The 72,089-nt window shown below is 31.5% G+C and overlaps 7 protein-coding genes and 3 pseudogenes across 9 annotated transcripts; 3 read left to right on the top strand and 7 right to left on the bottom strand.

The window, feature by feature from the left end:
* Positions 1-7,324: 7,324 nt before the first annotated feature.
* LOC146919785 (transcription factor HEC1-like) lies at positions 7,325-8,592 on the bottom strand. Its single transcript, XM_085713188.1, has one exon. The coding sequence runs from the start codon at positions 8,334-8,336 to the stop codon at positions 7,581-7,583; it is 756 nt and encodes a 251-aa protein (XP_085569314.1). The 5' UTR covers positions 8,337-8,592; the 3' UTR covers positions 7,325-7,580.
* An 18,397-nt stretch (positions 8,593-26,989) lies between these two features.
* LOC146919784 (amino acid permease 3 pseudogene) lies at positions 26,990-28,109 on the bottom strand (annotated as a pseudogene). Its single transcript, XR_015010689.1, has 2 exons — positions 27,970-28,109; positions 26,990-27,725 (listed from the first exon to the last, which is right to left on the bottom strand). The product of XR_015010689.1 is annotated as an amino acid permease 3 pseudogene (transcript).
* Positions 27,958-33,025, bottom strand: LOC146919783 (amino acid permease 4-like). Its single transcript, XM_085711069.1, has 6 exons — positions 32,966-33,025; positions 32,348-32,480; positions 29,047-29,133; positions 28,899-28,997; positions 28,202-28,297; positions 27,958-28,109 (listed from the first exon to the last, which is right to left on the bottom strand). The coding sequence occupies exons 1-6, from the start codon at positions 33,023-33,025 to the stop codon at positions 27,958-27,960; spliced, it is 627 nt and encodes a 208-aa protein (XP_085567195.1).
* Positions 32,778-33,985, bottom strand: LOC146919782 (uncharacterized). The gene has a single exon (XM_085710621.1). The coding sequence runs from the start codon at positions 33,824-33,826 to the stop codon at positions 33,038-33,040; it is 789 nt and encodes a 262-aa protein (XP_085566747.1). The 5' UTR covers positions 33,827-33,985; the 3' UTR covers positions 32,778-33,037.
* Positions 33,986-43,258: 9,273 nt separating this feature from the next.
* Positions 43,259-44,455, bottom strand: LOC146919781 (uncharacterized). Its single transcript, XM_085710620.1, has one exon. It carries the CDS (start codon positions 44,046-44,048, stop codon positions 43,398-43,400), a length of 651 nt encoding a protein of 216 aa, XP_085566746.1. The 5' UTR covers positions 44,049-44,455; the 3' UTR covers positions 43,259-43,397.
* A 5,687-nt stretch (positions 44,456-50,142) lies between these two features.
* Positions 50,143-50,807, top strand: RALFL34 (ralf-like 34). The gene has a single exon (XM_085713187.1). The coding sequence runs from the start codon at positions 50,168-50,170 to the stop codon at positions 50,552-50,554; it is 387 nt and encodes a 128-aa protein (XP_085569313.1). The 5' UTR covers positions 50,143-50,167; the 3' UTR covers positions 50,555-50,807.
* Positions 50,808-53,096: 2,289 nt separating this feature from the next.
* Positions 53,097-55,625, top strand: LOC146919779 (mitogen-activated protein kinase kinase kinase 20 pseudogene; annotated as a pseudogene). Its single transcript, XR_015010688.1, has one exon. The product of XR_015010688.1 is annotated as a mitogen-activated protein kinase kinase kinase 20 pseudogene (transcript).
* A 4,866-nt stretch (positions 55,626-60,491) lies between these two features.
* On the top strand, positions 60,492-64,787 carry LOC146919778 (mitogen-activated protein kinase kinase kinase 20 pseudogene; annotated as a pseudogene).
* Positions 64,788-66,174: 1,387 nt separating this feature from the next.
* On the bottom strand, positions 66,175-69,278 carry LOC146919777 (uncharacterized). Its single transcript, XM_085713186.1, has 5 exons — positions 69,140-69,278; positions 67,593-69,029; positions 67,459-67,505; positions 66,487-67,372; positions 66,175-66,404 (listed from the first exon to the last, which is right to left on the bottom strand). The coding sequence occupies exons 2-5, from the start codon at positions 69,015-69,017 to the stop codon at positions 66,306-66,308; spliced, it is 2,457 nt and encodes an 818-aa protein (XP_085569312.1). The 5' UTR covers positions 69,018-69,029; positions 69,140-69,278; the 3' UTR covers positions 66,175-66,305.
* A 1,185-nt stretch (positions 69,279-70,463) lies between these two features.
* LOC146919776 (uncharacterized) lies at positions 70,464-71,636 on the bottom strand. The gene is made up of 2 exons (XM_085710618.1): positions 71,442-71,636; positions 70,464-71,337 (listed from the first exon to the last, which is right to left on the bottom strand). The coding sequence occupies exons 1-2, from the start codon at positions 71,551-71,553 to the stop codon at positions 70,754-70,756; spliced, it is 696 nt and encodes a 231-aa protein (XP_085566744.1). The 5' UTR covers positions 71,554-71,636; the 3' UTR covers positions 70,464-70,753.
* Positions 71,637-72,089: the final 453 nt, after the last annotated feature.

Raw genomic sequence — 72,089 nt, 5'->3', positions numbered from 1 at the left:
TTGTGGTGATGTGCTGCAATGTTGCAATGGTGAATAGTTTGGAGGCTTTGTGAAAAGTCTTGGGTCGTGCAGTGCCTACATTATGTGAGAAGTTATGGGTTCCAAGCGGGTGGAGGTGAATGTTGACTATCTTGTTGTTTCAAATACCATTTGCAAAAGAAAGGGAAGCCCGGTTGGTCTGTCTTTGGTTTGTAAGATCAACAACCTTATTTCATAAGATTGAGAGGTGATGGTGAAACACTCGTATCAGGAAGCTAACCGGTGTGCATATGCATTGGTTAATTTCGATTGCTTGTTGGTTGGAGACCTTATTTATTTTAGTTACTGTCCTTCTTTTGTTAGTCACTTAGTGACAATATGATCTCCGTGTAATTTCTCCCACTAGACTTCGGCCCTCCTTAATACTCCCTCCGGTCCTTTTTACAAGAAACAAATAGGTCAACAAAAGTTGATGTATTTGGTCTATATTATGAACTAAATACGTCAACTTTAGTTGACCAATTTGTCTCTTGTAAAAAGGACCGGAGGGAGTATAAGAAATAAATAAGAAAGAGTCCATCTGACCCATGGTTTTAGTCAACCACCAATTGCTATTTTTCTCAATTGATCTGAAATGCAAACATGTATGTGTTCACAATGATATTCACGAATCCATTCGTAGCTACATATAACACATCTAATATATAATTTTTTAATCTCTTTTTCTAAGTTTAAGCTTTTGATTCCAACAAAATGATTTATACTTCTATTTCATTGCACATTCCATTAATAAAAAATTAAATTCCAACACAAGAGTTGAGTTTTTATATTTATACTAAGTCTGATTTAAGCATCACAGTTGATATGTCGAAATTACAATAATCCACGGTAATTTTGTTAAAAGTGACAATTTGTAATTTCTATAAATTTACGGTATATAAATATATTTCTAACATACTCGTTGTGATATCAAACTTCCAACTGACTTCAAAGAGATCAACCTTGCCCAATATAAATGCCAATGAAGTGGAAAAATAAGAATATGATATAGGAGGATCAATGTGTCAGAGAGGAGGACACAATGCAATGTACCCAATATAGAAAGAGGGTTGCAAAGTGAAGAGAGAGCGTATTAACGCATATGCAAAGTGCAGAGTCCTCTTGGTTGTTTACTTTTTTTTTTTTTTCTCTCCCAAAAATATAATAATTAAAAATCTAATCTCATTGGATATATTGGGACCCTTTTTCACATGGGCTAAATTCGCTAGAACCCTTTCCCTCCATATTCATCTCACCTTGCCTTTTCTTTTGATATACTAGATTTTGTTTTGAAGCAAATAATATATACTAGCATTAAAGTATGAAAAAAATAGTCTTAGATAATATTTGATCACATAGTGTAAGAAAAAAATGGAACATTTCTAAGGTATGATCCTTGAGACATGAACAACAAAATTATTCGACCTTGCCACGGGAGGCAACCTACTTCTTCTATCCTCAGCCACCGACGTCTTTATTTTATTTCAAAAGACCAGCTAGAAAAGTATGGGAGTGTGTGACGGCAAGATAGACGTGAACCATTAATAGTTATAGCATATAGTTTTTTATGAGCTAAATTTTTATAAAAATTTAGTATTTAAAGTCTTTAAAAGTGTTCATATATATCATTCGTTAGCATTTTCTAAAATATAGTATGTTTTTTATTTTGACAATCAACACTAATATCTAAACTTCACACAATGGGTAGAAATATAGGCTTAAATATGGTATTGGTCCCTGCAAAATAAGCCAGTTTTGGTTTTAGTCCCTGCAAATTTTTTTTATAGTTTTTGGTCCCTGCAAAAATAGGTCAGTTTTGGTTTTAGTCCCTGCAAAATTTTTTTATAGTTTTTGATCCCTGCAAAAATAGATCAGTTTTGGTTTTAGTCCCTGCAAATTTTTTTTTTATAGTTTTTGGTCCCTGCAAAAATTCTGGAAAAATGAAAAATTAATAAAAAAACTAAAAATTTTTTAAAAAATTCTGGAAAAATGAAAAATTAATAAAAAAATATTAAAAAATTCTAGAAAATTGAAAAATTAATAAAAAAATTAAAAAATATTAAAAAATTCTGGAAAAATGAAAAATTAATAAAAAATTAAAAAATTCTGGAAAAATAAAAAATTAATAAAAAAATGATAAAAAATTCTGGAAAATTGAAAAATTAATAAAAATGGAAAAAAATTTAAAAAGTACGGAAAAAAATTAAAAATTCTGGAAAAATTAATAAAAATAAAAAATGATTAAAAAAATAAAATAATCTAATAAAATCAAAAATAATGCTAAATTCTGAAAAAATAAAAAGATTAAAAAATTCTGAAAAAATAAAATTTTGAAATTTTCTAAAAAAAATTAAAATTCTGGAAAAATTAAATTTTCGAAATTTTAATAAAAATTCTGGAAAAATTCTAAATAAAATTTTAATGAAAAATAAAAATTCTGGAAAATATCTAAAAAATTTCGAAATTTTCGAAAAAAATTAAAAAGATTAATCATTTTTAAAAAAAATGAAATTTTGAAATTTTCATTAGTATTTTTCGAAATTTTGATTAGTATATATTCGAAGTTTCCCTTATTCTCGATTTATAAATACACAAAAGTTCCCGGTTTATAAATACACAAAAATTCCTGGAAAAAAATACTAATGAAAATTTCGAAATTTCGAAAAATACACAAAAAACCTAAGCTCGGTTTATAAATACACATATTTTTTCCCTTATTCTCGGTTTATAAATACACAAAATTCCCGGAAATTTTTTTGGAAATAAATACACTGAAAAAACTTAAGCTCGACATATATACTAATTAAATTTTCCAAAATTTTTATTAAAATTTCGAAAATTTCATTTTTCCAGAATTTTAATTTTTTCCAAAAAATTTCGAATTTTTTTTTCAGAATTTTATAATCTTTTTTATTTTTTTCAGAATTTATCATTATTTTTCATTTTATTAGATTATTTTATTTTTTTAATCATTTTTTATTTTTATTAATTTTTCCAGAATTTTTAAATTTTTTCTTATTTTTTTTCATTTTTATTAATTTTTCAATTTTCCAGAATTTTTTAATATTTTTTTTCAATTTTTTATTAATTTTTCATTTTTCCAGAATTTTTATATTTTTTATTAATTTTTCAATTTTCCAGAATTTTTTAATATTTTTTTCAATTTTTTTATTAATTTTTCATTTTTCCAGAATTTTTTAATTTTTTTATTAATTTTTCATTTTTCCAGAATTTTTTAATATTTTTTTATTACATAACTGGGGTTAGGGACTATTTCCAAAAACAAAAATTTTGCAGGGACTAAAACCAAAACTGACCTATTTTTGCAGGGACCAAAAACTATAAATTTTTTTTGCAGGGACTAAAACCAAAACTAGCCTATTTTGCAGGGACCAATACCATATTTAAGCCATTAATAGTTATAGCATATAGTTTTTTATGAGCTAAATTTTTATAAAAATTTAGTATTTAAAGTCTTTAAAAGTGTTCATATATATCATTCGTTAGCATTTTCTAAAATATAGTATGTTTTTTATTTTGACAATCAACACTAATATCTAAACTTCACACAATGGGTAGAAATATATGATACAAACTTAAACTTTGCAAGAATTAAGTCTGGTTTAATTAAAAAAATAAATAAATTTGAGATCAAATCTAACCTGGTATACGTTCTAGATTTAGGTTCCGTTTGACCCGACTTATTTTAGGTGTAGAAGTAGCTTTAAAAGTAAACAAAGTATTTGGAATTTGGAACAGAAAAAACAAGATTTGCCAAACATCTTTACCTTTATATCTAAAGTTCTTAATTTTACATTTAAGTTTAAAGCTACTTCTGCACCTAAAATAAGTCGGGCCAAACGGAACTTTACACAAGAAAAATAATCAATTATTTTTTATCAAGAGCTTCTTAAAAAATATGTTTGGCTGAACTTCTCCTTTTATAGAGTAAAAAAGTCTAAAATAAGTCGGGTCAAACACTACCTTATTATTAGTTATGCATTTATCATTTTCAAAAGTTTGATATGATCAATCACATACTTAGAATTTTATTCCATACTAAAGTTTTTAAATAAGTAATCAAATATATCCTTAAAGACTAAGTGTGTGTTTGGTTCTGCGGTAGCTAGAATTGAGTTTGGTTGAATTGATTTTGAGAGAATTGATTTTGATTAAAAGTGAGTTGAATGTAAATTGATTTATGTTTGGATACACTTCTGTAAAATTGATTCTTATCAAATTATGTTGTTTGGATAATTTGAATCAAAATTGCTTTTGAATGTGTAATTACCAAAAAGGGTTTTGATTGTATTTAAAACTAGGTGCAGATTTTTTAAAGGAATTCAATTGTGTACAAATTATTATTTAATTTTTGAAGAACTACTATAACATTTAGATATTACACTTTATTTTTGACGGAAACAATTCATATTATACTCCATTAAGAAAATCCATATTATACCAGTACTTATTTTTTGTCAAATTATATAATAAACTTAAAATTCAATATAATAACATAATAGAAAATATTTATTTTTTTGGTTGGAATATAACAGAAAATAATTGAAAGTTAATAGTAAGTATGGATTGTGCGTAAAAAAAATAGAAGCATGGTTCCGTGTAAGAAGAAATAGTTGGCCATAATAACATAAAAATAAATAATGTTATAGTTCCATAAGCAAAATAACAATAAGCATGCTTTGCGTAAATTACATATAAATAAGGGCAATATAGAGAAATAAAGACATAATATAAAATATTTGTCCAAAAAAGCAGTAGAATTGATTCTACTGATCGCAGAAGCTAAGAATACAAGCTTCTTGCTAACTCAATTCTAGGCTTCAAAATCAATTATCTTTTGTCGAAGCCAAACATAAATATTATGGGAAAATCACGTTTCTATTTCATAGACGTACGTTTTGGAGGTTGCAACGTGCAACCAAACAGGTACTAATGCTTATTGGTGCGAATAACATACCAACGAATTTTGACGAATGACTACCATCCCATGTATTCCACCAAAAAATGTGATAGTATGTTTCTATTAAGATTAATGCAAATGACGTGTCTGCCTTACAATTTCGTTGAATTTCGCACATTCTATTGAGAGGAAAGTGATGCATCATAATTACAATTACCAGTTGCGGTTACTTCCAATTGGTATGACTTGCACTATTATACCTCAATCTTCCGTCTAAATTTGTTCCTCACACTGCACTATTGGCAGCAACATGACCAATTCAAATTTGATATTTGCATGTTGCCAATCAACACGACCATATGAAAAGCTCTCTCCAAGATTTGTCCACTCATTTCCGTAACCTCATGCCAAATGCTCAAATTTTTGTATTTCGCAATACTCCATAAAATAGATGCAAAACGTGCAGCTTGGTCCTTAATTATTTAGCATTTGTAACAAAATAAAAATAGCACCTTCCACATTATAATTTTGTTCAGCATAATTTCGACTTCATGCCATAGAGCACTTGCTTGCCAAACTTGAATGGACAACAGACATTCAAATAAAATAGGAATTCCTCAAAATTGTTATTGCACACAACACAGCATAATTATAAATGTGCACTGTATTTTGCTATAGCAATTACGTATAAAATGCATATGATCACTCATCTTAATTTTCTCTGGTAAACTCACTTTAAAATCACAATTTTCTAGTCCAATATGACTTATCCTCAATTCACTATGCGTTAAAAGATATAGACAACATTCGCTGCTATATATGGTCATCTTACTTTGTGGCACAAAATTCTTATGATTAAAAGGGGATGTATTCAAAGTGTGACCAGTTCAGTACTACCACTCGTGTAAATGCAATGTTTTTTGTTTTGGTTACATAAATGCAATGTTTTATATATACGCGATTCATTTTAAATATTTGTTTTTAAGATGCATTAAATGAATAAAAATATTTACGTATTAAAATTTACATATTTTTGCACTGTATTGTCTTTTATAGAGATAATGAAAAGTAGATAACAAAATAAACAGAAATGTGTTTGCCTTTACCATAATAAATTCAAAATTGTGTGTGTGTGTGTTTTTTTTTAAATCGCCAAAATGGAATATATTACTACCATACACATTATACCCGACACAAGGTGTATAAGGGTACAATTCAAAATTGTGTTATGAATGTAAGTTTTCAACATATCAATATCATTACATAGAGTAAATCACAATACAAAAATCATAAATTTGTTGATGAGATTCTCTCGAGAGAATTTCACCGCGATATTCCAATGAAAATCCTCGCCATTCAATGCAAGTTTTCCACATATAAATGTAATTACATAGTGTAAATCACAATACAAAAATCATAAATTTAGGGATGAGATTCTCTCGAGAGAATTTCACCTAGACATTCTAATGGAAATCCTCACCATTCAATTATTGTTCAATGATATTTTTGATTCAAAAGAGCCTAAAAACAAAACTCATACACTAAGAACTGAAATATGAAATGTAACAAGTTCAAATCCGTAACATATTAAATATCCATTCATCAACCAACTAAAATCTGAATTGTCCAAATTTACTTAATTTACATAACAATTCTTTTTAAATGATTGTGACCGCATAAGATATAAACTAATGAGTGGATGAGATTTTACTTCAAAAAACTTCCATTTGGAAGGATATCCGTTTCCTAAATTTGGACAAAGATTGACTTGTCTTTTTTTTGGTTGCATTGAGGGCAGAGAGGTTTTGGTATTTTTTAGAATTAGTGATCCCTTGGTCTGTCTTCTAGTTATACTATAATATAATTTGACACATATGCATAAACGATCTTGAGTATCATCCTTTATATACTATTTTAATTTAAGTTAACTTATAAAAAAATCACGATGCAAGTGCGAATTAACATATATTTGCATGCATATATATGCACAAGTCGATCAAAATACATATGGTTATTTATGTAATTAGCCTTCAAATTTATAAAACATGGAAATTAAGGTCCAATGCTTAAAAATAATTAATGAAGAAAATCTACTCAAAATAATACTATTGACTTTTCTTTTGGGTGCACATGTTGACCAAAGATTGATGGACATTTAGGAGACAAAAAACAACATACGTACTACAAGTCTACTAGATCGGTCAAAGTTTTATATATCATTGAACCTGTACTAGTTTATACTATCATTCAAAAGATTTTCTTGCTATTACTTATTCAAACACTTTTTTTTTTTTTTTGAAAGATACTTATTCAAACACTTATATGATATTCTTTCTGATTAGATATAAGTCATAAGGTAAAAAAAAAAGTATATAGCTAGAAAAATTGGAGAACAATAACACAAATTCATCCATTAGCTTATTCCATTAATCTTTTGGAAATGGAAAAAATCTAAACAATGACAATATATAACACTTGGTTACAATATTCAAAGTTTAACCATAAAAAACCATATCCATCATTGATGCATACATTTTCAATATGTAATATATTTGGATATGGAATCAAATTCATTGATGTTAATAATTCAAAATATCAATTGGCAACAAATTTAAATTTCTCTCAGTATCTTTGTGAAGTGTCAACTAAGCATTTGTTTGGAAGTGGGACCCACCATTTGGCAAGGTGATGAACAACCTCTAAGCAAAGAAGAATAATTAAAATTAGCATTAGAAACCACTCCTTGAAACCCAACAACATTCAAAGGTCTATTTGCCCCAACTTGTTCCAACGTTTGAACTTGTTTCTTCAAAAACTTCACATAATGTATAGCTTCATCTAACATAGAAGCAGTGTCCATTTTTGTTCCACCAGGTACTAATCTTTGTAATATCCTTATTCTTTCACTAATTCTTTCTCTTCTATGTCTTGCTGCTACACTTTGTGGATCCTTTGAAATCTTCACATTCTTTCTCTTTGGTGGTTTAATGGTTTCTGGGTCTATGTTAATCGGTTGCATAACCGCCATTCGAAATATCATCTCTCTCATTGCTGCCATTGAATTCTTCTTCTCGGGATAGGAGAATGAAGAATTGTTGGTTCTTCCTGATGGGATTTGAACTCTGTTGGGTTGAAGCGACGGCGGTGGTGTCATTGGTTGTTGAAGAGGATAAGACAATAATGGTGGATTGATCAATGAAGGTGTGAGTGATGAAGTTACATTTGAGTTTCCATAAGGGAAATCATTGTTTGTGAGATTGAGATTGAGAGTGTTGTTATTGGTGTTGCTATAAAAAGGTTCATATGAATCAGGGAACTTTTCCATTTGCATCATCATTGTCATCATGTCCATGTTGCTTTCAACATTTCCCAAAGTTTTCAGTATGTCTTCATCCATGAATGTTCTGAGAGAGAAGACAAGGAGGAATGGAAGGAAGAAAGAAAGTGCAGAAAAATAGAGGCTGCAGGAGTAATGGGGAGGATGAGTAAAAGTGAAAGTGGCAGAGTATGGGAAGAGGTGGGAGGTGTGAAAGTAGAATTTGCAGTAGAGAGATGAAGGGGAAGAATAGTATAAAATAGTGTAGAAGTATTGCAGAGTGCAGAAAGTACTTCAGGTTTATATTATCTCTGTAATGTACCAACAACTACTGCACCAATTCTAGCAGGGTAATGGAAGCCCTTTTTATAGCAACTTTGGAGTGATTCACCTGATCAATTATTTGGTGTATTCACTTTTACTTGAATGTACTGTGAACAATATTGACTTGAAAGTTGAAAGTGATACACACATTGTTAATTAAAGGGCTCAACCAAAAGAAAATAATGTCTCTCCGTCTAATTTTTTTTTTTGTCATATTAGGCCATTTAACACAAACTAAGAATTTTTTTTTTTGAAAGAAAACATAAACTAAGAAGTACCAAATTATCTTTATTAACTATTAGTAGCTTCAAAAGTCTCAAACAAGTCCTATTGTAGATAGCATAGTTGGTAATTGCTTCCTTGAACTCATCTTTGGTACCAAATCTGGCTCCTAACACCCACTTAAAATTAGTCATCTTTTTAGGTATGGCAAATGGTGGATAATGCTCTTTGTTGGTATCATCTGAATCATCACCATCATCCTCTAAAATGACTTGTTTGAAACAATTCAAAAACTAAAAGGACTTGTTTGGGACTTTTGAAACTTAAAGAACTTGTTTGGGACTTTTGAAACTTAAAGGATCACTTTGGGAAAAACGAAAAACTTAAAGGACCTTTAGATGCATTTGACCTAATATTAATAATATGTAGAGTGAAAAATAATAGCTTGAGATTGATGCACATGATATTAATAGATGATATATTTAGAAAAAAATAATTAATGTTACAATGAAAATTGAAAAATAACAATTGTTTTGGGACATTTTTTTTTGGTTGCAAATATGATAATTCTAATGGGAAAATGGGAGCATCACAATGAAAATCGAAAGTGACACTCGTTTTAGAACATTTTTTTATGTAGAACAAATAGAGTATATGATTCATGAATGATCGATGAATAGCTAGTATGCCATTGTTTGGTCATCAAGAGAGTCTGACGGAGCATCACATAGGTCTAAGAGCAATCATATGTATAAAGAGAATTTAAAATTACATCTTCACCAAAAACCTTTAGAAATTAGGCACACGAGTCATCTAAATTATATGCTGATCAACATTCACTTTTTTTTTTTTATCAAATGTGAGACTTTTAACTTACACTTGTCTCAAAATATATTGCAGCTCAAATGTGACTCTATCCATTCATTTGGGTATATTTCCCCTCAAACATAAGTTTTTTTGTCCACATGCAATTACATTGTTGTTAACACTCATCACATCAACTAGACGCCATACATTATCAATTAGATTTTCGACATTTAGTAAGCATACTATGATACCACTATTAGATCATTTGGTGGTGTGTGTTGTGTGTGTGGAGATGATCATCAAAGAGAAATCGGACATATTCACCAAAAATATTAGGACATTTATGTATATGGATGATCTCACTTATATAATATTGTTATACATTCTTATTTTTATAACTCATACTTGCCACCAATATTGTTTCATATATATGTCTCTTTTTTTTTTTGAAAGATATATGTCTCTTTTTAAGTATCAGTAGTCCTGAATTTGAATTTAACTATAAAAAAAAATACATAAATGTTACAACTCTAATGGAAGAGATTTGTTATTTATGTGGTGCTAACTTACTTAAGGAATGAGTCTTTACAATTGTAAAGTGTAACCATTGTGTACAAAATAATTTTTTTGAAGGACACTTTGTACAAAATCTCTATTATATATATTTTCCTTGAAAAATTGTAAAAGTACACGTGGCACTCTAAATTGTTAATCATCATTAATGCTCTAATTAATGCTCTAATACACCTAAAACTTCAAATTTCAACTTGATGTTCCATTTGAAATTCAAATTTCAAGGCTTAGTGAAATAGGTAATGACAATCTGACCATTAAAAAAATTAATTTCATTTAAATTGTTTTAAGGTATGACTTTGATATTATTTTTGTAATTTTGAATAGAAATAATAATAATAATAATAATAATAATAATAATAATAATAATAATAATAATAATAATAATAATAATAATAATAATAATAATGATGATGATGATGATGATGATGATGATGATTTATCGTTATAACATTATTTAGATATCAAGTGTCTATATGCACAAAAATTATTGAATTTGTTTTAATGTATAAAACTTATAAAAAAAATATGAATCCTTACATTTTTTTAAAAATTACTTTCTTATATTTTTTTTTGTAATTTTAAAAAAAAACCCAAAATAGAGAATAAAAAAATAGTTTGCTTTAGAAGTTTATTAAAAAGGATGATGAACAATATCAATATAAATGCTTGATGGAATTAGCACAAAGAGAGGTTACAAAATTAAAAGAAAAAGATTTCTAATGATTTCGTTATAAATACTCCTTTTTGAATGTGCTTGGTATCAAACAAAAATACTAAAATACCCTTGCAAAATTGTCTATATAAATGATATTCGAAAGACCATTGCAAATTACATTGCTTCTTCCATGTATTCTCTTTTTCTTATTAGTTTCTTTGCTTCTTTTTTTTTTGTCAATCGTTGGTTGCTAATTTTTTTTTGTGTGAATGAGAAATATTTTGTTTGGCAAACAATATTTGATTGTTTATGCAATTTATTTATTTTTGAAAAAATATGATCTTTAGTAATAATCGTTATTATAGTAGTTTCCGTATTGTTGTGTTTTTTTGTGTCTTAATGATTATAACTATTTTTCTAACTATTGTGTTTTATTTATTTTTTTGAGAAAATCCATGTCACTGTTAGAGAACTCTCATGGTATGATAAGATACAGAGTTAGGATGAGAAGATTAACAACACTTTAATGGAAGATTATACATTTGTATTTTAGTTGTCATCTATTTTCATATTCAACCAATTCATTTTTTTGAAGGATCCAATTCATTTGTTTGCTTTACATATTGTAGTTTGTAGCTATATTTTGTTTTTTTGAATATGTGTTAGATACACTTTGTTTTTTCATATCATGTTAGAGAAACGAGTGTCATCTTTATAAACATCAAAACTCTTTTGTACATAATGTTTTGTATTATTATTTATTATTTAACCAATTCAATATATTTGTTTATTTTAAAAAATGCTTACCTTAAAATAAATATTTACCTTATAAACTTCTGTGGTCAATTTAGTTTATTTGTTTATTTGATTTCAATATTGTTTTATCATATTTCCTCAAAAAAAAATATTGTTTTATCATATTACTCGAATTATTATTTTACAAATTGAATGATGATATTGTTTAAAAGAGGAACTTATATAATTACAAAACAATTTGAAAAATATATATTATCTAAATTTTATTATATTTTTACACAAAAAAAAAAAACTTATGTATATTGCCTTTTTTTGGTCACTTATGTGTTTTTGATTGAATTTAACACTTTTATATTGATTTATATTTAGAAATATCATAATAAAAAATCATTAATGTATTTGTTCAAAATAAAATCTGTAATCAATGTTTGTAAACATAAGGTCATAAGTTTCTCATTTATTTTTTTTTTAAGGAAGTTTCTCATTTATTTATTAATAAGTTTTTAATTTTTTTTTTGTTCAAATATGTTTTTAAATTTATTTATTAATATGTTTGTAAACATAAGGTCATAAGCTACCTTTTCATAATTTCACATTTATTTTTTAATATGTTTTTTTTAATTTAATGAAACTAAATATGCAAAAGTACATGTGTATTGTTTCTCCCTAATTAACTGCTTACGTAATTTTTTTTTATTCACAAATTAATATGACCATTAATACGCACATTAAACACAAATGGTATTCTTTTTATCTTTTTTTTATCCCCTATTCTTTTTATCTTTAGCAAAACATATTCTTCATCACACATTCAAATTTGTCAATGAGATTATATATTTTAAATATCCATCAATTCTTAATCTTTATGTTGCATAAAAAAGACAATCTTAACATTTATGAAATATTATACACTTTTTCTACTCAAAACTGAATCAAATTGTTCAGCGCAAATTATTAATGCGCTAATTAAAACATGAATCATAAGCATTCAAAATTAAAACCAATTCAGAACGTGTATCAAAATTATTCAAAATGCACGTATACGGACCTAATCATTAAGGGGAAAATTAAGGTAATTTCTTTTTCATCAATCCAAAAAAATCAAAATTACTAAGTTAAATAATCTCTGAGCCATGAAAGTTGACTCAATTAGTAAGTAATTGACTCATCCAGATGGTTGAAAATTACTTTTGTAAGCGTTCTAGGAATCCAATTCACTTATATTTATTTCCAAAAAAAAAAAAATTGATGTTAAATTTGTAAATTCATACGGTATAAACATAACTTTTTTTTGTATGATTTTCTCTGTAAAAAAGACAACAGTATAATGTTTGCTTATATTTTTCCCTAATAAATACATTTGCTTATTGTGCCAAAACAAAATACAATTACTTATAGATCGTGACATTTTTTTACTATAGGTAAATGTGTAGGTTCCAAAATTTTATACAATTTACTCATTTTTTAATGGTTACCCGTCTATAATCATCCTTACAGTTTTCAAAATTTTATACAATTTATTTGTGATTGACTCATTTCCAATTATAAAAAATGTATACCTGTTATTCAAGGTTATTTGGATGGGATGGTAAGAGATTTTCTTAAGCTTCATCAAAAATCATATGTTCAAATATAGTCTAAAATATACAACAATGTTAAATCTCCTAAGAGAAACCTTTCCCATTCATTGTGGTCTTACTCGACTCCATTTACGCTTAAAGGATACACGGTAAAAAACAAATAGTCAATACTTGCTTGATTAATTTCCATGAATAGTAGTTACTATAAACATTGTTGTATGTTTGGAACATTAAAAAGTTGTCATCCAACAATAGTGCCTACCAGTTGGGTGTATTTTAGTAACTTTACATTTTTCAAGTATTTTTTTTTTTGTAAGCCGGGAGAAAGGACAAATATCAAGAGGAAACAACGGCATCTCAACTAGGTTCGCATCCCGTATCCTATGCCGCCAAACTCAAAAGAATTATTAAAAAAGGGGAAAATATATACACAAGAGGGGGACTAAGCCAAAAACCTCAGAAGCTGAAAATAAAAGAGAATGAAAAATAAAAGGGCAACAATTTCTGTTAAACTTTTAGCACGAGTCTCTGGAATTGTAAAAAGTCAACATCACCAGCAACATGGCTTTGATTTTCATCAAATCCACCAAAATCATCAATAAACATTCGGAACCTGTTCGACACCGCGAAAATCAAAGATTCCGCAATAATAATTAACAATGGTTTATGAGACGGAAAACAACTCTTGTGTCCGAGTTGCCAATACCTTAAGCACTCCAATATAGGACAATCATTGGACACTTGGAGATGAAGCACCCCTTGAGCGGGTTCTATACGGCGGTTCCCCAAGTACATGTTGTTGTCTCAATTTCTGTTTTTGCTTCTTAAACAAAACCAGTGTGAATAGATATATTTAAGTTTACATATATAATATATTTAAAACAATTTTATAGTTTGAGAAAATTAGTCCTAAAAATTCCTAACTCAAATAATAAAAATGTCAAAATTGTTTCATCGGATGTTATGATTAATATTCGATCTCGGACTCTTTCATGGTGTACACAATTTTTCAGGGGAGTGAACACATTTTACAAAGAAGATCCACAATAGAAATCCCATTTTATGTACCTAAGTGGATCTTAAATGTATACGCCGTCTATTTTATAATATACATCTAACTTACAAGAGTTTCAAAGTACACGTTGCACATAATCTTGCTTTCTATCATTAGTTGCTTTCAATTGTTTTTTTCTAATTGCTACCATTTGTTCATGTCTCTATTGCTTTAGTGGTCTATTTCTTTTTTGGTAATGATATCTTTGGTACTAATATTTTATAGAAGTTGTCGAAGTCAATGCAATTTTTTTTAATGTCTTCCCTTGAAAAATTTATAGTCTCCATGTTTTGTACGTATTGAATGCAAATAAAAACGTCTGACAATAATTTTGTATTGATTTTGGGTACCTATTTTGTATTCAAATTTATAGTCATGTCTTCACTATATATACTCACGTTACTCGAATTATTTCTGTACTCTTTCTTTACTTAGTCTCTCTTCACACACATCCAACGAATTTTTATTTTTACTTTACAATTTTTTTATAGGTACAAAACATGGAGTACACTTATAAAAACCATTTTTATATTCATGACATATGCAAAATTAAATAAAATATGCAAAATTATTTTTCTTACACATTATTAAGTATATTTTTTTAATCTTGGAAAATGTTTTGATAACTTTTCTTATTCTCTTAGTGTTGAATCATTCACCACACGATAGATTCAGCCACTTATCAGCGTTCACTCTGCAACTAATTCAACCACATATTAGCTTCTTATGTTTGTTTTGATTCATGTTGTGCTTGATTCTTAAGCCCGTGTGTGTGTGTGCCTCTTATTTTTTCGTTCAACTTTTTGTGTGTATTGAATCAATTTATTTTGGTTTTTCCCCTATGTTCAATTGTTTCATAAGAAGAATGACCACAAACGATTGATACGAGTAATGATGAAATTAACACTGTTTTTCAACTATACAAGCAATATTTGAATGCCTATCATATTTCTCTATACATCGTTTTTTATTACAAAATTCATGTAAATTTATTATTCATTTCATCAATAAATTCTTTTAAGGTTATTCTACTATCTTTTGATAATATACATATCCATGTAGAAGGCTCTTAGACCATCCACAATGGTGGGTGCTTCACCTATTTAGCACCACATTAAATAGGCACCCTCATTGTGGAGTATAACATATGGGTGCTTAATTTCAAAAAAAAAAAAAACATATGGGTGCTTATGGAGGAGGGTGGTTATGGAAGCACCCTCTCTCTCTTCATTTTTCATGGGGTTCCATTTAATAAATCTTAGTAAAATGAATAAATTTTGTTAAAAATGTAATAATATAGAGTTATTTGTAAGGGCCTATTTATTAATTCCTTTTGAGGTGCTAGGTTGGAGAAAATTGGTGCTTATTAATTATTACCGTAAAATTGGTGATATGGACATAGGGGACCCACTTAAGCACCCAATGTTGGGTGCTCTGTTGTGGATGGTCTTACATTCACAAATATGGAATGAATTTCGATTAGAAATTTCTACCTCTGGTCTGGGTTAAAGGATATGAATAAATATTTGTTTTTCCTAGCATTTGTTCTTCTACTTCTTTTACTTCCTTTTTTTTTCAAAGCATTATAATGTATCATTGATGAAAAAGTTTTTGGATGGTCACAAGGATTTAGACACTTCGTTTGGTCGCACACAAACAATGCTTATGATATAATCATTTAAAAACTAATGATTCTTTAATTATTATTTTTCTATTATTTTTGTTCTTTTTATGTATGTGATATCAAATGAAGTGTCTAATTCTTTATGTTCACACAATAATTCTCTCATAGATGTCATTAAAAAGCATTAACATGTATTCAAGTCAAAATTCAAAAAAAAAAAATCATATTTACTTTCTATACCTTTTTTTCTTTCTAAAATATATTTTGTTGTCATATTTACCTTTTTTTATGTTGATTTGTTCTTTCTTTTATATAAAAAAAAAAAAGAGATTCATTCTTCTACCAAAAAATAAAAGAGATTCATTCTCATATGTTTTTATCTCTTCCGATTATTCTTCGTTATCTATACCTTTTTTTTACACAAACAATTTAAATAAAGTTCACACCTTATGAGAAGGACAATATTACTAAGTGTTCATGTTTTCTTGAACAATTGTTCTCTTTTACATGTTAAGGAGCAACATATATTTTTAATAGGAAATGACACTTTCAACCAACTGTTTTGTTCTTCATTATAGGATTGGTTGAATTTTTTTCTCAGTTCACTATTAACTTCCATGTGTATGATGATTTTGAGATATTTTATTTTTAATTTGTTTAATAGTGTATATTTTTAGTTTAAATTAGTAGCTTAATGGATTTGGTTTTGAATCCACCTTTTTTTTGGGATTTCCTTTTTATTCGGAGTAAGTTGGTCTAAAAGAAGCTGTATTTATCGGATAATGTTAAGTTGTGTGTCAATTTTATAATCCTATATGATAATCCCTTCATGTATATTTGACTTCTTCTAGATTCTTTTTCACAAATAAAAGGTCTTTTGAAATTAGGAATTCGCCTCAAAAGACAACAAATAAGATGTTGATTTCAGGAACGAGTGAGCGATGATCAACAAAAAGTTATAAATGTGGAAAATTATCAAGTTACAGCAAAATTTTACTTTTGCAAAAATTTGCATCAACAAATTAATCAATCTATATAATTTGTTTTTTCTTTTTCGTTGGTAATTTTTTTTAACATATCTTTCTTAGTGTGAGACTATCTACGTTTGTGATTTGGTGACATAGTCAAATAAGGTCAAGCGGAGGCCTAATATGGTAAAAAAAAATGTGGGTTAATGATGGTTTGATAGAGGTAGGTTTATGTTCCTATCCTTCATGAAAAGAGGAAAAGGAAGTATCAAAAATAGAATGAGTTACCGGTAATTTTGTAAGTTAGTTGAAGGAGTTGGAAATTTATGATTAATTATTTTATTAAAAAATAGACTTAATTAAAAAATGCCACGTTATTTTAAAAGAGAAATGCTTCTTAGTACGGAACGAAAAGCTAAGGGAAGAAAATGCATTACGTGGCAGCCAATTTTTTACCCCCATACTGCCTTTATTCCATCCAATACAGAATTATAATTTTCCCAGCGTGAAACACCTATGAGTTTCGTCTTTTTTTGTATGCAAAGCTCCGTACTATATAGCATAACTGATTTTAAAAATGTCTAATTAGCATGTACTTTATCAATTCAGCATAACATATCTACATTTTTTCATTGACCCCACCAAAGATCAAAAGTGAAGATATTTAAAACATGGAGGTTGGATAAAAAAATTGCATGAAAGCGAACGACATCCAAAAACTTATATTTAATATATTTTTTTTAGCAAATGTCATCCATATATTAAGTAAATGGATCACCACACTTAAATAATAGAAACCCCACAAGTGAAATTAACATCATATGTTCACCCAAAACATTAAGACATTAAGTGTATTGGAAATCTCACTTATATGTTGCACAATTTCTACTACTGCATCAAATTCAAATGTAGATGTTTAACTCACACATGACACATTATCATCTTTATCTTAATTGTGTGACTCTTTGTGTCTGTGATCAGATGAGATAGTCAAATAAGATCAAACAAACAACATGATAAAAATTATGGGTTGGTGGGTTTCATCATATAGGGATATTTTTGTTCCATTTGTTCTTGCAAAGAGAGAAAATAAATTAAAAAAAGAAAGAAAATGAAAAAGTAATTTGAACATGATATCAATGATAAGGGAAGAATTAAAGGGGTGTGTATTTTACCTATGATAGCATATGGAATAATGAGTTTCTGTTAATTTTATGAATTTGTTGAAGGATCATTGGAGATTATTGGGTAATTATGTTACCAAAATATCATACTCATTTAGAAAATGCTAGATCAATTTAAAATGTCTAATAAATATGTATTTTTTAAGGATAATAATCATATATTTTGTCAACTTAGCAAAACACATATATATTTTTTCATTGTCTGATCCTACCAAAGATCAACGGTAAAAGAATTCAAAATAATAGAAGTTGAATTAAAATGAATGATATCCAAAAACTAAAATTTAAGATAGAAAATTAAACTAATGATACCTAAAATCTAACCATATAAATCATCATAATATTGAGATTTATGTGGGAGCGTACATTGAATTGCATCATCATATTCGGTTAAGAGTAACCACATAAGTGAGATAGCCATTACATCATTATTCACAGTCTTAAAACATTAGGTATATGGATCATCTCATTTTCAAAGTCTTAAAAGATATATGGGTCATCTTACTTATATATTGCGCAACATCTAATCTTGCATCCAATTTAAAATTTTAACTCGACACATTAACATCTCACTGCTAAGTGTTGAACTCTCCGTGTGTGTGGTCCACCACCAAAAACCACTCCTGCTCCCCCACAATGTTGAACTCGGATATGATACAACTGTTGGGCCTTCTTGAGGAGTCAACACTGTTGTGGATCGACACGTTAAAGAAAGAGAAAACACACAAGTGAGAATATATGATGCACCGTCTTATCCAAAATTTTAAGGCTTAGGTATGAGTTTTTTTTCGCTTGATTTTGGTTCGACTTCCACTCTTTTATCCATTGTTGAGCTTTAGGTGGCACTAGATAAATCACAATATTCTCTACCTTGAGTATGGCAAAATTCTAGCCCGTGCTTGGCACGGGTCCACATACTAGTATATGTAATATATGAAAATGTAAAAATATCTATACAATGAAGTATAATTACGATGGAGATGTGTTTTTATTATTATCAGCATTTGGAGACCGCCCATGATGTGTGGGGTTATTCCTAATAGCAAGGGTTTCTTGTGAAACCGTTGATTAGCAAGGTCAAAGGTGAAAGCATTTAAGATCAACGGTTGAGAATGAGAAGGGACCACATGATCAGATAGAGGTAAGGATTTGGATTGTAAAGTTGAATGCTGGTGCATGAACCGAATGCATGTTTTATGCGATCTATCTATCAATCCTTTTTACTCAAACTTTGTTTGCTTTTTGCCATGAATGTTTTTCATTTTTTGCCATGAATGTTATTTTACCACTTTATTATAAGATGATAATGAATAATAAAGACATATGTAGTTAGGTCCACAGTCACATGACAGTTGTCAGAAGGTGACTGGCGGATAAATTCATTGCAAACTATTGCTTATTTCCGTCACCGGCGAAAGGTGCAGCACAGGCAGGTATGAATAGAGATAAGAGTGTCCATTGTCAAGTGGTCCCAAATTTATGTATAATAGTCCAAAATGAGCGGGTGATTTTTAACAGGGAAGTTTCTACGTGAATAAGATTAGATCCTATTCCTATCGTATCACTACATTTGGAACACATTTCGAGGTGGATTGGAAACTATTCTCTCCCAAATGATTGTTTGATATGAGGAACTAGTCTTCTACGGTTACAAGACCATTTGTACGGTGTTCAAAAACATATATACTGATAAGTGCCAGGAAGTAGTAAAATACATAGTATATTTGAGGCACAATTGTTACTTGTTTTGCAAGTTATCTAAGGAAAAGTAAAGAAAATACGAATAATTATCCTATTATGCTTTTTATACCTAACTCTATCCATTTGTGCAGGAATTGAAAAGCAAGACACTAAGCAAGAAAGAAAAACAAGGAAAATGTGCAAAGATCAACTCGCCATGGCGAACTAGTGGCGAGTCCAGGGCGAGCTGAGGCAGAGAGCACAAGAGCAACTCGCCCCCAATGCGCAATGGCGAGTTGAAGGCGAGAAATCTTGCCATGGCCAGTGAAAGGCGAGTAGATGGCGAGCTGGAACAGAGAGCAAGGACCAGATTTTGCCATGGCGAAGAAAAATCTCGCGAGGCGAGTTAAGGTGGCCTAATCCTCTCAGAGCTGACGTGGCAGAAACCCACTGGGGAAGAAAGCTCAACTTGCCATGGCTAGCATATCTCGCGAGACGAGTTTATCAGAACAGGCAGATGTATAAAAGCCTTTTCCTTCATTTCAAACACTATCTTATCACATTTTTAGAGAGAGAATAGGGTGAAAAACATTGTTCTTCATAGGGCAAGAGTGATTGAGTGTGGATTCATCAAGATTCTTTTAGAAATCAAGTTCTTAGCATGTATCTTCATCTTGTATTCCACTTTTGTACTGTTATCATGACAATGATCAACTAAATCTCCATAGTTGGGATTAGAGGTACTTGATCAAGCTTGGAATGTAATCTTTTGATCTTTTAATATATGATTATAGCAATTTACATGATATTAAGTTTATTCTTGCATTTCATTCTTATGTTTGATTTAATTGTTATTGAGAAATACTTTTGAATCTAAGTTTAGAATATTCATCTATCAAAACAATGATTTTAGACATAGGATTGATGTTTTGATAATCACACAAAGTATCAGAACTTAAAGCTTTCAGATCGTTTAATAGATTGAGAAATCGTCGATTAAACGATACGATCGATCTCACAATCTCATTTAGACATGAATGATGTTGTTGAGTGATACGTGATAATATCGGTAAAAAGCTAGAATCCGTATATGTGATCATTAGGTTATATTCGACGTTTGATTAACTAACTCTAATCCCAATGCTTTTACGCCTTATTACTCTCCGTTTTTATCTTTGCAATTTAGTTCTAGTAGTTTTAAACAAACAACCAATTAAACTCTAACTTAAAATGACAATCGATGTTGAACGGTTTATGATATCGCACTAGTCCCTGAGGAGACGATATAAAATAATTACTTTTGATTGATAGAAAAATACCACATCATATACTTAGCTTTGAACTATATTCAACTACTGCATTCGTCTTTGAACATTAATCTAATGAGAGCTTAAACAATTCGTCGATAGATAGAGTATTTACATCTTTAGCATTGTTCATGTTAAATTTGTCTAACACATTTTTAATATAACTTTGTTAAATGAAACATTTGTCTGCAACTCTTATCTCTTATAAGTGTCCATCCCAAAAAACTCCTTACACCTAAGTTATTCTTGTCAAACTCTTTTTTCTACACAATCTGTAGTTCATATACATAATACATCTTGAAATGATTAGCGGCAATCAACATATCACCGACACACATTAACCAGAAAAAACAACAACGTCATTACAACTTCTAGCTTAAGCACAATAGTCATTCTCCCATTTGTTGTATCCAATACAAAACTAGATGAACCATATTGTTTGTTTGGATAATCCGTCTTCAATTATCCGATCTTTTTGCAACTAAAGCATTTTGTTGTTTTTCTGTTCTTGGATTTAGAACACTTCTTTTTATAATTTGTTTTATCTTTGTTTCTTCCATGATCTTGACCTTTTTCTACATACAAAAAATTTCTTTGAGATCGTTAATCAACATTAAGGTCTCATTTGACAATGAGAAATAAGTGTTGCAGTAATAGAATTCATGATGATACTAACTTTCCGTATGTAATAGTGGTCACCAATATGATTTTGGATAGAGATGTGGTGTATTAGTCATTAATATGATGTTACTTCCGGTTCTTCTACTAACTTTCGATCATCAATGATTTTTAAACAAATGTATATAAAATTATACATATGAATGATAATTAACCATTTAGTTTAATTTTAAAATTTTTATTAATTGCTTAAAGTATTGTTTATTTACCAAAAATCTTAAATTATATTTTAAGATAATATTAAATTGGTTCATGCTCTCCAAAAATAAAGAAATTGGTTCATTAAAAAAGTTAAGACATTTCTTAAGATAATTTCATCGAATGCACCAAGATTGTGTTTAGATGGGCAATTGAATTTGAAAATGTCTCGGAATTTAAAATTCTAGACAATTCAAATACTTCAACTTAATTTTTTCATTTTAAATCGTGGTTTTAAGAAGACAAAATTTCAATCGCTTTCTAAGAAGACAAAATGTCTCGGAATTTCAATCGTGTTTAAAAACACAAAAATCCATTCCTATATTTTGTTTTTATTTTATTTTATAACATTTAAATGTTTTGAGATCAAATTATATTAAATATATAAAGAAAAATAATTTAAATTGAGAATTTTAAAAATTTAGGTAAAAATTGAAATTTAAAATAATGGAAAGACCAATTTCAAAAATAGGGCCCAAATAGAAGTCTTATGAAAATTTATAGTGACTATTATGCAAAAATTGAAAAAAAATAGAAACCAATTGCAAAATTTGAAAAATAAATAAAGAATAATTTGTAAATCATAAAATATATAGAAATCAATTTGCATATTTTAAAAGGATTATAAGAACTTTTAAGAAAAAGGATTATAATAAGAACTCTTTTAAAAAAAGGATTATAACAACTACTTGATATTCATATTGTATATGGTAAGATTTTTTTTTAAAAAAATCTTAATATTTCTGTGATACTTAAAATTCTTTAAATTTATCTTCCAAAAAATAAAATTTACATGGTCTTTTTATTTACCTTCTAACAATTTTTTTGGTTCAGATAACATAGTGGCTAGAAATAATTTATCTTTTTAAGATAAATAGGTGGGGTTTCGAGGATTTAAACTATAATCTACGTGTATTATACATAAACATTCACCCTCTAACATTACATAATCTCAAAAATTTATCTCAATACATTTGCATAGAATAGCATCTTAACTGGGAGTGGACCATGCACTGACTTGAGCAATGATATGTTGGCTGTATCTTTTCCAAATTGCTGAGTAAATTCAAGTTTACCTTTTTTTTTCTTTCTTCTTTCCTTCCAGCTTCCATGAATTTGTCAACTTAATAAATTCTTTATTGGAAATATTGACTTCTGAACATTAAACATAACATGTCGGTAATATATAGTCAATGATAAACCATGTAATACGTACACCCCAACGATTGTCCATATACAATCTGACTCTTTTATTACTGAACAGATATATATATATATATATATATATATATATATATATATATATATATATATATAGGGTAATGCTAATACACACCCACTCTAATTTTAGAAGGTGTGCATTAGCATTCTACACCTACTTGCTTTATACAAAAATACCCCTTCTCTCTTATTTTAATTGCCACTAAAAGCATGTCCTTTATAGTAATTCTATCCTTCCATCATTTTCTCACACACCCAGAATTTCTCTCTCTTCGTTCAATCATTATTCACGTGGCTGGCTTGTTTGTGTTGAAATGGAAGATGGACAAAATAACCATGGAAGCCAACCAAAAAGTGCTACATAGTTGTTCCTAATACATAGTAACCCACCTAAAAATCTTCACGTGGCTGGCTTGTTTGTGTTAAATGGGAAGGTGAAAAACCATGGAAGCCGATAGAGATGATGATCCATCCCAAAAACTAAAAAACATATCTTTATACTCTTCGGTCGCAACTTGGTTGGTTGACGGCATCGTTATCCTTCCACTTCGTAATTCAGTCAAATAATTTGAAGCCGTCCCTGCACTGTTGGCGTCACAAACAGAGGTGCGTGGGGAGGATCTTCTTTTTTTGAGAAAAAGAGAGAGAAACTGATGATGGAATGAGATGGGGTGAGTGATAAAATTACCATAATGGACATGCTTTTAGCGGCAATTAAAATAAGAGAGAAGGGGTATTTTTGTATAAAGCAAGTAGGTGTAGAATGCTAATGCACACCTTCTAAAATTAGTGTGGGTGTGTATTAGCATTACCTATATATATATATATATATATATATATATATATATATATATATATATATATATATATATATATATATATTTTTGTATAAAGCAAGTAGTCTGAAACGCATCATGCTTCTCCCTGAACCTGCCTATGTACGTGCAGATTAAAATTAAACAAACCCTCATGTGTGTTTGTTTATAAATACATAATATATTGGTATAAAAGGTAGAATATGTTGTGGCAAATGTGAGGTGAGTTAAAGGAATTCCCGCGATTGTATTCCATGTGAACGCCTGCGCGTAACATGAAAAAGTGGGTATTTTGCAAACAAATCCCCTCGAATGCGACAACATATATATAGTTCTCAGCATTTAGAAAATAAAATGTATGTGTGGTTTAAAATGACTCATTTTATCATTCAAAAAGGGTTAGTGACGCAACTTCTTGTTCATCAACATTCCTTTCTTGTAAAAATTTCTATTGGTAATATGTAAATATACAATGAATTACTTTAAATAAAAAATTAATGTATTTCATTTTAGAAGGACTTATTTGATTAATATATTTCATTTTGTCATCTTAAAAAAACTTAATGAAAACAGAGTATAAGAACATTGTAGAAAAAGGAAAACCGCAGAAAACGATACACTTATGCAGTGGCGGAGCCACTCACAAGAGTGTGGGGGTTCATGCCTGCACAATTTTTTAAAATGCATTGCTACTATATGTCCATATTAGTAGCTTTTAGGTAATTTTATGTAGTTAAAATTTAATTTGTTTGCTTACTAACAACACAATCCATGAAAGAACATCTCACCTATTTAATTTTGTCTCTCACAATCATTGGATGACAAATTTTGTCAAAAAAATCATTTGATGACAAGTATAATTAAATTTAAATTGCATATTTTGGATCATTATACTTTTACAATTGCAATTTTATTTTATTTCAACAATCAATATAACATGGTAATGTAAGAAATAATTGCTACTTTTCATTCTTCAAAAACATTCGTATATTTTTATAATATAAAAAGTGCTAAAGTATATTTCGATGTATACATATATTCTTAAAAAATTATCATATTTTTGATATTATATATGGGTTTGTCTAACATGTGCAATATTGCACATGTTAAGGAAACTAAATGTAGTAACTTTTCATTGAAAAACACCAATTATTATTAAAAAGTTGTTTATTTAATATAGAATACACAAGTTCCAAGACAAACTTACCATTTTAAATTTCTTAACATGTGCAAATTTGCCGTATATTTCCCCCACGTCTTATTTAATATAGAATACAACAATATGCCGTATATTGCCCCCACGTCTTAAAATTTCTGGCTCCGCCACTGCACTTATGCATCCTATTTTTTTTAGCATCGCTTTTTAAAAAAGATTGTTGATGGTTTAAATGATATTTTTTTCATAATGTTTAACGTTCAGACGGACACTCCCATCCCATGTTCATATGTCTGCTTTTTTTTACTTCGCTAATGAGTGTAAATTATGAGCATTTTTTTATAATATTTTAACTTGATTAAAAATTAAAGGTATACATGTTTGTAACTTTCAAATTGTAACAAGCTAAGGTATAAAAGCAGCCACAACATGGCATGAAGGCAGCCCCCCCGCACAAGAAGCAGAAGCAGTTGGTTTACGTGATGCTATAGTTTGGCTAGGAAGTTTGGGACTATCACATGTGCACATAGAACTAGATTGTAAACTAGTGGTTGACAGCGTAAGTGATAGGACTAAAAATCAAGCCGAATTTGGCAATATCATTACTGTTTGTAGGATCCTATTACAACAATTCCCAAACTTTAAGATAAGTTTTGTTAGGAGACAAGCAAATTCGGTCGCCCATTGCTTAGCAAGGGAGGCAAAATTGTATGCTCGTCACCACGTTTTCGATTTGATTCCATCTTGTATTGCTACTATTTTGAGTAATGAAATAATATGAGTCTTTGTTTGTCAAAAAAAAAAAACAAGCTATGGTTTTATTTTTACCAAAAATAAAGAAAATATAATATAAATTCGTATATTTTTCAATAACATCATCAATATAACATTCTTATATGCAAATTTGTTTAAAGGTGTAATTAGAAAAATGAAAAAATTAGCCAAAAATCTCTTATTCCCTTTATATATATATTTTTTGAAAGGTATTCCATTTATATATTGTTATAGATGACCTTTTTTAATTGTCCTCGTGAACGTAGCTCAGTTTGTAGGGACAATGCATAATATATGCAAGGTCCGGGGTTCAAACTCCGGCCACCAAAAAAAAAAAAGATGACTTTTTTTAATTAATGTATGAGATTATTTGAAGGGATATTTGCTAAAGTACCACCACTCATTTTTTTAAAAGGAGTATATTTGCAAGTTATAACTAAAAATTGGTTAAATATACCTCGAGGTGCATTTTGTTAAAACACATCTTCAAAAAAAAAAATTAGGCAAGTTAGGAGCTTCTACAATCATTTCCTAGAATACACTAACTTATTTTTTTAGAAGGAGTCCGTGAATAAATGCACCCTAAGATTTCATGTTGATGAAATACAGCTACATAAAAACTAATGGAAGTATTCTAACAAATCTCTTATTTAAATCTTTAACTAAAAAGAAATAAGATAACTCTTATTATAATACCAATGTATTTTTTTAAAAAAAAACTCATTATAATACGAATTTATAAAATACTAGCGGAAAGATGGCCGACACGTTTATAAAAAACTTACATAGTTTTTTAATTTTTTTTTTTAGACTTTAAAAATATATACAACTGTGTGGTTTCCTCAATAAAGAAAATGTGTGCTTTCCTCTCTGAAAAGGTTATAAAATAAAAATACGCTACTTTTATCTAATTCAAGAAGAGATTAAAATTAAAATTTGTCAGTTTTAATTAGATTTAAATTATTTAATTGTATTTTTATTTTACTAGTCATATAATTGAGTTATGTGCCTTACTATCTTTATGAATTAAGAATGTGTATGAGATTGAAGTACTCTAGACTCCAACGGTCACAATGCATAATATATAAAGAGGACTGCATGTAAGTATAGTAAACTGGTATATCAAAAAAAAAAAGAAAACAGAGAAAGATAATGGATCATAATAATTCAATTTATTTACAACATAAGTGTACATACAAACCAAAACCATGGTAATCATATTCATATAGTTGTCAATACATGAGTTTCGTACATTACATTGCCGATACGTTCCGTACATTTACATTGCCAAGACTCCAGCAATTGAACCAACAGCAGCAGCAAGCGATACTACAAGGCAAGCAAAACTGAATATTTGTAGGTAAATCCATTTATTGCTCCATTTTGGGATTTTCTTCTGTGAGATATACATTTCCACTGGAAAATAAACTGTTAGAGGCCAAAATCCCAATGCACCTATCACTCCAACGATGTCATTGAAGAAAGGAAGCAACATCGATATAACAGTGGTTAAGGTAACAAACATTGTCCTCCAAACCAATCTGAATAAGTTCAACTTGTAAGGTGGAAGGTAAGGAAGTTCAATTTTGTATTCTTTGTCAATGTTGGGCCATCTTTTTGTTGCATTTTTCTCTACAAAGGCAAAGATTGGTTGAGAAAATACTTGGTATGCTCCCACAAGGTGAACTACTATAGCTGCATTTGCTATGTCTATTAGCCAATATGGATTGTAGAATCCAAAACCAGTTAGAAGATTTCCAGGTGCAGCATCTCCAAATGCTGCATATCCCATGCAGCCACAAAGCATGTAAAATATTTTGGTCACTGCAATACTTATCTTGGTTGCTTTCTTCATTGATTTTGCCTCAGATGGTGAGGATTTCAATGTGTCCTGAAATATTAAGAATATTAGATGGATATATAAGTCCCCATACAAATGTCCTAAATAAATATTGGTTCAAGATTTAACTAGTTGAACCGTCTCGACTGTTGAATGGAGATTAGATATGATTCATATTGTAATTTCAGAACTTAGTTCGAGTTTGTTTGCAAATATAAACTTGTAATATAAATCATTTGATGATCTTCATCCAACATCTAACACCTAATAGCAATTCAATTTTCTAAAGTAATACCTGAATTTCAATGAGAACCACGGCATAGGAATATGCAAAGGCTATGTTACCAAGAGCTTGAGAAATCCTCCATATCTTTTGAGTCTCTGAAATCGCTCCAATGCTAATTCCTGCTAGGCTACCCAAGATAGTAGCATTTTCTGTTCATAAATCAACCATACTATTATCAGTCTCTATAACTAGATGAAAAATCCATAGACAAAATTATAAGTAGAGGGTCTAAAAATATAACCTGCAACTTTGGCAATTCCAAGAGCTAGACCAATTAAGGAATATGTGAAAGACATGACTGCAGCAACTGATGAGAGCCACCATATTTGATCAAAATCTGGAATTTGTGAAAGGAAAATTTGTATCACACAAAACATGATCATGTATAGGTTGCTTGACATGTGACATGGGATTTTGTCCCCATGTTGATGGAAACAATTTGATTTTTTGATAGCCCTGTTAACCAAAAAAACCAATGAAACTGAAGTTAAGCCATCAATCTACATAAACCAATTTCCTAGCTATCATACCACATATTAATTTGAGATTGTATGTAATATTATTGTTTTTCTTCTGAACAAACCAAAATATATAATGATATAAATAAACACACAAGATGTAACACTATTATTAGAATGCGTACAGTGTACTTCCCTAAAAAGACCTAAACATGTTTATGTTGTTAAAAATTACTTGTATAAAGTATAAAAAAATGTGAACTCACATCATGCTAATAGAAGCCGCAATAGTGTATCCTATCACAATTCCAAATAGATTGAGGTACTGAAATATCCCACAAAACGTAACCTTTGCTCCACCTGCAAAATACATTTCAGTCCTCGTTATCCCGCATAAGGGCATATTTTTACATGTTTTTTTAGAATAAGAATTCAAAAGTAAGATAAAATAAAATCAAACAGAGAATGAGTTTTAATTACCAAGAATGGAGCGAACAGCGTCCATGTAAGTATAGTTTCTCTTGCCGGAATCAGGGTCACCAGTGCGATAACAATCAGCAAGAAAGGAAGAAGTATAGGCTGTAAACCAAAGAGAATAAAATCATGACAGCAGGACCAGCAATCCAACCTAGCTGAGCTATGGCCCAAGCTAAAGACAACACCCCTGATCCTATCACAGCTGTTATTATGTGTGAACTTGCAGTCAAAACACTTCCTGCATAGCATTTCAATTAATCATGTCACTTATAAAAGTATATTGATAATATCATATTTAGTAACATATCTAAAAGAACTATGATGTAGTGACCAATTTAACGATTGATTTAGAGACAAGAATGTTAAATCTGTCGCTTACATTAGCAACCGATGCTTTAGCAACATTGTTTCGATTTTATAAGCTAGAGTGAGCGACTGATTTAGAAACTCATACGCTAAGTCGGTTGTTGTTCGCGACTGAGTTTTTCGATTTTTTTTGTACGAATCAAGTGAAGAGGTAACGTTGGATATATATATATATTGGACATCTCTTCAAAGTTCAAAAAAATTCCATCTAGTTCGTACTCAAGTAAATAAACTACACATAAATCCATAAGTGAGCCTGGCTTAGTATTGTACCGGTTCGCTTGAGACGGCCATCATCATCACTATCTGATTGTGAAATAATCTCCCCTTCGATGTCGAAAATTTGATGGTGGCTAGGGCCAGTTGTTCCGATCATCTTAGTTTGTTGGTGGGAAATCACTTTGTCTTTGATGTCGTAGGTTTGAGGTCGATAGTGTTAAAAAACCCAGCAAATATATGTGTGAGTGCTATGTTGTTTATATAGGTGGGTATTTATAACTAAGAGAACCGGGTTTTATTAAACGTAACAAACAAATACAGGTAATATATTTATAACTAAGAGAACCATGCAATTATATATAAGTTTGTTAAGATATTTTCCCTAAAAAAAAGTTTGTTACGATATTTATTATTGATTGGGCTTTTTAAATTCCAATTACTGTGGCTTTCTAAAATTAAAATGATTATTAGATAACAATGATTATCAAATCAATTAAAATGATTATTAGATAACAATGATTATCAAATCAAAATATATAACGAATCAAAAACTAATCACGAAAGAGAAAGAACAAACCCTATTCAAGTAAAACCAATTTGATTTCTTGACCAAAAAAACCAATTATTTTTAGAAGTAAAACCAATTTGATTAACTAGGTATAAAAAGTTCTCGTGAACTAAGCTCAGTTGGTAAGGACAATACATAATATAAATAAAGATCGAGATTCGAACCCCGGCCACCACAAAAAAAAAAAACTAGGTATACAAAAATACCAACATAATATAATAATCTCCTTCCTTCAAGAAAAAAAATATTAATCTCCAAACTAATTATAAAATTTAAGTATTTTTTCCGCTTTGTATTTCTCTAATCACCCAACCATTCAGTTTTACCCTATTAGGTGACTTGTAAAAACTCAAGCATTTCCTACCATTTCATAATCGGTAAAAAGTAATTCTATAACCTTGAGCATTCTGCAAATTATGGAGAATCAAATTCAAATTCTTTGCACAAATGAGGTTGGAACAAGGAAATCATTCTTGAGAATGATTTGGACAAAGAGAATGTTCCGAAAAACGTTCTTAGTGAACAGTTTTCACACTTCCTCTCCAAGCATCAAATGAAGCGTATTTTCCAGTTTGAAAAAGTTCAAACATCTCTTTTATTACTTAGACCTTAAATACTTTTTTTTAGAAGTGCTTAGATATATTTTTGTACCCTATTAGGTGACTTGTAAAAACTCAAGCATTTCCTACCACTTCATAATCGGTAAAAAATAATTCTATAACCTTGAGCATTCTGCAAATTATGGAGAATCAAATTCTTGAGCATGATTATCCAAAAGTGAGAGTACCAGAATCATTGCTCATTGCTTTAAGCCCACCAATTAAAAAAGATATTAAATTTTATAACAAAAAAAAAAAAAAAGGCATGTACGGGTAAAGAAGAAGTTATTAAAATTTGCTTTAAACTCCACTTACTATTGAATATTATTGGGACAACTTTGTTCTTGAGACATAATTCAAATAATTTTGAAGTTAATAAAATAAAAGTTATTCAAAAAAATAAGAAATTAATATATTTTAAATATATGGACAAATTAAAAAAGTTTAAAAAATATATAAAAATAACCTTGTTCTAGACCCAAAAATTAGGCTCAATCAATCCAAAACTAAGCCATCGACACACTCACACCACATGGAGGTGTGCTCACCACGGTGAATCATCGATTCGGAGGAATCTAAAACGTCCCATTCACATATTAATGTGTAACGTTCACTGATTATAGAATATGTCATATTTAACCGTCGATCAATGACTACCAATCACCCATACGTTTTTCACACGATTACCTTAGATCACTTCGCATATCAAATTTGTTTGACATGAACTTTGGATCAATTATAATAATTAACTAGGGTGTCTTTTTTTTTTTTTTGGAGAATACGGTGTTATTTTGAAAATATAAGTTTATTAAAAAAAATGTTAGTTAAATAATATTTGATTTTACTTGTCTTTCAGAGTATATTTTGGGGTTGGATATTATATTTTTTGAGTTTTTTTGTTCAAATATTTTATGAGTTATATACAAAATTTAATTAATATGATGAACAAGCGAAATTCTTTTTTGACTAATGATGACCATGCAATTAATTTCCATCTAGCAAATAAATTTGTTTGTCAGAAAAAAGTAAATAAATTTGTATGACATGAACTTTGAGATTTCAATTTTATAGACAAGTCCAACTCAAGTTGCTCCTCTCTTAACTCACCATCATCTCAGATAAGAAATAATCACCATCCATACGAGAATTCTAACAACAAAGACTCCTAACTTATTCATCTCATCCTCAATTCACAGTGACAAGTCCAAAAACCATCAAACTCAAATGCGTTGAAGACAAGGGAGTGGATTAGTCCACCAATTTGAAAAATAGAGATTCTTATTTCTTCCTTCCCCATAAATAAACCACGACCGCGACAATCGCATTATCCGATCTACGACCTCTGAAATGTTGATAGTTTTTCGATTGAAGAGAATGTCATTACGGTCCAACCAAATGGATCTTGTAGATGTTAGCCAAATTATATGAGAGACTTTCTTTTCATTCTTTCCCTTGCAAAGGGAATTAAATAAAAGAAAAGTATCAGTCAATTCTGTCCCCTAACCTGCAGCATTCTAATCCAACCATCCGATCTTAAATCATCCTCGTCTTTGAGCAACTTGCCAATACATGGCTTGCGGTTTCAATTTCGTCGAAGCAAAAAACGCAGCAATGCTGATGCACATCACGAATTACACCTCTTCTCCACAATTCCACCCTCGTTGATAACCTGTCTTGAAGCAATCTCCATCAAAACATACTTATCATTGATGGCACAGCCGTTTTCCACATTCGTTGCACAGCTGAGATGAAATCATCGTCATAATCGTCGCGTGCCTGCAAGCTGCACGACAGCAGGTAGCAGCCTCTAACAGTGAATCCGAAACCTGCCTCCTGTTTCCAATAGAACGCATCTGCTACATCAGTCCGCAAGTGCATGCATGACAGTTTCATCGACAACTATGCTTAAATCTGTTCTCTGTCTGGTTCAGAACACACTACCAGCTCCATCTCCAATCTTCCGCGCTTCCTTCCTGGTTTCTTTTTTTAGCTACTGTTATATTCCTATCAGTGGCAAATGCCTCTAACAAAAAAGGATTTGATTTAATTAGGATCCGGCGTAAAAAAATGATCTGATTAAATTTGCATACGATAAAACAGGATATATTAAAACAAACAAAGCAATAGAAATAATAGAAGATCATGGCATTGTTCTAATAAAGTTTGAAGCCAGAAGCTGAAAAACAATATGAAAGGTTGTTTAAGCAACAAAGTTCAAAAAAAGGCTAGATACACTAATAAAAGCTCCTGTAAAAAACCTCATAATACTAAGAAAAGCTCCATTACACTAATATGTAATAACAATACAAATCACTAACTGCATCATTTTCATCTGTAGATGGCTTAGTGGCAGCTTGTCCATCATCATCGGCAAACATATCAAAATCATCCTAGTTTCCAGATATGCCTTCTTCTCTTGCCCTGACCAATTTCTCGTATCCATCTGCTTCGCGCTCAAAAACCTCTTTATGTTGATGATAAACGTTGTATTCACCATTCTCCATAAGCTTCATAGCATCCTCAGTTAGCTGGTCAAATACAATCTTAGTCTCACCAGACATTTTTGTCTTTCTATCACTGCTGCCTTTTAACCTTCTCAAGCCTTGCAAGACTGTTTCCTCTTGTTCAAGAACATTAGCAATGCGCCTCTTCATGATTGCCACATCTTTAGGAGAGAGCTCTTGGACCTCCTCTTCATCATTTGTTGCCGCGGAGCTTAATCCAGCATATCTAGGATCAGCCTCAACATTATCAAGCCATGCATCCTTAATCTCATTATCTCTGACGTATTCAACAAAGTTTCCGAATGCATCAAAATAACCTTCTTCCCTTTCTTTATCTAGGTTGAAAGGCTCAATCTGAATCCCGTCTTCAACAAAATTCTCATTTTCCTTGTATTTAACTTCAGCAACCTTTGAAATACCTCCGTTTTCGTCACTAAAAAGCTCAGCAGTAGTTTGATTCCTCCGTTTCACCCGCTCTTTGGCAGCAACAGCCGGATTCGACAAATCATTCACATCCTCCTCAGCAATTACTTTGTCCAATATTACATCAACTAGTTTCCTTTTCTTCCCCTTCGGAAACCTAACCCTCTTAGCTGGTGGATTTTTGGTGGAATCGTCGTTGTCTTCAGGAAGAGGGCGTTTACCGCGGCTGCGAGATGAACCTTCACCTGACATTGAAGCTTCCAGCGGTTCAACACTTATTCTCTTGATTCCTTTGGAGAGTAATATAATAATATGAGAAAAGAAACAAATTAGGTTTAGGTTTGGAAAGAAAAGAAAAACAAATTAGGTTTAGCTTTCGATGTCGTAGGTTTGAGGTCGATAGTGTTCAAAAGCCGAGCAAATATATGTGTGAGTGCTTTGTTGTTTATATAGATAGATGGGTATTTATAATAACTAAGAGAACTGGGTTTTATAAAGCGTAACAAATTACCATATGATTAGTTTTTTAAAATTCCTATTATCGTGGCTTTCTAAAAAACGATTATTAGAAAACAATGGTTATCAAATCAAAATATATAACGAATCAAAAACTAATCACGAAAGAGAAAGAACAAACTATTCAAGTAAAACCAATTTGATTTCCTGACCAAAAAAAAAATATCTATTTTTTTAGAAGTAAAACTAATATGATTAACTAGGTACAAAAAAAAATACCAACATAAAATAATAATATCCTTACTTCAAAAAAATATATATTAATCTCCTAACTAATTATAAAATTTACGAATTTTTTGCCGCTTGGTATTTCTCTAATCACCCCACCATATTCAGTTTTTTTAAATTGTTTGATTTGAATCAAATTCAAAATATATCAAATCCAAATATTTTTCTAATTTAATTAAATAAAATATTTTTTTAGGTGGGGTGTGCCAAGCTATTGTGATGGACTCTTCTTCTCCTGAAGAAATAAATTTAATATTGTGTGTGCAACTGACCCCACGTATATTAAATTGATTGAGAATATGAAAGTTCTTAAATATTTCTACAACTCACAATTATTTTATTTTTTTTATCATTTTTGCGTTCGATTAAAAAGCATGTTTCACAGAACAATAACAAGCATCCCATTAACACTTGAATGAGATGATAAATGGTCTCTTTCTGTTTTTTAGAGGTCCTTGATTTGAAGTCAGCTTTAAAAATACAGTAATGTTAAATATGAGAGAAAATACAGTAGTGTTAAATATGGAGAGAGAGAGAGAGAGAGAGAGAGAGAGAGAGAGAGAGAGAGAGAGAGAGAGAGAGAGAGAGAGAGTTTTACCATCCATTATACCCGACCCATAAACCTGTCAAATAGGGGCAGAAAAAATGTTATAATTTTCTTTACATAGATTTAATTTTTTTTTGTTGAAAAAGATAAAATGAAATTTAACTAACCAATTAACTTTACTTTCCGCGTACAAGGAGTGCTAGAGAGAAGTAAAGAAGAATGATCAATTACAACCAAAAAAGATAAAAAAAATCACCCAAAAAATGACCAGAAAAAACAAAACAAAACATCTCAATAATATAAGATGAGATTAAGCCACCACATGTGGTAGTTAAAAGCAAAATTGACGTGATTTTCCTGCGGTCACAAATAAGATTGAATCTTGTTGGAACACTAGCTAATTCTAGTGAAGAAAATTGGAAAGAAAAACACTATGAAAAAAACTAGTGCGTGGGTGTGACTTAAAAATGTCCCACATTGAACGGTCACCCCAACTGGTAAGTGTTTATATATGGGAAAAGTGACCTCCAAGGGTGTGCCCTTGGGGTACCCAATTTTGTGAACGGGTGAACGCTTAAAAAAAATTAATATATATTTTTTTGTCACTTGAAAATGTTAAATTAATTAATTAATTAATTTAATCATTATCCGTAAGCGCTACGCGTAACAAATAAATTTGTTACGACCCGACCCGATCCAAAAGCATATCCAGAAACTTCCGGATATATCCAATTAAGAAACAAAACGCGTTTGCTTAAGGATTAAGCAGACTTAATCCCCAAGTCACTCGTTTTTTGTTACAAACTCTCCCTATAAAAGGAGAGCTCGCCCCATTTGATTCTTTACACCGAAAATTCACAGTCGATGCTTCCTGTGTTTTTTCCTCTCTTCTCCCTCCGACTTGTTTTTAACAAGTTTCTTCTGCTTCTACTCCTTTCTGTCCCTTCGGTATTAAGAGTGTTCTTAAGACCATAGTCCCTTGGTCTTAAGTTCATAGTCCCTTCGATAATATATGATTCTTCGGAATATAGAGTACTATTAAGATCATATTAAAGAATGATCTTAACAGTATATATATATTATTTTAAAGAGAAATGGTGGTATCACCATATTTGAGTGGTCGTAGTGCCATATTCATGTTTTGGAGAAGTTAGAATGGTGGTAACACCATATTTGAGTGGTCTCAGCACCATAATAGAATGGTAATAATACCATATTAATTTGAACGGTTTCGAATAGAGCGGTTACGTACCGTATCGAGTGGCTTCGATCAAACGATTGAGCCATATTTTGAGGGTGTAATTCTCGAACGATTTTTCTACAGTGCAGTAGTTAATCGAACAGTTGTAGCTGGGCTTGTTTTATCCTGGAGGCGGCGTGGTTGATAGTCTACCTTGCACAACTTTGGGTAGTGCCACGAAACGTCTTAAAGAGAGCGACCTGGTCGTGACTCAACCTAGTAACAACTTCGGTGGATAATAGAATTTGGAAATTCAAATTTAACAGTTTGGAAATCCAAAAAACAACAATTTTAAGACGTTTCTATATGCTATGTCTACCGAAGAAGTTACATATTGAGGTTAAGTTGTCCCTAAATACATTAAGGATAAACCAAACTATAGATTTACATCTTTCGAATGAAACGATGAAGTGATTGTTGTTTCAATCAACAACACTAAAAAATTTATTTGATGAAAACAATAATTTGTTACAAAACAAATTATTTGTTACAGAACCAAACAAGTTTAGTTTGTTACAAAACATAAAAAAAAAATTGTTTGGAGCAGAAAATAAAATAATGCAAGGTCGTTATTTTGTTATGGTGAATTCTAAAAGTGTTTTTTAAACAACAACACTTAAATCCATTAGAGAACAATACTGGTCTTCGAACCATTCAATTGAAGTATGTGACTTCTGTGCTTGCTAAAGAACTTTTTATTTACATCAAAGTATTTGGGTTGATGTGACGTCATCTAATTGGTGACTATTAAAAAAATGGATTGTTATGTGCTAATAATTGTTTCTGGATGCACTCGGTCACATTAGTGAATTGTTCAATACTGGAATGTACTTGGAATGATATGAACATTGAAAGAAAAATAATAATGTCTTTTGATGAACTAGAAATTATCTGAGAAATTTGTTCAAAATGTTTGAAACAAATATTAGAAAGAATCTGAATTTCAGAATTCTATTGAATAAGACTGAGTTGACTCAGACTTAAAGAGAGACTTGTCTATCATGCATTCTTGTGGAAAAAGATTGCACTTTGATGTCATGTTAAAAATTAAATTCTCCTTCTATGTTATTAGTTGTGTGATTTTAATATTTGACATATCAAAATTGATCACGAACAAGTGTTTAATTTTAAACTTGAGTAACTTGGACTTAATTCCAAAGTTATATAATTAAACAATTTTATTTATTTCAGTCAAGATATATGAATCAAAAGTTCATATAAATTAGAATTTAGAGGATATGAATCTCTAAACATAATGATATGTGTTAATTTGATGACACATAAATTAGAAATGATAAAATGATATTTTTATCATATTTATTGATGACTGTGAACTTTGGAAAAATAAAATTGATATGCTTGAATGTTCAATTTTTTATAACGAAAATTGAAATTTATAGAGTACCCAAGTCTAAGAACAAAAATTCTAATTAAGAAATTTTTGAAGAAAAGACAATCCAACTTGTCTTATTTTTGAACTTGGGATTGTCTGAACTATACTTAGATTCTGGACCCCAAGAGAGTTGAATTCACTAGTAGAGCCTATGAATATGTATTCATCGGGTATGCGATAAATAACGAAACATATAGGTTTTATGACCTAAATGTTAAAGTGATCATAGAATTTAAAAGATGTTGAATTCTATGTAAATATTTACCCCTTTAACTAAAGAATAGTGGAGGCACTAGTGGGGGGCTCTAATGGGAGCACGACATTAGTGGGGGCAAAATAAATTTCCCTTTAAAAATTAAGAACTAGTGGGGGCACTATATCTAATCACATTCATGTAATTAGAAATAGTTATGAAAACATCATACAAGATGTTATAGAACCTCAAGGAGGTAAGAAAGCTAAAATTGCTAAAGAGTATGAACTTGGTTTATACATTGGAAGAAGATTCATTAAGCCTTAAAGAAGTTATATCCTCATTGGATGCTGAATTTTGGCAAAAGCAATAAACGATGAAATGAATTTTCTAGAGTCTAACAAAACATGACACTTGGTTGACTTGTCTCATAGTTGCAAAACCAATCGGTTGTATTTGGATTTTAGAAGAAAAAAAAAAAAAGGAACTAAAACCTGATGGTACGGTTAATGAATACAAGGCTTTCCTTGTAGTCAAAGGTTTTAAACAAAGAGAAAAATATAGACTTCTTCGACATTCATTCACTAGTCACGAAAATCATATCCATAAGAGTACTAGTCCCTTTAGCCGCCGTTTATAACTCGATAGTACTCCAAATGGATGTGAAAGTTGCCTTTTTATGGTGAACTAGAAGGACAAGTCTATATGAAACAACCTGAAAATTTTTGCAATTCATGGACAAGAAAACAAGGTCTGTAAGTTAGATAATTATTTGAATGGTCTAAAATAAACTCCTAAGGAATGACATGAAAAATTTGACATTCTAATGTTATCGAATGAGTATAAAGTGAATGAAAGTGACAAATAACATCTGCACGATCATATGTCTCTATGAAGACGACTTGCTCATATTTGATTTAAAGATTCATGTTATGAATTATGTGAAATCATTGTTTATCAACAACATTGATAAGAAAGACCTAAATAAAAATTGAAGTAATTCTTGGTTTCAAGATTACTAGATCAGAAAAGATAACTTTTTTGATAAATCTCACAAAGTTGAGAAGATCTTAAAGAAATGTAATTATTTCACCGTAAACTTGCAATCACATATTATGATCCAAGTGTAAGAACACTTGAGATGGAAAAACAGAATATACGAGCATCATTGGCAGCACTTAGGTATGCCACTGAATGTATTAGATCCGACATTGTCGATGTCGTGAAACTCTTGTGCAAGTTTACTAGTAGACGGATGGGAAGCATTGCCATGCTATAGAAAGAGTCATGAGGTGCCTTAAGAAGACTATGACTCTAAGATTACTTCACTAGGAGTAACATATTGTACTTAAATGGTACAAGATATAAAATAGAACATCTTTCAGATGAATATGTAGCGACTAGTGTTTGCACATTGAGCATCACTAGAGGAGTTGTTTGTTAAAAACAAATGATATTGACTCAGTCCACTATGGAATGAATCTGAGATGAGAACACTAGAGAAAACTAGTGAAGAAGCAAGTTGGCTAAGATTCTTGCTAGCTGAAATCCCTTCATGGGAGAAACCGTTACCGGCTGTGTTAATTCATTGCGATAGTACCGCGGCTATTGCAAAGATTAAGAATCGTTATTAAAATGGTAAGAGACGACAGATAAGGCGAAAACATAGCACGATTAGAGAGTGTATCTCTAAATGGAGCGGTTGGAGTTGATTTTGTACGTACGAATGAAAACTTAGCTGATCCTTTGACGAAAGGACTTAATAGAGAGAAAGTCCAAGAAACATCCAGTAGGATGAGACTAATGCCTATAGCCCACAAGTGATGGTAACCCGACCTACATGACTGGAGATCCCAAGAAATAGGTTCAATGGGTAAAAACAAGTCATGAAGTGGTAGAACATGCTATGAGAGAAAGAATATAGAAAGCATGATCCTGCAGCGAAAGAAGGATGAGGTAATAGTAACTCTTAATGAGATCTATACTCTATGTTGAGTGGGGTACACAGCTACAGGAGTACCCTTGATAGACTCACCTATACGAATGTGGAACTTAGGCCGATCCTATGGAATTTCGAGGCAGAATTCCTAGAGCATTCGTTAAAACCGGGATACACGTGCATGGCCTTAAAACGTACGGGCTTTTAGAATACACCTATGAAAAGGTTTGTGTGTGGATTCTATGTCTGAGATAGAGTTCAATGCTGTAAGCAACTCTTGTTAAATCAGAATACCTTCCACTATGCAAAGGTTCAAGTTGTTGGCGACACCTTTGTATATTAGCAAATCTTATCGAAACGTTTTACGTTATTTCTCGAAACCATTTTGAAGTCAAGTGGGGGATTGTTGGAACACTAGTTAATTCTAGTGAAGAAAATTGGAAAGAAAAACACTATGAAAAAAACTAGTGTGTGGGTGTGACATAAAAATGTCCCACATTGAACGGTCACCCCAACTAGTAAGTGTTTATATATGGGAAAAGTGACCTCCAAGGGTGTGCCCTTGGGGTACCCAATTTTGTGAACGGGTGAACGCTTAAAAAAAAATTAATATATATTTTTTTGTCACTTGAAAATGTTAAATTAATTAATTAATTAATTTAATCATTATCCGTAAGCGCTACGCGTAACAAATAAATTTGTTACGACCCGACCCGATCCAAAAGCATATCCAGAAACTTCCGGATATATCCAATTAAGAAACAAAACGCGTTTGCTTAAGGATTAAGCAGACTTAATCCCCAAGTCACTCGTTTTTTGTTACAAACTCTCCCTATAAAAGGAGAGCTCGCCCCATTTGATTCTTTACACCGAAAATTCACAGTCGATGCTTCCTGTGTTTTTTCCTCTCTTCTCCCTCCGACTTGTTTTTAACAAGTTTCTTCTGCTTCTACTCCTTTCTGTCCCTTCGGTATTAAGAGTGTTCTTAAGACCATAGTCCCTTGGTCTTAAGTTCATAGTCCCTTCGATAATATATGATTCTTCGGAATATAGAGTACTATTAAGATCATATTAAAGAATGATCTTAACAGTATATATATATTATTTTAAAGAGAAATGGTGGTATCACCATATTTGAGTGGTCGTAGTGCCATATTCATGTTTTGGAGAAGTTAGAATGGTGGTAACACCATATTTGAGTGGTCTCAGCACCATAATAGAATGGTAATAATACCATATTAATTTGAACGGTTTCGAATAGAGCGGTTACGTACCGTATCGAGTGGCTTCGATCAAACGATTGAGCCATATTTTGAGGGTGTAATTCTCGAACGATTTTTCTACAGTGCAGTAGTTAATCGAACAGTTGTAGCTGGGCTTGTTTTATCCTGGAGGCGGCGTGGTTGATAGTCTACCTTGCACAACTTTGGGTAGTGCCACGAAACGTCTTAAAGAGAGCGACCTGGTCGTGACTCAACCTAGTAACAACTTCGGTAGATAATAGAATTTGGAAATTCAAATTTAACAGTTTGGAAATCCAAAAAACAACAAATCTTGATATTATCAAGAATGTGATAAATAAAGTCTTCCATTTGATGATATATTTAAATAGTAATAGTAATTTTATTAAAAAAACAAAAAAAACTATATAAAGTTAATAGTATAATACATAATACTTTTTTTACGTTAAAGACAATTTCATTTACGAAAGTCTGGCAATAAATCAAATGCCAAGACTGTAGAAATATAAGGCGGAGTTTCTTCGACCCATATGCAATCTAAATTCTTAAGAGCATATTTAGCTAAATAATGAGCAGCTTGGTTGACTTCATGCCTAACATGCAAAAAATTCAAACTACGAAAACTACCCTTAAAACTAATACAATCTCGAATAATAGAGCCAACATAGTTGGGAGATTGTTGGTGAGTATTCAATGCTAAAACCACATTAGAAGCATATGATTCTGCTATAAGATTTAGAAAAGACATTTCCTTTGCAAATTTCGAACCCTTCCGCATAGCTAAGGCTTCTGCAACCTCTGAATCTGATAATGAAAAGACTTGTCAAGAACTAACACCAACGACAACACATTCATTATCTCTCACAACAACACCAATACTCCACTTATCACCCTCTATCGGACTTGTTGTGTCAACATATTTTATAGGATTAATACATCAAATAATCTCCATAATTTGACCACTATCTAAAAGTAGCCACTTTAAACAAAGAAAAAAAAAACTAATGATTACACCCTTGTAGTTTTGAATTTTTTATATTTTAACCATTTACATAAAATATTTTCAAACATTGTCCAAATATTTTTTAAGAAAGTGAAGGTTAAAATATAAAGAATAAAAAATTACATAGGTGTAATCTTTGTTTTTTTACATTGACTATTGTCACACCTCGGTGAGGTGACCTCACTCAAATTACACATGAACTATTTAAGGTATTAACTCTATTTTATAACTTAATATGAAGCATATATACATATGAGACATGTAAGAGAACACATAATGAGTGATTCATACCGAAACTGAACGTTGATGATAGCTCAATAGGAAATCCATATTGCTTTGATTATGGAGGCTTAATTTGTGACTCCCTTTGTAATTGGTTATACCGATTCTCTAGTATTTGTTGCATCAATAAGAAATTAATTTTTTTTTAAGTAGATGAACGAATCAAAAAAAGTTTAAAAAAATTTATAAAAATAACCTCTTGTTTTGGACCCAAAAATTAGGCTCAATCTAATAAGTCCAAAACTAAGCTATCCACACACTCATACCACATGGAGGTGTGCTCACAACGATGAACCTCCGATTCAGAAGAACCTAAAACGTCTCCATCACACATTAATGTGTAACGCTCAATGATTATAGAATTTGTCATTTGTAATCGTCAATCAACGACTACCAATCATCCATATGAGGATTCTCACTCCTCGCCAATAAATGAGGGATTTTCTGGTCCTCCAAGGTACAATCTCCCAATCTTGATACTCTTTTGCTATTGAGCGTCAGAGTGTCTTTTGTGTACACCCCCATTATTTTTCAATCGCAAATTGCTCATTCTACGTTTTTCACATGATCACCTTAGATCACTTCGCATATCAAATTTGTGTGACATGAACTTTGGAACAATTATAATAATTAACTAGGGAGTATATTTTTTGAGTTTTTTTTGTTCAAATATTTTTTGAGTTATATACAAAATTTAATTAATATGATGACCAAGCGATATTCTTTTTTGACTAACGATGCCCATTCGATTATTTTCCATCTAGCAAGTAAATAAATGTGTTTGTCTAAAAAAAGTAAATAAATTTGTATGACATGAACCTTGGATCAATTATAATTGCACCCTAGATATAACTATTTTTAAATTCAAATCAAAATAAAATAATGTCAATTTGCTTGTGTTAATCTAGTTTCTTGTTTGACTAATGATGATCATGCGATTATTTTCCATCTAGCAAAGTAAATAAATTTGTATGACATGAACCTAGTTTGAAGTAATAGACATAATACAAGATCAAGGAGTTGTTCTAAGATAGTTTGAAGCCAGTAGCCCAGAAACAATATGAAAGGTTGTTTAAGCAACAAATTTCCAAAAAAGGCTACATACAGGACTTAAGATAGTTTATTTTTAATACTAAGAAAAGCTCCATTACACAATAACAATAAAAATCACCTCATATAATACTATATATATCGGAGGAAATTACACAATCCAGTAAAAAAAAATACATAAGGAAAATACTTCATTCAAAAGCTTCATCAGTTTTGCGACACAATGGACACGAGAGGGATGATTGACGATGGAAGCATCTTTTGAGCCATTGAAAAATACACTCTTTATGAAAAACATGCAAACAATTGGTCATAACATGTTCTGACTTTGATCCATCGAAGAGCTCTTCCAAACAAATTGCACACCGGTCCGTAGAGTAACGAGATGAATGATCCATTCCAACCCTTTTCAACCCATCCACGACAAGTAGGGCCTTCACAGCATCATTATCTTCAATATACCATGTATTGACATCAAGCTTCACGTCTATCTCCCAGATTTTCTGATCTTCGTCGTCATTAGCGACCATCTCCCTAGCATGTTGACCAATCTGAGGCAGTATTTCTTTTGATATGTGAGAAGAAATAGGCAGAGAGGAAAAATAGTACTCATATAAGATGTTGTCTTTCCTATCTAATAAGATATCACAAGGAACCAACAAGGTTTGATTTATAGTAGTCGTACAGTCAAGGATTGAGTTTGAGGCATTGGAATGCAAGGGAAAATTAACAAGGTCGTAATGGAAATTAATATGGAAATAGTTACCAAAAGGATAATCTTTTGGGATTGTAAAGGTTGGTTCTTCGATTGAACTTATTTTCAAGCGAAAATTAAAATTCATGATGAGTGATCGGTGAGAGAAAAGAAACTGGAGAGTAATATGAAAAGAAACAAATTAGGTTTAGCTTTGGAGAGAAAAGAAACAAACTAGGGTTTAGTTTTGGAGAGTTGTATTTAGTTTGTTAGGTTTGCACTATATTTATAGGGTTAAACTTCAAACTAAAGATTTTAGGCTATTTTAATGGGAGAAATCAAAAACTTTAAATCTAATACGTTATTAACAATATCTATCACTAAGAGAAAAATATTTTAAGATTATCCAACAAAAAATATTCTAGAACGCTGATAATTTTGGATAACAATCAAATCAAATATATAACAACTCAAAAACTAATCACGAAAGACAAATAACAAACTACTCTACTCAAGTCAAACCGATTTGATCAACTAGGTATAAAAAAATTCCAACAAAATATATTAATCTCCTGACTGATTATAAAATTTACGTACTTTTTCCAACAAAAATATTTAAGTACTTTTTGTCACTTGGTATTTTTCTAATCACCCCACTATTCAGTTTTTTCAAATAGTTTGATTTGATTCGAATTTGAGCCTGTTTGTTACGGATTAAAATAAAAGTGATTTTGACTTTGAATAATTTAGAGATTTTGATCCCGTTTGTTATAAAAAATTTAATTAAAAAATCACTTTGAAGATTATTGCATCTGTTTGTTACAACTCTTTAAAAAAATCAGAATCTAAAAATCTAAAATCAGCTTCAATTGAGAAGCTGTTAAGAGTAGCTTCTCAAAAAATAGATTTTTTTTAGAGGAGAGAGAAAATATGAGTCAAAAGATTGAACTAATTTTGTAACAAAAAACTCCTTTTGATGCGGCAACATCTTGGCTGAATAATGGTGAAATCCCGTCTCAATTGACCGACACAAACATTGTGCTTATCCCTAAAAAAATATAACCTGAAAACCATGAGAGGTGTTAGGCCCATTTCATTGTGCAATGTTATTTACAAGGTTGTTTCGGAAGTTCTAGCTAATAGACTCAACCCTATTCTACAAAAGCGCATATCACAAAAATAATCAGCATTTATAGAAAATTGATCAATAATTTATAATGTAATGGCTACCAATAAGATTATTCATCATATGAAGGGTAAGAAGAAAGGCAAGGTAGGGGAAGTCGCTTTGAAAATGGACATCAGTAAAGCATATGATAGACTCAAGTGGGTTTTCATGATAGATGGGTGGACTGGATGACTATGTGTATGGAAAGTGTTGACTATTAGGTGCTTGTTAATGGAGAGAGAGTGAGACCAATTATTCCAAAAAGTGGGTTTAGACAAGGTGACCCACTGCCATTGTATCTGATCATATTATGTGCAGAAGGTTTGTCTACTTTATTGAAAAGAACATAAGCACGAGGAGATATACATGGTGTCAAAGTGTTGCAAGGAACCCTGCTTCTCACACATGGTGTCAAAAGATTTTACTAATCTTGTAACAAAAAACCCCTTTTATATCGTAGTATCTAAACAGTTTCCCTTTCATTCGTCTTAAAGGCCATGATGTTATTTCGTCTTCTTTTCAAAGTCGTCGTAGCATGAAAGAACCGTGAGTTGTGTCACCCTCCTTGAGCTAATAAACCTTCGAATGTTGCATCCAATAAGCCTCTTCTTGCGCCAATAAAGTTCCCATTTTGTTCGAGCTTCCTCATATCTTACCACTTGATAATGTTGTGAAATCCCTCGAAGTCTCTCCATCTCTTCTCGACACTCTTCAATCGGATCTCTGTATTTATATCAAAGCTTGCACCCCCATTCATTCATTTCTTATGTGCATGCCTTCATCCGTCATAACAACCCCCTCCCCCCCCCCCCCCATATGGACTTCTCCCCCATCCACCCTAAACTATATTCTCAAGTTCATCCTCCTTAACCATGCATTTTCAAACTTGAACTACTTCATTCCCCTCATTCGTAATAACTCATGCAGCTTAAGTAATATTAGAAAGTGATTCGAGCGATGTGATATGACATTATTGAGCTTATTATGATAGAAAATGTCACACCATGCATGTGTACGATTACCCTTTCAAATGAAGATCAATCAGTCTACTATCTTGGACTGCCTTCAGAAATCCTCTTATCCTCCATGGTGAATGGTCAACTCTACTTCGTTTTTCATCATTGGATAGAAAATCATTAAAATTTCCCATCACACACCATGGTACAGTGTGCGCAGCAAATTCCATAACTCGCGTCTTCATTCATTCTCCGAAAAGCTATAAAATCCAGTGAATCTCCATTTTGGATAATGTGGATGAATCACTTCCATGTTAATAAAATTTTGCAAATAATTGATAAGATTGCAGTCAAATGAATGCTTCCATAACATTGTTAGAGCTCCACTTCGCCCTATTTTATCAACAACAAAAGATGCATTAAATCCCAATCTAACTCAGATTTCTTCTATCATGTTCGCATGGACCAAAGTTTCACAAAGAAAAAGAACATCTACTTGATACTTGTGGGCCAAATCTCTAAGTGTCAAAAGTGCACTCGGGCTGCCTAGACACTGTCAGTTCCAACTCATAAAACTCATTGCTCCTGGCAGGCATGCTTTCCAGTACATGCCGATAAAAAATCGATATTTTGTGTAATTTTTTCATGTCCCTCTTCTGTCTCTTTGCACTATGCCATCTCTTTGTCACCACCGACCTGCATTATACTTTGATTTTTTAAAATGTTGTCATCGTAACTTTCCCCTCCCACGTCCTTACTCCTGTCATCACGCAATCTTTCATTGTTAGACTCCATTGGTTCATCTTCCTCAGTCATTACAGAAATTGCTTGCATCATCACTCCATAACTCTCCTTAATTATTGGAGCATAATTGAATATTATTTCCTTCTTTATTGTTTTCAGTTTTGCTTGTTCCTTAATTAATCCAGCCCTCAGTCAGTTTTTGCAACGACGGATAACATACTTCCACCTCCCATCTGTTGCCGCCATCTCTACTTCTCTGATTAACTTCTACTCGGATGTCTGGTCCCCAATTTCTCACACCATTGTCTTTCGAAACCTCATACAATTTCTCGCACAAATCTTTAACATTCCCTAACAATATGCGGTAGTAGTAGAAAATACCAAGGTGTTCATACTTGATGTTTACCATGACAGGCGCCACCTCTTTCTTCTTAATGCTCTTCCTACAATCAAGCGGCTTTCTAACATCCACCATAACCTTGATGCGCATATATCTTATCCAGAAGTCAGACATATCCTTCTCATAGTATTCCAAAAATTCTCCCACATAGTTTCCTACATTTCGTCCCGTTATCTCTGCCATGCATGTACCGGTAAATTATGAATTTGAATCCAAAAAGGAACTGTGTGTAACAGAACATGTCTGGCTTTTGCCCCTCCGCTATTACACCAAATACCATCATATGTTTATTGAAAAACCACGACCCCTCTCTCAATACTTTCTTAACATTACGTTCAGGGTCGTTCCTATGAAATAGGAGGCTCGGCTCTCTTTTTAAAATAGGCCCCTAGTAAAATAAAAACGTAATTTTTTTGTGTAACTAAACTTCATTAAAAAATCAGAATAAGAACTTCTAAACATGAAACGAAATAAAATAAAAAGAAAATTAAGTGACAGAGAGATGGAATTTACCTAACAGTGTCGTTTGGATTTGTCACTCATTCGTTGTGGGAAGGGAAAACGAATGGTTTATGTGGAAAAAAATGATTGTTGTGATTCTTTCAATGAAATAACTTTCCAAATTGACTGATTAAGTGATTTTACAAATTAGGATGGTCTGATAGTATCAGATTTATGTACAGGAAAGAGAACTAGAATCTAAAAAAAAAAACTCAAACGTGTACTGAAGAAAGAAAAAGAAGTAACATATATTTTTTTTTATTTAAATGGGGGGTGGATATTAGACATAATTTTTTGTTTGAGGCCCGTAACATTTGGAGGCCCGGCCTGGTAGAGCACCTTGCACTCCCTCAAGGTCGGGCCTGATTACGTTTAAGGAAAAATTTATGAGATACAATGTTGCATTTCTCAAAATAAAAGACCTTGATTTCTCTTACCTCCACTCTTTTCACTAATGACAACCTCTCTATTTTAGTAAACAATTGAAAAAAGAGAAGTGATATTTGTACACCTCTTTCTAACAACTTCTATGACAACTTTATTTTTCTCTATTTTGATTGGTCAAAATCAATAGAAAGAGAAAAATGTAGAGAGAGAATAAGAATATAATGTACGTATGAGATAGAAAGTTGTTAAAAATTGGTTGTACAAATATCATTTCTCTTGAAAAAAACTCTCAAATTTTAGTAACACAGTGATGAACGCTCGCTCACTTCTCACTAAGGAGAGAAATAGGTTGCGTATTTGTACTATAAATATTTTTTTTTAAAGTTACTCCTATTAATCTATGAAGTACTCTCTCCTTAATACAATAAATTTATGGATCATCTCATTTATAAAGTGTTCAACATTTAATTTTGTATCCGGTTTAAGATATATAAGAGACACTCGCAGAGAACATAACTTGAGTTAAGTTATCCACAACCTAAAAACACAAACAAGAGAGAGAGAGTAGGAGTTAGGTGCGTGATTAGAGGCAATTAAAATCACCGTTATTCACAGTGCCATCCGCGGCGTCTTTACTCAACACCGTTACGTATGGTAACACGCAAAAGATTCTACAATACTCTCCATCACAGTCTTCTACTACACCACTCCTATCATCACCGTTGATCTATCAAACACATGGTCCTCACAATATACATAAAACAAATCGACGTTGTAAAGAGTACAATACACTGTCACACCATGAAGCTTAGCGCATGAAGCTTAGCGCTAAGCGCATGGAATAAAACTTGTAGGGGCACACACGAGAATAGGGTAGAGGCACAGTTGATAGAAACATTAATGAATGACAGTTGTAAATAATTAAAGGTCCCATTTTTGGCGCTTACGCCATGTGACTACCTCTGCTCTTGTCTTGTCCTATAGTAACCACTTTTCCCTCACAAAACATAGCAATATCGTAAATTATCGATTTACCCCCTTGAAATTTTAGAAGTACTTTTAAAAAATTAAAACTGGGAAATGTTGATTTTGGTATAAAGCAGTATACTATAAACAGTAATTTTAATGATGAATTGTTTTAGAGAATTCAAATTTGATGTTCGGATAAACAATTTTTTGTAAAACTTTATTGAATTAGAATTTTTTTAAAATTATTTATTTAAAATTAAAAAATAAAGTTATATTTTTAAGATCCGAAATCTTCTTAAATGGACGTTCGATATAAAAAATACTTAATAGATTAACTTGTTATAATAAAATAATTTAAAGGATTTAAGTGGTACGAAAAAATACTGAAAGAAACAACTTATTAATTTAATAACTTAAATAATCTTTGATGTAATTTAGCCTTTAAATCTTTTTATTCTCTTTTCACCTACTTTTTTTAAAGATCTTTTTGCATACTTAGCTAAGCTAGATATTCACCTAATAAAATAAATGTCTTAGAGCATGAGTTAACAAGAAAATTTACCTTTGAATTAGGTCGAGCAATTAGATATTAGATGTTTATGTTAACTTAAATTCAATTTATTGTCATTTTAATATTTGAACAAGGTATTACTTACTACTTCGTGTATTTTTTTATTGATCAAGTAGTTTAGTAAACTAGATATTCACCTCATAAAGTAAATGTGTAGAGTTCGAACCCAACCTTTTTATATTATATAATGTGTATATCAATTGAATTATGTTCACATACCATCTCATATCTTTTTTTATAAAAGAATATATGTCAAGAAAAAATTGATGTATTGTTGATCAAATACATAGACTTTGTTTGACACATGAATCTAATGTAAAAAGGATAGAATGTAGTATTAATAAATTAATATTTTTTCTAAATTGATTATTTAATTATATTATTTATTCTCAAAACTACTCCTAACAAGATATCAGACGAATTCAAAATCAGATTTGTTATCTTTTTTTTAGATATTAGGATAAAAATGTTCCAGCCCTACAATTTCAGGGGCATATTAGTCATTTACACGAAAAACAACAAGATAAAAACATCATAACTTCACTCTTTCTTGTTCTTCTTCTTCTTTCTCATGGCTTCCTCTACTCTCCTCAACCTCACTCTCACCCTTCTCCTTTGTCTCCTCTTTACCCTCCTCAACACTCACGTTGATGCACAGATCGAAGAACCAACCTTGAACCTCATCTCAGACACTCTAGAATGGCCAACAACAATGTCATCACTTTACAATGACCTAGATGAAGACAATGAAGAAGACACAGACAGTGATTTCAGTAGAAGATCTTTGTTCTGGAGTAGAGTGAAATACTACATCTCTTATGGTGCTCTTTCTGCTAACAGAATCCCATGTCCACCTCGTTCTGGTAGATCTTACTACACTCATAAGTGTTATGAAGCTAGAGGTCCTGTTCATCCTTACTATAGAGGTTGTTCTGCTATCACACGCTGCAGGAGGTGAAATGGGTTGAATTTTTTTTATTTTCTTTTTTCAATTTTATTCTCAGATCGAGAAAAGATTTGAAATTTATGTAAGTGTTGTTGTGTTAGCTTTATTTATGAAATTAATTAAGGTGTTATTAGTTGTGCTAATTTTGTGTTAGCACTTAGTATATTGTGTAATGTGCTTGGTCAAAGAATTGACTTTAAGCTTTTGGATTTATTTTGTGTGCGTATGACTATGATGGGTTCTTTTTATGGATTTAATTAGCATAGTAGTTAATAGCGGCGCTATAGCGGCCAATAGCGGCCGCGCGGTGCGGTGCGGTCCAGGACCGCTATGCAATAAGCCATGGCGTAGCGTTATGAGATAGCGGCGCAATAGCGGCCGCAACACTGCATAGCGGTTTTGCACTCTTGCACCGCTATTTCATTTTACGTGAAAATACAAGATTCTCCTTGGTTTTAAATAAAAAACAAGGGTATTTTTGTCATTTTCGTCAAACCCTAATTAATAACTTCAGTTTCTCTCTTCCTTCTTTCATTCTTTACGGCGCCTTTCAGATCTGTACGCATCTGCTCTCTCAAAAAACTTCCTCTCTTCATTAAATCTTCTCTCAAAAGCATCAGATCTGTACCCTAAAAAGCATCCTCTGTTTTGTTCATCCTCTATTCTGCTCTCTGTTTCCTTATTTTTGTTGTTTTTGTGGACAACACAGTCATGGCAGCTTCCGCTTCTGGTGTTCAATCAAACTCTGTGTCTGTTGACTCATGTGCTCAAAGACATAAGTGGACCGGTGATAATCTCGACATTGTTTGGCAATTTAATCACTGGAAGGATCCCAGCTTCTGGTGTTCAATCAATCCTAAATACTTTTATAGCAAACCAGAAATTGAGACAGATCCCAAATTGCTGAGAGGTTTGCATAAATGCATTGAGACACTTTGTGAATGTAATGAAGTGGCAGACTTGGTTACAACTCAGTTGGGACAACTCAGAAGTTACAAGTGATATATGTTTGTTTATAATTTATAGTATTATTTATATTTTTTTTTGAGAGAAGTTTATAGTATTATTTATATAATTTGTCCAAAAAGTTATATGAAATAGCGGTCATAGCGCTAGGCGCTATCCCGCTATAGCATTTTTGGGGTCGGCCGCTACGCGCCGCTATCCGCTATTAACTACTATGTTAATTAGTATACTACTTTATGCAATGTAGATATGGATGTGTTTACCTTTTATGTATAAATCAAAAAAACATAATGACATTGATTAGGAAAATAATCTATGTAGACTCAACGCCCAAGATATAAAAAAAAAAAATAGAGAAAATGATGTGATAATTGTGATATATTGATGATGCGATTAGAAAGAGAGATAGAGAGGTAATCTGTGTAATCAACTCAAGTCCATTAACACCATTTTATTTCAATTTTATTTCGGGCTAAAGTCAAACCCGATTCATGGCTTCCGGAATAAAGATGGGTTTACATGATGGATCAGATTATGTACACGTCTAGTTACTTAATTGATAAAAGTTGTATCTTGTTTTAAAAAGGTTATGTTATTGATTCATTATTGAATTATTAGGTTAAATTTGAACAAAATCTTTCCTTTTGGACGAATATATAAAAATCTGTTACTAACTGGTTGATTTTCATTAAGTAAAGAAAAACGTGTTAGTTTTCAAAAGTTTATATAAAAGATAAATAATATGATTTTTTAAAACAAAATAAATATATAGTTAATTAAATAAATATTAATTAATAGTTACAATTATTACATCCTAAAAAAGATTGTGGACCTATTTATTACGGATTAAAACAAAAGTGATTTTAACACTAAAAAATTGAGAGATTACTTTTTAGAGATTTATTGAAAAAATCAGAATTTATTTTGCAGTTGTCTACCGTGATAAAATTCACTTTTTTAAAAAAAAAAAATCATTTAGTTTGTTTTGATACAACTATAGAAAAGATATTTTTTGTTACAAAATTAGTTCAATCTTTTGACTGATACTTTCTCTCTCCTCTAATAAAATCTAGGGTCCGTTTGGATTGGCTTTTGCAAAGCCAAAAGCAATTCTATACAGTTCCAAAAACAATTCTACAATATTCCAACATGTTTGGTTTGGCTTTTCAGAATTGCTTTTATCCTCCAATAGCAATTCTCCATGAAGCTACAAATCCTAGCTTCTAGCTTTTCTAGAATCAATTCTCCAATAAATTTTATATTTTATTATTACAACCTATTATTTTCCTTTATTGCCCTTTATCAATTCTCCTTCTTTATCAATTCTCCTTTAGCTATGTCTATTTTAGTAATTATAAATTCAAAAGCAATTTTGATCAAAATCATCCAAACAACATTTTGTTTGTTTAATCAATTCTACATAATTGTATCCAAACATAAATCAATTCTCTCAGAATCAATTCTGTCAGAATCAATTCTGTCAGAATCAATTATATTCAAAGCTGAACCAAACACACACTATTTTTGAGAAGCTATTTTTAACAACTTCTCATTTGAAGCTATTTTTAGATTTTCTTTTAGATTTTAATTTTTTTAAAAAAGTTGTAAAAAACGGACGCAATACTCTTAAAAATGATTTTTTTTTTTTAAAATGATTTTTTTCTTAAAAAAGCCATAACAAACGGTTTTAAAGTTAAAATTAGGGGATGACAAAATGGGTTGGACTCTTCAGGTTGGCCCGTTTAACCCATCATTTTTAGCGGGGGTGGGTTGAGATTTTAAACCCGCCGCAAGTAGGGTGTCCGCTCCGCCTAACCCGCTAAAAAGTAGGTAGGTGACGGGCGCGGGGTGGGTTGGCCCTTTTGGGTTGATATGTTAAAAAGAAACTCTCTTTTTCACTTCTTTTTATTTATAAGTCAAATCAATTTTTCAATTTTCACTTCCATATATTGGGGGAAAATTCAATTTATTTTATCACATTTGTTTCATGATTTTAGCCATATATTTTTAACAGTTATTTATTGATAACTCATGGAGTTTTTATTTTCAATGACTTATTGATTTATTAAATTATTATAGAATTTTAGAAGATGTAATTTATATGTTTTTTTTTAAAGAATGTAATTTATATGTTTGAATACTTATATATTTTAATTAATATATTTTTACGTTGTTTATGTGAAAATTTTAAATTGATATTTTTTTTTAAAAACATAGACGGGTCAACCCGCCGGTCCGTCATAAAACGGGGCGGGGTGAAATTTTCAACCCTATTTCTTTAGTTGACTAGCCCCGCTCCGCCACTTTTTGGACGGGTTATTGACGGGGCGGATTGACATTTTTTGCCATCCTTAGTTAAAATTGATTTTTTTTGATAAAATGATTTTTCTAAAATTACTAAACAAACACTTAAAAATGATAAAAGTGAATTTTTATAAATAAAAAAAATAGTTATTTTTCTAAAAAAATCTAAAAGAAACGGAAGCGTGTTTGAACTTTCCATATATGGTAGGAAATATTAGCAATCTTATGGATAAATCAAAGTTTGGATCTTTAAAGAAGGGTTATTTTTGTCAAAAAATAACAAAAGATAAAATTTTAAAGAGTTAACAAACCCATCCAATTTGTAACCAAAAAAAAAACCATCCAATTTTTCCCTAAAAAAAAAAAAAAACCATCCAATTTTCCGACTTGCTGGCTAAGTTAGTTTTAGTTATTATTGTGCACTTAATTAGCAACTGTCTTCTGTTAAAATTAAATCTTCTAAACCGACTAACAATACCTTTCAAATATTTCCTAACCCTAACCTAATTCCCGCGGCAATTCATATTTCATAGCAATATATACCAGACGCGACAAGTCACGTCATATTTCATAGGGTTGCTCAATTGACAGTACTGTTTTATTTCCACCTCAACAAAATATAGTAACACACAGAAACATGAATTGGAATTGGGTTCGAGGTGAGATGCTAGGTAGTGGCGGCTTTGCCACGGTCAACTTAGCCACACATAAGGATTCCGATAGCTTTCCACCTCTCACCGCCGTCAAATCTTCAGATACATACAACTCCAGTTTTCTCTTAAGCGAGAAACAGATACTTGACAGTTTAGGATCATCTCCACATATCATTAAGTGCTTTGGTCAGGATCGAACTTTCGAAAACGGCGAAGAGTGTTATAATATTTTTCTAGAATATGCTGCTGGTGGTACTCTCTCCGATCAACTCAAGAATCATGGTGGTAAGTTTCCGGAGAATCTTGTTCGTCGTTATACAAGGTCCGTCCTTGAAGGACTCAAACATATTCACGACAAAGGCTTTGTTCACTGTGATTTGAAGCTGCCAAATATTCTTGTATTTGATGATGGCGAAGTTAAGATTTCGGATTTTGGCCTTGCTAAGGAGAAAGGCTTCAAAAGTGAAAAATGGGAATGTAGGGGAACTCCGATGTATATGTCGCCGGAAGCAGTGAGTGAGAGTATTTATGAATCGCCAACAGATATATGGGCTCTTGGATGTGCCGTTGTGGAGATGGTTACTGGAAAATCTCCATGGAATGTAAGCTGCAAGACAAATATGTGGTGGTTTTTGTCTCATATTGGAATGGGAGAAGAAATACCGTTGATTCCAAATGAATTATCAGAAGAAGGGAAAGATTTTCTTCAAAAGTGTTTTGTTAGAGATCATTTGAAGAGATGGAGTGCAGATATGCTATTAAAACACCCTTTCATTTGCGATGTTTCGTTGACAAAAGAGTTAAAGATTAACGAGTCATCATTGCCATTCCCATCTCCACGGACACACTTCGATTTTTTGCATTGGTCTTCTTCTTCAACCTCAACGACTCTGCCTCCTAATTTAGAGTTGTGTGAGTCTGAATTTGAGCATGGTTTTCCTTCACTGGCAGAGAGGCTTCAGCAACTAGTTGTAGATCATAAACCGTCAGATTGCTTAGAATCGGATGGCTGGTGTGTTGTTAGGTCAAATTAGTATTAGTTGGGCTGCAAACATTCATTGTATTGATGCCACACTGGCAAGTGTAATTTGATTTGTATTGATGTACAGATACCTAATTTGATTTGTTGTTTTATGTTAATTGAGGTTTTCAATTTCCTATTTTATTGATTTATTTTCTCTTCTTCATGCGATGATTATGAACGAACTTGCTAGAATTCTAGAAACGGTGAATTGTTCTCGTAACTTTTAAAAACAAAAGAAGGGTGAAGTTCTTCTAAGCAATGGGCACCTAATTTTAGAATGATTATAGAAAGACTATATTAGATACTTTATATTTCTTAAAATGAACACGTAATCTTTGCAAGACTATAACCTGCAATGTCCAATGGCTGTGGCGTAGTCAAGTTTCGAATAGCTTCTAGCTTATGGGAGCTTCTCAATTAAAGTAAATTAATGGTTCTTCACTTATAGAAAGTCCTATATTTATGGTGAAATTAAATGAAATGACTTTTAAAAAAATTGAGATGCAGAAGTTAATTACAACTTATACAAGAAGACATTAATTGAAGAATTCATTGGAAGATTCTTTTAATATTTCTTAATTCTTCACTGGAGAGTTAAGGCCAATAATTTTTTTATCTGCTTCTGCATGTATGACATTTGCGTCTGTTGACTGGTCATGAGAAGTGGAATTCCTAACTTCTGTGCTGTTGCGTTAGCTCTCAGAGATCTAGGGTATGTCAAGATGTTTTTCATGTTTACCAATGTCACTTGATTATATCGATTGCGTAGCTATTTGAACTCTTTCGCTTTCTCATTTTGCTTCTGTGAGCTGCTTCCTTATTGCTAAAAGTCTATTTATTCGTGTATCCTTAGTAGTCTTTCTGTGGCATTCCTGTTTTTTTTTTTGCAAATGTTTCTTTTTGTTGAGAAGCCTTTACCTATGCAGATACAAAGCAGTTGGTATTAGACTAGACTCGGTGACCTTGCATATTTGTCTTGTGAGTCGAGGAAGTTCTTTCGTTTCATTGAGGAGGAATTTGCCCGGTTTGGGGAAGATGAGTATCACAGCTAGTAATGACCTTAATGAGGAAAACTTAGATGCTTTAAATAAACAGGTGAATTTATTTGGATACTGAAACTTTTAGCTTTTTTCTTATACTCAAAATTATAGAAAATTACTTCTTGGTTATTCATTATACTAATTTTTATTGCTTACTCAAGCACATACTAATTTTTGGCAAGGTGCATACACTTTGTCAGGTAACAACCTAAACCTGAAGTTTTGCATTTCATATGATTGTTTCTTCATTAGTAAGTTCGTATAATTGTCTGCCGTTTTCAGGCCGTTGTTGATGATATCCCCTCCAATACGAAACATAATGATATCGTCCTTGAGAGTAGATTGTTTGGAAATAGGGAGCACTTTTTGATCTTCTTCCAGAAGTCTCAGTTTCAGTTTGACACACTCCGTCGTGCTAAGTATTCCTCCATGATGATCCTCTACCATCTACACAATCCTACTGTCATGACTCAAAATGAACACCAGTTAACTCAGCATTGTTCAAAACAAGTTATGTCAATCTGAGAATCAGGCAGGAGTCAAATGAGGGAACGGTAAAAATTTAATTTTCTCGATTTATTGTTTTCATTACACATTTGTCCTAGACTAGATTGTTGATCATACTTACTGACTTACACACAGATGGTGAAACTGCTGAACGTTTTGAAGCATGCATCTCAATGCCGCCGCCGCACAAGTAATGTTAAGCCATGCTCTCATCCAAACTGTTCTCAAATGAAGAAGTTGTTCTATCATGCCAGTAAGTGCAAAATTCGAGTAAATGGGGGCTGCCAGCATTGCAAACAGATATGGTTTATACTAACCGCTCACTCCAGGAATTGCAAAGACTCGGAATGTAGAATACCACGCTGCAGATGTATTACAGTTACAATTCTACACTACCTAGAGATTTCGATATTCTATTTTCTGAATTATTCTTTTACTAAACTATGCATAAATATAGTTATTCATTTCACAACAGTCTTTTTTTTTGTGGCTAATCTATGCATACTTATTCTTTTAGAATTATGTTGATTTTGCAGTGATCTGAAGAAGCATGTAGAACGGAGATCAATGCATTCTGAATCTTTCCGTAGAGCTGAAGTTTTGGAAATCGATGGAGCAGTCGCTGGCCAATGAATCTTTGTGAATATATAGAGTTCACAATAAGTGATTACTTGCCAAATTCTATTAGCTTTGATGGAGCATATTAAATTTCGTTGAAGCTAAGTGCAATCAGTTTAACATAAGTGTTGTGATTTTCATCTTTCCTCTTGTGTATATAAATTTGATTATGTGTATACATAGCCTTATTATTCATTCTCTTAAAATAAGAGATTCAATTTTGTGTTGTTGTGAATATATATTCAATGGTTGAGAGCCTAAGGTCCAACTATTCAATTTAAGTCTCATCTTTAAGAAACTTGAAATTAGAGGATCAATGTTGCATTGTTGTGAATGTATATTCAATGGTTGAGAGCTAATTAAGCTCCAACTACTCAATTCAAGTTTTCATTGCTTCTGCTGTTCTACATCAATTTAAATGTTTGATGGTTTTACATTCATGAACAATTATGTCAAAAACACAAAGAGGAGCTCAATGATAAAAAAAATATATATTTGTTGCCATAGTTTCACTGCAAAAAGTGACACTCCAAAGAGATTCTTGTTATTCTTACTTTGTAGCTTTTTTATCTCCATTTCTTTATGATCAAATTTTTTGTACATAATTTAATCATCTAGATCCAAAGCTAAAAAAAACATTGTATTAAAAGTTTGATATGATATGTAAAAAATAGATGAAGACTTTATAAAAGTTTTGATATGATTTCAAAAGAACAAAAATGTAATTCAGTTTGTGTAAAAAAAAACAGATGTAATCCCGTTAAAAAGTATTAATCAGGAAGAAAAAGTTACTTATTAAAAAAAAAGGAAGAAAAAGTTATAATTGTATCTTATTTGATTTGATTTAATATCTTATCAAATCTAATGCTACTAATCATGAAGAAAAATATAAGCTCTTATAACATATTTCATGTATATTAAAAAAAATCGACAGTGTAGTTAATGTGCCTATTTGAAAATATTAATAAAATGTCCTTTGTGTAGCTCCATCCCAAAATAAACAATCTAGTTTGACTGTGTGCATTATTCACATGATTTACTTTGAGTATATTTTTATATTATTATATAAAGACAATTGGTACCAAATGTTAGATTTGCCTCAGTGAATATTTTTAAAATATTGAATTTTTATAATTAAAGATATTAAAGGTCAAAGATATGTGTGCATTGACATGTGTAAAACAATCAACTAATTAGTGACATGTGTGCATTGACATGTGTAAAACAATCAACTAATTAGTGATATCCAGATAATTTAATTTAACTGTATGTGATATCAGCCTCCTGGTTTCCCCAAAATGTCAAGAAAAATGCTCTTCTCCCAACAAGTTTTGTTCACTCCCAACTAAACTTTCAAAAATGCCCCAAGCGTGAGTTAAGTCAAGCATGTGTTAAACCAGTGTAACTTAACTCACGCAGGGTTATACACCTGAGTTAACTCGCGCATGAGTATTTTGACAAAACATACCCAGGAAAAACCAATTCGCCCCCAAATTGCAAATTGATTCAAAAATTAACACAATTAGATGAAAAATTCTCAAAACATATCACAAATCGTCAAGAGATAAGGATATCATATTTCTTCTAAAATCTTATGATATTTTGAGTCACGTTTCCAACACCACTCACCAAAATTAACACAATTAGATGAAGAAAGAGCTTTCAAGATTATTCAAGTGAAGTCAATCTATTGTAATCGATCCACGATTTGTGATATATTAGAAGGGTACTATTTTTCAGAATCGATTTTCAATTTGGGGGAGAATTGGTTTTTCCTGGGTATGTTTTGTCAAAATACTCCTGCGTAAGTTAACTCACACGGGGATATTTTGGGCAGTTCGGTTGGGAGGAAACATTTTTTGTTGGGAGAAGAGCAATTTTCAAACGTCAATACCGTTCCAAAACTAATACTCACAAAAAAAAAATAGATTGGTAGACATCTGTTAATGTGTACACCCATTTGTATTACTCTGCAAAATTTCAGTTATTCAAATATATGGTTTATGTGACCACTATTTTTCCAGCATTTTGAAGCTGAAAAATGTGGTCACGCAACTAAAATGTGCGTGACTACTATTTTTCCACTTAATTAACCAAATAAATAGTGGACGCACAACTAAAAAAAGGTGGTCACACAGACTATATATTTGGTTAACTTTAATTTTTCAGAATAGTACAAAAGGGTGTACACATTAAGGGTGTCTACATATCATTGTTTTTTTTTAAGGGTCTACATATCATTGTTGATACTTGTATGGCTTCCTGGCACTTATATTTCCTTCACATATGAATCCCTTGTTAATCATCTTGGGTCCACAACCCAACTTCTTTTTCTATGATAGCCCAATACACCAAATATTCTTGTTGTTATGTTTCTATTCATACCTCCTTTTTCTCATTAGGCTAGACAAGTGGCACATTAATTTCTTCTCATTCTCTTAAGCCTTAAAAGCATGTTGCACTAATTGACCAATAATAATAATAAAACACTATTTGACACAATAAATCAGAAATGATATTTTATTTAAAATGATTCTAAATTAAATATTAAACTATTAAAAATTGACTAAAAACTCAACTAAAAGTGACTCCAAAAATAATGTATGATTGTTTGTCATCAATATCTCATGGTGGAATTAATGTTTGAATAAAGATAAAATTTTTATTTTGTTAGTTCAAAAAAATTTGTTCCACAAGAGGAGCAGGAAACCTATATTATCTTCAAATATTTCTTTTATAAACAAGAGAGGAAACTCTTCGAAACTTGCTTCATACTATTAGCATTTAATTTCCTCCTACAAAAAAAAACCTAGATAACACACCAAACCGTAACGATCATGAATTGGGTTCGTGGTCCTTTACTTGGAAGCTTCACAGCCGTCTATTTAGCCAAACACCTAAAGACTCAGTTACCATTCCGTCTCTCACCGCCGTCGAATCCTGCAATCTTCACAACTCATATCCTCTCCAAAACGAGAAACAAGTACTTGATCATTTAGGATCATCCCTCACATACTATTTAACTGCTCAAGCGTGTGACGTCTATTTCGACATGACCTCAACAGTCACCTAAGTGAAGATAGTGACGACCATGAACATACATGAACTCAAAATCACACTACAAATAGTCAAATCACCTTTAGGTATGACTATTCATTCCATATCCCACTTAAACCATGCTTAAAACTAGGCATTACAACAAAACACGTGCTCGCGGTTGCCTGCCCACACCTATCCCAATTTGAAGGGTATTCTCCGTGCTTTGACTGGGTTTAGGTATGAGTTTGAGTTTTTCCTTTTTCGATTTTTTTTGGATGGTTTTTTCTCTTTTCAAAACTACCCTCAAATAGTAAATTCAAATATTAAAATAAAAGCGTAACAAACATGGTACGAGTATATATATATATATATATATATGTGTGTGTGTGTGTGTCCATTTTTTTTCATTTATCCTTTAAAAAGTGTAACAAAATAGATTAGTATATCTATACTTACTTTTTCATTATCAAAATTATACTCGTAAACAACTTTTTCTATAAATAAAAATTATATTTAAATTTTAATTAAAAAAGTTAAATCCCATTAAAATAGTAAATATTCCACTACAATAGGAACAATATTATATATGAAGATGATAGAGATTTTGGGCTGAATTTTTTTATAATTCAAATTACACCCTTAAACAAAATTTTCTTATATTGTTTGTGTTATTAAAAAAAATAAGGATTTATATTATAATTGTTAAATTACTATAGTTATTGAAAAAGATAAACATTATTTTTTGAGTTTGTTACAATTTGAAAGTCACAAATATTTGTACTTATAATTTTAATCAAAATCAAAATTTCATATGAAATACCGTTCATAACTTATACGCGTTAGGGCAATAAAATTAGCGAAAAGACGGTCATGTGAGTGCAAAATATGGAGCCTCTACTTAATATTACTTGCATCACTTTTAATTCAATATTTTCTACTTTTTATTGTAATGTTGAATATAACAATACTTTTGATAAGAGTACTTAGTAATAAAAAAAATTACTCAAACCCATTTGGCGTTGGCCTAGTGGTTGGCTTGGAATCTTGGAGTGTGCTCCTCTCAAGGTCTCAGGTTCGATTCCCTCTGCTGCCAATTTCGGTTCCATACAGAGCTTTGCTCTGGCTTAGAGCGGGGACCCCTTCCCCTCAGATTAGTCGGTCCTTGGATCGACTAATCCAAAAAAATACTCTATTTTATTTATATATTCTTCAAAATAAGTGTGAAATGATCAAAATGGTAACTCAAAAAAAAAATAGTTATAAAACCTTACAAAAGTTGTAGGAGAGGGGAAGTAATATGAAATCTTTGTGTTCAAAGTAGTAATTGCAAGTATTATAATTTATCCAAAAGAATGAAATGTTATAAAATTTTATGCGATAATTTATGAAAAAAAGAAACAGTTATAGTAAGGTATAATATAATATAATATAATAAGAGTTAAAATTCATATTGTTTTTTTTTATTTATATATAATATTCATTATCACATCACATGCATGACTCTAAAATACATATTTAATACATGAAAAATAAGAATAATGGATTCAAAACTTATGTATGTAGTTGGTTGTGAAGTTCTTGGTGATTCATGTGTGTGTAGTTGCTTAGTGGTGTTTTTGGTGATTTATATGAATGACTTGGAGAGTCATCTTTAACTTTAATGATATATTCCTTCAAAAAAAAATTTAATGATATATTATTTTTGTTTCCATCATTACTTTAATTAGAATTTGTAGGACTTAAGTTTCCAAAAAATATTTGTATCACTTAAGGGTCTGTTTGGTTCAACAGAGGCGGAGGAAAGATTTTCAATTTGGGGGGGGGGGGGGGGGGGGGGGGGGGGGGGGGGATCGGGACAATGAAAAAACACTACCAATTGGGGGGGGGGGGGGGGGGGGGGGGGGGGGGATTATATTGACCTCAACCTTTTAAAATAGACACTTGAGTTTTCATCAAATGCATGAAATACTTCACGATCTCGAAAGTAGTATCGAGCCAATGGAAAAACACTACCAATCACCTCACAATCCCAACAATTACACCCACTATAGCCATTTTTCAAAATTTCATCAATTTTTAGTCACAATTTCAACAATTATTAAAATATTTTTGGTTGTTTGTTTTTGTGTTGTTGCATTGCCAACTTAGTTAAGATGACAATCACTTTTCTGGATGTTATATCTTGTACCCCTACAATTAGCCATTTACCCCTACAAACCACACAAAAAGTCTATTTTATCCCTTTTGTAATTTGATTTGACCCCCACAAATTTTTGTTCTGAATTGAATATCAAAATTATGAACTGGAAAGGTAGACATTTGATCCTTGCACTCCTCGGTGACTAAATCAAACAATCTCTCTCAAAGCCATGGAGTTTGAATTATAACCATAACCCAAAGTATGAAAAGTGAAAAACAATCATGGATTATAGAGAAAAATAACAATTAGATTATGAAGGGAAATAATTTCTGGATTCGAGATCTTCCGAAAAGAAAAAATAAAGAAACTGAAAAATGAAAGGAAGGATGTATTTGCCATTACTTTGTGATTGAGATGCCAAAGAATAAAACAAAGACTTTATGCCTTCATGTTCGTATTGATCGAAAGATCTGCAATAATTTTGTATAATAGTTATGAAAATTGATTCTCCATAATACATGATTTTGTGTGGAGGAAGAAGCAAAAACAGTAAATTAGCCCCCGAATGACATTGAGGATTGGTGAGGAGGAGACTGAAGCTTGGTCATTCATAGAATCTGCAACTCCGACAATCTATCAATGAGTTTTCCTATTCACAATTTTGGCTTTGAAAATTATTTTGTGGGGTGGAGTCGAATAAAAAAAGGGTAAAAATTGTCATTTTTTGAAGTTCGTAGGGGTGAAAGATTAATTGCATGTGTACACGGTATAATTTCCTCACTTTCTTTGTTTCAAAACACAAGTTTATATATTTAGAAAAATATCTAAATTCATTAAACATTTTAATTTTCTATTAGATTTTCAGATCAACCAGGTTTTCAATTATTAACTAAAGCGAAAGGGGAAATATGGTTTCCGGGACTTCTTTTACTTTTGTTGAACGTGGGGACACTAAAGTGAACAGACATCAAATTTAGAAACACCATGATATTGCCTTGACCTCAAAGCAACCATATCTTTTGAATGAATGAAAACGGTTGAATTTCAACTCATTGATCTAGGGATAGGAAATAAACTGTCGATAGGCCGGTAGTTTCATATTACTGTGTATTACTATTTCCATGTGTGACATATATATCACTATCAATTTTATTTTAAAATTTTGTATTAATTACAAAAACTATTTTTAAAAAATATCACACCTAATATAACATAGTTTTTCTGACATTGAAAGATCGGGTCTCACATTCTTTTACGGCACATGAGATTGGGAGCAGGTTCCTTTTCTTGATCAAAAAAATACCACATATTATCAAGTGTTTTGGCTAAGATAAAATTGTTGAAAACCGTGAAGAGTATTATAATATTTTTCTAGAATATGTCAGTGGTGGAACTCTCTCCGATCAACTCGAGAACGACAGTGGTGAGCTCTCGGAGAACCTCATTAGTCGTTATACGAGGTCGGTTGTTGAAGGACTCAAGTATATTCACAAAAAAGGGTTTGTTCATTGCGATTTGAAGTTGGTTGCCCAACATTCTCGTATTCGAGAATGGAAACATTAAAATTTCAGATTTCAGTCTTGCGAAAGAGACAAGGGTTGAACAAGGTGAAAAGTGGCGATCAAGAGGAACTCCGGTAATTATGTCACCAGAAGCGGTGAATGATAGTGTGTATGAATCGCCGACGGATATATGGGCTCTTGGTTGCGCTATTGTGGAAATGGTTACTGGAGAATCCGCATGGAATGTGTCGGATATGTTGATGTTGACGATTCGAATTGGGGTTGGAGAAGAATTACCAAAAATTCCAGATGAATTATTACGAGAAGGGATAGATTTTCTTGAAAAGTGTTTCGTTAAGGATCCTTTGAGAAGATGGACGATAGATCTGCTTTTGAAACATCCGTTTATCTCCGATGTTGAAAATGTTTCAGTTGTAACAGAGTTAAGTTGAGGAGTCGCCATTGCCTTCACCGTTTCCAAAAACTTAATTCAATATGCTCATTGTATTTCTTCTACTTTTACGACATTGCCTCCTATTTCAAAGGAATGGAGGAGTGAATAAAAAAATAAAGAGCAAATTGCACTCACCTCCCCTGAGGTTTTATTAAAAGACATTCACCTCCCCTCTAGTTTAGAAAAAACATTAACCTCCCTTAATTATATCATGATTGTGGCACTTTCCCCCTTGGACACTAACAGTGTTACTTTTAACGGTGCACACCATAAATCTCTACCTTCATCTTCATTCACGGTCCTGCACAAGCACAGTGGTTCAAAAGACGTTGTGTTTATAAGTTTCCTCCAATTTTCACTATTTCTTCATCTATTTCTTCATCGCTACAATCCTCTTCGGCGTTTACATGTTTTCTCCAATTTTCATTATTTCTTCATCTCTTCAACTTTCTTCCTCGTTTTTATTTTCTGCATTTTATTATTCAAGTTTTTTTTTTTCACACTATGAAATTCAACTCTGTGCATATGAATTTGGAGCATAAGGTGTTTGTTGATTTGTCTGAGTGAAATTTATTTGTTTTTTATCGAGTATCATCAAGCAATGGAACTGAAGCTTTTTTTTAATCCATGGAACTTTAAATTGGTAATTGTGGGGGAAATAATAAGATATTATGAAGACATGGTAGTTGTTTCTACAATGTATAAAAGGAGCTTGAATTAGGATACATACGATTGATAATTGTTTGTTGTCCTCACTAAAATATTGGCAACTAATAGGAACATCCATTTTGTCTGTTATCCATTTTGCTTGTTACTCTTGGCATTACTTGTTATTGGCTGAAAAATTGGCAAATTGATAGATATTCATGGAATAATTTTGTGTGTTACCTTGACTAAATAATTGGCTATTTGAAAGAAATTTCCATTTGGTTTGTTATCGTGACTCATGACATAAGATTCTTATGGTTTCAACTTTCAAGTGTCATCATTTGTGTAAACCTTTTCTTTTGACCAAGAAAAATATATTTTCTCGAGTATTTCTCCTTACTATTTCTTGCAAGGGTCCTTAAATTTCAATTAAAACTGAACAAGCCAAAATAAGATTCTGCCTGTTATATAGCATGCCTTTTCAATTTGTTTTGCACATGGTTACAGTTATGGAAGCAAATTTGGTCTAAAGTTTGAAACAGATTTGGTTTGCACTCATAAAATTGAAGAAGCAATAATATAACAGTTATATCATAGCAAAGACAGTGTTCTATCTGCACAACAAAAAAATTGTAGTCCATATTTGGAACTAAAACCATTGATAAAATTCAAACATATCCAAAATCTATATGATGACAATTGATTCCCAAATCCAAAACCAGCAACAATGTCAAATTTACCATTGGTTCTCCCAACAATTAATGTGAAAAAACAATCACAATATCCAAAATACTAATATTCTTCAAATAGACAGTTCTAAAAATTAGGTTCCTTCTTATTGTTGCAGAAAGCAAATGTTTATCTCCTTTCATTGAGTAACTTGGCTACTCAGTTGCACTTGACTTGGAGTTTCTTGTATTTCATTAGTAACTTGGCTGGTAGTACCACGTCTGACCTGCAACTTTTTCTATAAATACAACATAGATGTCAATATTAGTCCAATATAAAGCTAATCAATAATTAAGGTTAATTACAAATAGAAATAATACCTGTTTTTTAGTTTTATCTCTTTGACATCCCAACTTATTATGCCCAAATTCACGGCAGTTCCCGCATCTAACCGTGCTTGATCTTCTTGCATCATGTGAAGCTGTTGGACCTTCAGTAATACCTCTCTTCCTATTAGTTTTCGGCCTTCCAGGAAGCCTCTTCATTGCCGGAGGATCAATTTTCCCATAAGAGCCTCTATTGTTGGAATCTAATTCAGGCATGGGATGTATAATCTCTGAGTAACACAAACTGTAAGTTGTGGTAGAATAAGAATCATCACAGAACATCTCCACATTAGCTCTCTTATATGCAATGCATGAACATGCATGCTTGCATGGTAAACCAGTTAGCCTCCAATAACCACAATCACATACTCTAGCCCTCAAGTTCACCACAAAGGTGGTAAACCCATCTTTTACTCTAAACTCATCATCACCAGCATATGTGACTTTACACATTCTTCCATCTTGCATTGAAGTGTCTAATACTTTTCTGACTTTAGGTGTGATAACATTTTCAAACCCACACCCTTCTTCATATCTCTTTTGAAATCTAGCCATCAACCTACAAGTAATAGACTCAACCATCGACAAAATTGTCTTCTTTCTATCATTTCCCAACCAGTTGTTAAAGGACTCCGATACATTATTTGTTACGTGATCAGATTTGCACTCAGGGTCTATAGTATGTCTAGCCCACATACTTTTGGGTCTTTCACTATCTAACAACCAATTTGCAGCCTCGTTGCTCACCTTTCTAAGTTTTTCCATGGATTTATCAAACATAAACTCATTGTATGCCATTGCAACATTCCAAAAATGTGTACTTAGAAGCAACGTTCTAAATTTTAATTTGAAATTGCTTAGCAAATGATTACAACAAAACCTATAGATAAGAGACATAAACAAACAATTAATAGAATGGACAAAAAATATGTTCAAGAAAACATATAAAGTAAAATAGTTAGTTACCTATGTTTGCCATAAGGAAATATTTCTGAAACTGCATTATGCAACCCCTGTTACACAAGTATTTATAAGTAGGCAACCAAGTATGATATAAAACTATAAATTAAATTGAAATTAACAAATTAATTTTCACCAACCTTTTGCATATCTGACATGATTGTCACTTGTCTATCTTTCCATTCAGAAACAGAACTCAATGAATCGCGTAACAAGGATAAAAAAAACATCCACGAGTCCTTGCACTCAATTTCAACTACCGCAAATGCAATTGGAAACATGCCTTTGTTTCCATCAATAGCTACAGCTGAGAGTAATACTCCACCATATGGTCCTTTTAGGTGACATCCATCAATCCCAAACCAAGGCCTACAACCCCTAACAAATCCATTTTTCATTGCATTTAGGCAGACAAAAAACCTCTTAAACTCTGGATTTTTGTTGAGTCTGGGTTCCAACTCTAGCTTTATGATAGATCCTGGGTTTGTTTCGAAAGCAGAAAAAGCCCAAGCTGGCAGGTCATTATAAGAAAGTGCATGAATACCTTTATTATCTTGTTTGACCTTGTTTCTTGCACGATAAAGCTTAGTTACATTAGTTGGTTCTATGCCATACCTATCCAACAACTCTTGACTCATGCTCGCATAGCTCATATTTGGCTCAGCTTTCAGTTTACTCTCTAGCTTTGTTGCAATCCAAGTAGATGTGGCATTTGAGTTCTTTGGTAATCTTATACAAGAATGCACATGGTTATATGTCTTAATCTTGTATGTTTTCCCATCAGGTGTAGGAGAGGCATGAATCCGCCAAGAACAACCATCTGAAGCACATTTAGCAGTTACTCGAGCCTTTTCATTTTTAATTCTTTTGATCTCAAATCCCTCTTGTATAACAAAATCTCTAAGGGCAGCTCTAAACTCATCCACATCGCCAAACAATAAACCTTGTTCTAATTTCACTTTTCCATCAGATTCATGGTCAAATAATTTCCCTTTCATACCTCTATCAACATAAATAGGCACTTTATCTTCATCAGAGTTTTCATAAGCAATAACATCATATTTTTCTTCATAATCACTTAGCCCGTCATCACTATTCTCATTTTTCATTTCTTCTTCATCTATATAGCTAGAGACAGAATCAGTTTCGCCTCCTTCATTTTGTTGAGGTTCGGCGGTCATTTGCCATTCATCATCAGACTCACTAGTTACTATTTCAGGTTCAGCTCTATCAACTTGATTATCATTAAAATTCCTCAACATAACATACAAATGAATGTAAATGCAGTTACTGTTTAATTTGAACATATCAAGAATATGAGAATCCGTATTAATTGGGATTCTTATATGGCTACCTGGATGGCAGAAAGAAATGGAGAAAGGCAAACCTCTGTCATCGTTGCATCCAGTGGGAACATCCAACAATCTAGAAATATCGTCGATCAAATCAAGATACGAGTAACGGTCAGGATCAACATTTCGTAGTGGCAAAGTTGCATCCCCTGCATAATGTAGAAGCAAATGCACACATCCTGGTTCTGGTTCATCATGCCTGTTATTCTCCATCTACTAACCCACCTTAAACATAACCAAACAACAAAATATGTGAGAATTTTGGGCCAAAAGTGATTAAAAGTTGATAAGAATGAAATATTGAACAAACCAGATGACAAAAGATGGAAAAATACCGTGCGAGATGATGTCTATGATGGCTGGTTTTGTATGTTAATGAGAAAAGATAAAACCCTAATTGTTGTTTATGAGTTAAAGTAGAAACAAGAAGCAAGAGACAAGGGCGAGAGGCAAGGTGTGTTTTGGTGGAAAGCTGGTGATGATACGTCAGAGTGAAATGAATTTTGATAGCATCGTTTCATATTCTTGACTTTTGGAAGAAAATACAAATTAGGGTTTAAATTTGGATGTTTGAGAGTAGCAAGGAAACGTCAGTCAGGTTAACGGTGTTAAAAAAAGGGAGGTGAATGTTTTTTCAAAACTAGAGGGGATGTGAGTGTCTTTTATTAAAACCTCAGGGGAGGTGAGTGCAATTTGCTCAAAAATAAATCATGTTGGTTCTTTCTTCTTTTTTTTTATAAAGCTAGAAATAGTAGATTACACGGATTTATTGTTTTGACGCCAGGCTACATTTAATTGATTGTTGGATAAATTGTCCACAATTCTTCGAATGCAATGTAATCTAGAATTCTCTTACTATTTGTTTTCATCAACATATTTCTTGTTCTGTTCATTGTAGTTTTTATTTTCTTTACTCCCTAATTTGCACAAGAATTTCCATTTGTTAATTTGTTTTTAACATGCAAGAGTCAAAATTCGAACCAAAACACCCCATTTATTCATGTTAAACATCTTTTTTTATAAAATACCTTAAATAAAAGTCTCATCCTTCTTAGGAAAGTTATTCCTAGAATAAATCTAGTAAACTTTTGAAATAAACACCCCTAAAATTCTTATTGATTATTAATTTTTTTAAGGGAAAACTCTTATATTGAATAAACCCCTACAATTTGACTATCTTATATCTATCCTTAGATACTTCCTAAATAGTAACCGACATCAACGAATAAATAATGATGACTAACCTATATAAAAAAACAAAAAAAAAAATTTGCGAACAAGAGATTTTAATCAAATTGGATGGATCGTTGAGTTTGAGTTGAAATATTTTTTTTTAGTTAAAATCTTATGAACATACGATAACTTTTTTTGAGAGGGCATATACAATAACTCTTTAAATATTTATTTTGGCGTTTTCATTAGGTGATCATTGTTTTATTTTTGGATAGAAATTAGGTGAATGTGTACCAAAAAAAAAAAATTAGGTGAATGTTATCAAGAAATTATTCTTATATTTGTTTTAGAGTAAATTTTGATATTGAGTTTTTTAGATTATCATGAGATAAAGATTTTTTCTACAGACTAATAAAATAAAATAAATATGTAGAAGAATATTCCTTAAGTTTCTATTCAAAAACAAAATAGGTATGAACCTTAAACTTAATTCAAAATTTAAAAAGAATATTATTCATGCTGAAATAATGATTTCAGAGACTTATCATAAGAGTTTTGAGTTTACAATCAATCATCAATAAATAATAATGCTTATAAACACACTCCACTCCTAATAAAAGAGTACTATACTTCACTAGAAACATGTTTGAACTTTCCATTTATGGTAGGAAATAGGAATCTTCAAAACATAGAGGAATATCTTATGAATAAACTGACTGAAGATTGAAACTTTTGGATAAACAACTATGCAAGCAAAAAGATACATAAAGCAATAGTTAGGTTGTTGTTGTTGTTGGGGTGTGCCATTCAACTCTAAGGACGAAATTGTGGTATTCAATCCCATTGAGTGTTTCAATAGCACTCTGAGCAGCTTCCTTGGTGGCAAACTTAACAAAGCCAAAACGGCCACTAAGGCCATCGGCAAAGCCAAAACGGCCACCAAGGCCAGTGTGTTGAGCAATAGCAACATCGGCACTGATGACATGACCAAAAGGCTGGAAAAGTTGAAGCAAATCAGGGTTCCTTGTCTCGTACGGGAGGTTGCCTACGACCACCAGAAAAGAATTCTTGTTCTTGTCATCGTCGGTCATCTCTTCCACAAAAGCCTTCAGCCATGGAGGTACAAACATACCCGCAATCGGAGGTATATAATCAATACGCATAAGATGCCATGGATAAACAGTATTAGGATCACTTCTTGTACGAGGAAAACTGTCATCAAACTCAAGCTCATTGCCAAACATACCCGCAATCGGAGGTATATAATCAATAGGAATAACTGGATGATAAACAGTTTGACAACAATGTCTTGGACAAGGAAATAGAAAACTGTCATCAAACTCAAACTCATCCCCAAAACCTGTAGACAATACATATCATTAGATTCATCGACATGAATGCAAAATAGTGAAAAACTTGTATCGGATATAAATAACAGAAAAAACAGAAAAGCAAAATCCTTACTATCATCATATTCAAACCGCCATGAGGGATCGGGATCGTGAACTGGAGGTTTGAGCGTAGTGCCGACGTCTCCACACCGTGACTTCACCAGTTTCACCTCAATTGGTACCATGTTTCCAAGCTCTTCTTATCTTCGATCGGAGAATTGAGTTTTTTTCTTGCGTGCGTTACTTGTGGTATCGAATGGATGAATGTAACCCATTCACCTCACCTTGTTCTCCTATTTATAAAGGATAGGTTTGGGTATTTTATTTGGGCTGGATTTAGGGTGTTTTTTCATTCCACTTATACCCTTGAACAAACTTATTTTTTTTTAAAGGATGAACAAACTTGAATATAAAATTGTTATTTTGTTGATGTCATAAAAGATAAGAAGTTTATGGTATATTTGTTATATTGTTGATATCATCGTAAAATATAAGTATTGATTGTTACAATATTTGTTGATGTCATAAAAGATAAGAAGTTTATGGTATATTTGTTATATTGTTGATATCATCGAAAAATATAAGTATTGATTGTTACAATATGAAAATGTAAAATATCTATTAAATATTTTATTTTAGTTTCTAATTAATTTATAATATATTATATACTACACTACCAAAAAAAATGTTACACTACCAAAAAAAGAATATATTATATAGT

Source organism: Medicago sativa, chromosome 5 (assembly GCF_051527215.1).
Source record: "Medicago sativa cultivar Bolivia chromosome 5, Bolivia_mono, whole genome shotgun sequence".
In the NCBI taxonomy this organism is placed as follows: Eukaryota; Viridiplantae; Streptophyta; class Magnoliopsida; order Fabales; family Fabaceae; genus Medicago; species Medicago sativa.
This window is presented reverse-complemented; position numbering and strand designations above follow the sequence as displayed.

Bases quoted from the DNA above. Each gene is read 5' to 3' on its own strand.
- LOC146919785 (XM_085713188.1), bottom strand. From the start codon at position 8,336: ATGGATGAAGACATACTGAAAACTTTGGGAAATGTTGAAAGCAACATG.
- LOC146919783 (XM_085711069.1), bottom strand. From the start codon at position 33,025: ATGTTTGCCGATGATGATGGACAAGCTGCCACTAAGCCATCTACAGAT. The intron at 29,134-32,347 runs GTATGTTTTGAT...AATGCTATGCAG, and splicing joins GGCTGTGCCATCAATGATAA to GAAGTGTTTTGACTGCAAGT. The intron at 28,110-28,201 runs GTTATATTTTTA...ATTTATGAACAG, and splicing joins TGGAATTGCCAAAGTTGCAG to AAAATGCTACTATCTTGGGT.
- LOC146919782 (XM_085710621.1), bottom strand. From the start codon at position 33,826: ATGTCAGGTGAAGGTTCATCTCGCAGCCGCGGTAAACGCCCTCTTCCT.
- LOC146919781 (XM_085710620.1), bottom strand. From the start codon at position 44,048: ATGAATTTTAATTTTCGCTTGAAAATAAGTTCAATCGAAGAACCAACC.
- RALFL34 (XM_085713187.1), top strand. From the start codon at position 50,168: ATGGCTTCCTCTACTCTCCTCAACCTCACTCTCACCCTTCTCCTTTGT.
- LOC146919777 (XM_085713186.1), bottom strand. From the start codon at position 69,017: ATGGAGAATAACAGGCATGATGAACCAGAACCAGGATGTGTGCATTTG. The intron at 67,506-67,592 runs GTTGGTGAAAAT...CTTGTGTAACAG, and splicing joins TCATGTCAGATATGCAAAAG to GGGTTGCATAATGCAGTTTC. The intron at 67,373-67,458 runs GTAACTAACTAT...TCTTATCTATAG, and splicing joins TTTCCTTATGGCAAACATAG to GTTTTGTTGTAATCATTTGC.
- LOC146919776 (XM_085710618.1), bottom strand. From the start codon at position 71,553: ATGGTACCAATTGAGGTGAAACTGGTGAAGTCACGGTGTGGAGACGTC. The intron at 71,338-71,441 runs GTAAGGATTTTG...TATTGTCTACAG, and splicing joins GCGGTTTGAATATGATGATA to GTTTTGGGGATGAGTTTGAG.